Source organism: Lissotriton vulgaris, chromosome 3_1 (genome assembly GCF_964263255.1).
Source record: "Lissotriton vulgaris chromosome 3_1, aLisVul1.2, whole genome shotgun sequence".
In the NCBI taxonomy this organism is placed as follows: Eukaryota; Metazoa; Chordata; class Amphibia; order Caudata; family Salamandridae; genus Lissotriton; species Lissotriton vulgaris.
The window spans coordinates 1,149,896,407-1,149,968,495 of record NC_141689.1 but is presented as its reverse complement, the minus strand read 5'-3'; the positions used below and the strand labels follow the sequence as shown (position 1 = coordinate 1,149,968,495).

Here is a 72,089-nt window from a genome sequence, read left to right as displayed (position 1 = left end):
GGCAGTGGTGTGGGATGCGTATAAAGTGTCCCTGAGGGGGGAAGTGATAGGGTTTGTAGCATACACTCGAAAGAAATGTAAGGCAAAGATGGATCAATTGATCAATATCCTCGGTAAACTTGAGCTAGAACATTTTCAAATAGTTAGCAATGGAGCTGAGGAAAATATACTTATGCAACATCTATGTAAAATAACACTCGCAAAAGCTGAGATTAACCAATATATCCAAGAGAAGGTGGCCCAGAAATATCAGATCTATCAGCAGGAACTATATGAGTATAGAGAAAAAAAACGGCAATCTACTGGCTTTAAGAACACAGCAATAAAGTGTCAGAAATAATATTTTAAAAATGCAGGATTCGGATGGTACATTGGTGTCAGATCTAGAAAAGATTATTAGAATCTTCTAGGAATTTTACAATAAACGTTATCAAGCAGAGCCTTTGATAGGAGACCAAGGGGAAGATTGCACTGATATATCACTGCCTAGGATAGATGAGGAAACCTCTCAAGAGTTAGAGCAGGAAGTTACAATAGAAGAGGTACAGGCGGCATTGGCGTCTTTATCATCCGGCAAAGCGGGCGGGCCTGATAAAATCTCTATAGAGCTATATAAAATACTTGCAACACAAATAGCACCTCTTATACAGGATTTATTTTTGGATATTCAATTTCATGGAATACCCCCAATGTCATGGCAGGATATGGACGTTGTCGTGTTTTTAACCCCTTAAGCGCTGCACCTATACCAGCGGCCGGCGGCACCACTACCTCGGGAGTGCTGCCGTCGGCCCTTGGACGTTCCAACTGCACCTGCGCAATGGAACGTTCAGCACTGGAGCTGGACGTTCCAAAGCAGCTAAGGTGTTAAAGAAAGGCAAACCCCCAGAGCTCCCATCGTCATATCCTCCAATTTCTCTCATGAATGCGGATGCAAAAATCTACTTTAAAATCATGACCACCGACTACAAAAGAATATAGTTACAAAATTAGGGTTAACCCAATAGCACTGGGACCTGGGTAATTAAGTATTGTATGTAGAGTGGTCCCAGTCGGAACAACATACTAGACACACATCACAATAATAAACAGTTGTATAAATCAATTATGTAAACAGATTAGTATGAGTGATGTTCTTTAATATACATCCTCACTGGCAAATTAATTGTCTGAATAATCAATACATAGTAAGCATATTTATAATCTCAGTGTTAAACCAGGGGGAAAAAGGGAGACAGGTGGGGGAGGGGACCGTGAATAGGATAGTGTGAAAGTAGAAAACAAATTGTAGCAATAGCAGGTGGTCTTATATACATTCAAGGTTCAGTACCACATTGACATGTACTCATCGTCATAAAACATTAGTTCATTGAATAATCCTATCCCACAAAAGTAGTAACACAGTCACTGAATGTTCTGTCGTTTAAAGGGTAGGATGAACAAGGTATGTCGACGTTTCGACCCCATGGAGTGTAGGCTAATTCCTGCCCTACTGCGGGGTCTTCTTCAGGACAAGTGAGGGAGGTGAGGGGGTGACGAAGGGCACCTGAGAATAATAATTAACATCCCGTTAGGAAAGGAAACTGGTATAATGCTACTGCCTAGTGCAAACCAAGTCACAGTACATTTACCTAAAAAACCACAGCGGAGTCGTGTGGTGCCGTCTATAGTGAGGGGTGGGCCGAAGAGGCTCCAAGGAAGGGGAGAGCGTACGAACCTAAAAGAGAAATTAGGTTACATTAAGAAAAGTGGGCCAATAATCAATGCATCCCACATTAGAGTAGATTCATATCAAAACAGTGTGCTTCATTTGGATAGCATCCAAGAATACCCAGCCGGGTTAAAATATTCGAACCAGTCATACACAGAAGGAGTGAACAACCAGTGACTCATCCAAGTAAGACCGTCACAATCATGTACACCATTGAGGACTTTGAAGGTAATAGCCATATAGCTCAAAACTGCCATCTTTTTTTATTAAAGATAAAACAACTTGGATTACAAAAAAGTGACCCGTTTCTTGAGTAAGTGCCCCTGAACAGCTATTTGTACCATTAACACAGCCTCACAAGAGAGTTAAGCATATATTTACCCAAAATTCATAGGCTCTGCCCAAGCTTCATGGGTATAATTTTGAAGGAAGATAGGTATCTGTCAAAAGATCCGGGAATATTGATAGGGCCTGTTTAAAAATAAGAGAGGGAGCTAATCAAAATATTGGAGGGACGGTGCTTAACATCACTCGTCGCGTGTTGGTGCAGTCGAACTCAGAACATATATTACCTAAAGTTTGTAGGCTCTATCCTAACTTCATGGGCGTTGCTTCGTAGGAAGACGAATATCCGTCAGACCTTCAGAAATGTTTGTCGGGCCTATTTAAAATAAAATAAAATAAAGGTAGGAACTGATCAAGATTCTGCAAGGGCGAGATGGAGCATCTCTCGTCGTGTGCGGGTTCAACCGAACTTACCGCATTCCGTCGGCTCCCGATAGCAATAATTGCATTCACCAAAGTTCCTAAGCATCCGTCTCTGGACCATAGCGTGAAGGCTCTGGCTCATCGGGTTTCTTAAAACCGAGCGGGGCTAACGCATCGCGTGAATCACGGGCGTGTGTGCAGCAGCTGGATGGCTGCGTGTCATTGAACCAATCATTGGTCTCAGGTAGTTCAAAGAGAAAAGACTACCGAATTGTAGTTCATTGGGTCCGGCTCAAAATAAGCACACCTCGGTGTATTAGGCAATTATTTTGTAAACAGGGGGTGTCAAATAATGGATTATATGCACAGTACTCCCAGTTCCAGATTATTTCATGTAAAGAGTACAAAATGGATAAAGGTTACATAAATATATGTTGAACAGGTGACTGACAAATTTATAAGCATTAAAAAATTCAGTGCATAGGTGAATGAATGAACATACAATACATCATTATATAATGTTAGGCCAATTAAATAATTGATCTAATACATTCATTTACATGAATTGGCCAGCAGTAGATTAGTAAGCAGATGTATCAAGGAATCTGAAAAGATTCAACTTGCACGACATGTTTTTTGAAGCAAATTCAATGTAAACAAGCTAGCTGTGCATAACTAGTATCTAATTCATTCAACCCATTTTTTATGGTGTCCAAACGGTTTATCCATTTACTTTCTCTCAGATCCAATATGGAAGTGATGGCACCACCCCTGGGCCCTAGGGACACTTTTTCTAAAACCACCCATTGTATCTCTTCAACAGTATGGCCTAACCTTCTGTAGTGATCTACTAAAGGTGCCCCAGTGACCTCACACCTGATCCTACTCTGGTGTTGAAGAATGCGTGCCTTTACTTTTTGTTGTGTCTGGCCTATATAAGCTAGGCCGCAAGGACATAGAATACAGTAAATGACGTTATTGGAGTTACAGTTCGAGAAGGTCTTAAGGTCTATAATGTGATTCTTGTAGGAAAATTGTTTAGTTTGTATCCCCATGGGACAAGCTTTACAATGTCCGCATCTGTGATTGCCCGTGATGGCCGGTAAATTCCACATGGTTTGTAGAGAAGGGGACTCAGGGGTTTCAAGTAAGGAGCAGACCACATAATCCCGAACATTCCTTGCTTTTTTAAACGAATGCATGGGTAATTGTGTTTGTCCAATTTCTTCAGATACTAGTGGCCAATACTTGTTGACAATTTTCTTTAAATTGTTACTTTGGGTGCAAAAAGTAGTCACACAAATCATCTTCTCTGTTGTGTCCTCATGTTTGGGCTGTGGTTGAAGAAGTTCATCCCTGGGGCTGTACCAGGCCCGCTTCTGTGCTCTCTTCACTAGTCTGCGTGGATATCCTCTTTCTTGTAGTCTTGTACTAAGGTCTTCTGATTCCATGAAGTAATCTTCTTTCTTGGTGCAGTTGCGCCGTATACGAAAAAATTGGCCCACCGGTAGATTGTCTCTTAAACTCCTCGGGTGATGACTATTGTAGAGTAATAGGGAGTTCCGTTCACTGGGTTTGCGGTATAATGTTGTAGCCAAATTATTCCCATCACAAAAAATTGTGATGTCGAGGAAATCTATTTTCTCTTTATTCCACTGCATGGTGAATTGGATATCTCTGCTTTGTTGGTTAAGCCATTGGTAAAATTGGTTCAAAATCAGTTCAGACCCAGTCCAGATCATCAGGACATCGTCGATATAGCGATACCACATCGAAACATTGTCTTTGAAAGGATTGTTCTGATTCAGTACATGTTTACGTTCATAATCCGCCATATAAATAATGGCCAGGTCCGGCGCAAAGGCTGCCCCCATTGCGACCTCCTTGTTTTGAATATAGAAGTTGCCTTGAAACATGAAGAAATTCTTCCTCATGGCGATCGTCAATAGTGAAATAATGAACTCAGTTGGTACTGGCATAGGTGCTGTCCGTCCATCCAATGCTTCCCGCATGACTTCCAGGGCCTCAACCTGTGGGATACTTGTATAAAGTGATACTATGTCACATGTCACCAAAAGTTGCTTCTCCATATTAAATTCCAAGCCATCGACCAGACTAATAGTATGCATGGAGTCTCTTAGGTAGGTGGTGGTTCCTTCCGCCAGTGGTTTTAGAAAGATGTCGATGTATTTGCAGAGAGGCTCGAGGATTGATCCACATCCCGAGACAATGGGACGTCCCGGGGGGTCTTGCATGCTTTTGTGAAGCTTGGGCAGAGCCTATGAATTTTGGGTAAATATATGCTTAACTCTCTTGTGAGGCTGTGTTAATGGTACAAATAGCTGTTCAGGGGCACTTACTCAAGAAACGGGTCACTTTTTTGTAATCCAAGTTGTTTTATCTTTAATAAAAAAAGATGGCAGTTTTGAGCTATATGGCTATTACCTTCAAAGTCCTCAATGGTGTACATGATTGTGACGGTCTTACTTGGATGAGTCACTGGTTGTTCACTCCTTCTGTGTATGACTGGTTCGAATATTTTAACCCGGCTGGGTATTCTTGGATGCTATCCAAATGAAGCACACTGTTTTGATATGAATCTACTCTAATGTGGGATGCATTGATTATTGGCCCACTTTTCTTAATGTAACCTAATTTCTCTTTTAGGTTCGTACGCTCTCCCCTTCCTTGGAGCCTCTTCGGCCCACCCCTCACTATAGACGGCACCACACGACTCCGCTGTGGTTTTTTAGGTAAATGTACTGTGACTTGGTTTGCACTAGGCAGTAGCATTATACCAGTTTCCTTTCCTAACGGGATGTTAATTATTATTCTCAGGTGCCCTTCGTCACCCCCTCACCTCCCTCACTTGTCCTGAAGAAGACCCCGCAGTAGGGCAGGAATTAGCCTACACTCCATGGGGTCGAAACGTCGACATACCTTGTTCATCCTACCCTTTAAACGACAGAACATTCAGTGACTGTGTTACTACTTTTGTGGGATAGGATTATTCAATGAACTAATGTTTTATGACGATGAGTACATGTCAATGTGGTACTGAACCTTGAATGTATATAAGACCACCTGCTATTGCTACAATTTGTTTTCTACTTTCACACTATCCTATTCACGGTCCCCTCCCCCACCTGTCTCCCTTTTTCCCCCTGGTTTAACACTGAGATTATAAATATGCTTACTATGTATTGATTATTCAGACAATTAATTTGCCAGTGAGGATGTATATTAAAGAACATCACTCATACTAATCTGTTTACATAATTGATTTATACAACTGTTTATTATTGTGATGTGTGTCTAGTATGTTGTTCCGACTGGGACCACTCTACATACAATACAAAAGAATATAGCTGCAAATATTTCACCGTGGCAATACAGCTTTGTTCCCGCCCGGGGGACCACAGACCACACCTGGAGAGTAATTTCAATAATGGATATCGCCTAGGTAGAAAAAATAGCAGTTGCTGTGGTCCTCCTGGATGCAGAGAAAGCTTTTGATCGGGTGGCCTGAGGTTATTTATGGGACAAATTGACAGAGAGAGGTTTTGGTCCAGGACTTATTCGGGCGATACAGGCTATGTATTATAACCCTCATGCCATGATCCAAATACTGGGATATACAACTAGAAGGCTCAAGATAGAAAGGGGTACGCGTCAAGGCTGCCCTTGCTCCCCAACTTTGTTTGCTTTTTATCTGCACCCCTTTATTTCCATGATTTTGAACAACCCAAAAATTAAACCGGTAATCTCCCATAGTTACGAAACAAGAATATTGGCATACGTTGATGATATTGCCCTATTAACCTCAGCTCCACAAAAGGTAATAATAGAAGTTGAAAGACTGGCAGAAAAATTTGGGAGGAGATCGGGTTATCTATTAAATAGCTGAAAGACGCAAATTATCTGCTCCTCTCAGTGTACATTACAAGACTCCAGAGTGGTGCAGTCAGCAACAAACTTAGGAGTCATATTAACCTCTAAAATCATAGATTTGTGGGTATTAAACATAGATCCAGTGATGACCTCAATTAATAGGGAGCTGAAATGGCTAGATCATTTACACCTCACAATAATGGGTAGGATAAATGTTATTAAAATAAAAATCTTTGCAAAAATGTTATACTTAATCCAAGCTTTCCCATTAGAGCTTACAGCAAAGAAAATTCCAAAAATAGAGGGGATGTTCTCCAACTTTATCTGGAATTATCACAAAATCCGACGTGCTTATAAATATTTTACTCTCCGAAGTGATTGGGGGGATGGAATGCTCCTAACATTCAGATGTAGTATATGGCCACAGCTCTGCAGCATCTTGGCGCTCTCTATCATTATGAGAATACACAAAGCAATGTGAGTGAGTTACCAAATATTTATCAATTGACGATTGGGGAAGCAGCAGCTGGAATATATCAACGGCAAAATGACATAAAAAAATATCAGAAGAAAGGTTATAAATGTATTGATTATATTGTGAAAGTGTGGAAAAAAGCAGAGAGAATCTGTAGGATAAACAGGTTTACTAGATAGTCATCACTTTGGCATTCTAATCTTCTACAGGCAAATATATACGATGATATTGCTAAAAGTGGGAACAAAAGGGGATTCCTACTCTGGCAGATGTCTATGTAAATCAAGAAATGGTGTGGTTTATGGAACTTGCACAAAGATTTGGTTTACAGCGGGACTCATGCTTTAAATATTTACAGATCCGTAATTGTATAAAAGGAAATACTAAAGAGAGTATTGATTTTGGGTCTATACCAATTTACCAGCTTATGAGCAATACTGGCAATAGAATTAAAGATTTTTATCAAGAGCTGGTAAAATTTCAGGCTGATGATCTGGATGATCTGGAAAAAACAGAAGTAAGCTGGTCAACTAAATTAAATGATGGTGAAATTGATATAGATAAGGTGCTGGTGCTGGGAAAGTCTGTTTTCATGTCATCCAACTTAAAGGCTCAGCAATATAAAACGGTATATAGCTTGTACTAAACTCTTTAAATGGGGGATAAGAGAATCAGATGACTGCCCCAGATGTCGAATGGGACCCGCCGACATGCTACATATGTTCTCCTCATGTGTAAAATTGGATAAATTAAGAGAGGGGATGGAATGCTTTATATTACAGACATTAGGAAAGAATATGAAGATTTCCTCTACATTGATGTTATTGGGATATGATTCAAGGGTGCAAGTGGATGCATCGCAACAGGATTTTTTGTTTTTAATTATAGCAATAGCACGTCTCCTGATAGCTACAGTATGGAAGGATCAGAAACCACCTACAGTGTATAAATGGATGAATAGGTTACTATTCATTGGGAAGCAAGAAATTGCTCTGTATAAATGTAAAGGGATAAAAACCACGAGGAAAGGTATGAAAATTTGGAAGCCACTGATTATCTGGATAGAGGAGCAAAATAGACAAGGGGTGGGCTAGACAAAAAGGCAGCACAACTAGATCGCATCATGATTGCAATTATTGATATATTATCTATACTACTATTATAAAGAGAGAACTGTGTCCTTTGAGCCAGGTAAACTCGAAAAGTACACCACCAATCAAAACACCCAAGACATCTTTGAAAACCTCAGGGCAAGCAGAAGGACATAGGCTATTAAAAATAAAAAATATACGTTGTTTAAAAAATTTTGAAATAAAAATAAAGTAGTCCCTTGCAAGTAGCGCCGGCCGCGACGTCTGCGTGATGACATCATTTGCGCTCCCAACACTTCCTGAACACTTCCTGGCGGCAAAGATCGCGACCTGCTGGGAAGACTGCCGCAGCCCTGTTTGCTGCTGGGCGAAGTGGCGGCCTGTGCGGGCGGGGCGCCTGGATCGGGACCGGCGGCTGAGGTAAGGATCAGGCTCTCCGGGACACGGGAGGGGGCCGGGCCGGGTCGAGAGGGGGCCGGGCCGGGCCGTGGCGGGGGCCGGGCCGGGGCAGGAGGGGGAGGGGGCGGGAGATATATAGAGTAATAAGCTAATGATTACCACTGTTGAGTATTGGCCAGAGCCATGACCCAAGAGAGGCATTGTGTAACGACTCCCACCACAACAACAGTGATTGTTTTATGCGAATCTACATATGTGGTTTATGTTATGCTGTTTTTTCATGTGTAGTAAACAAAGGTGGTTGATAAGAATCAGCCGGCTGAGGTAAGGCGCAGGCTCCGGGACACAGACAATGTCGTGGCGGGCGGGGGCCGGGGCGGGAGTGCGCGCAAGCCTCAAATGCTGCCCCCAGCCCCTTTCTGCCCCAGGCAACGCTGGGGCGGGCTGGTAGTCAATATATAAAAGTTAAGGTACATTGAAGCTACCCTCTTGTAGATTCAATATTAAGAAATGTGATGGATTAGGATGAGCAGAATATGTTAATTGTCCTTTTTTTTCTTCTCTTTTGTTATATATCCTCTTTTCCGTTTACCCGATAGTAATTTTCTCGATGTACTGCTTGGTTTTTTTTTGTTAATGTATCAAATATCCTACTGTAACTTCTCTTATTTATGTATCAAATATCCTACTGTATTGTGTCTGACTTCAATAAATTAAAAAAAATAAGATGTGATTAGAAAGAGAAAAAAACATAATATAAGTAAAACAAGAGAGAATAATCATTGATGCTGGTTAATCCCTGATTCTTAAGTTACAATGTTTCAATAGGTATCACTCAATGAGTTTCAATGTGAAATATTGCTGCCCATATATGAAAGCAGATTTCCATTTAAGTAGATTGTGAATGAGTTCCCTAAAACAGGAAACACATTTGAAATAGTTGCCAAACAAGTTCTTAGTTTATGTTCTGCAAGGAATATGTGAATAACTGATCGTGTATGTTCCCCAGTTGTGTGCTTCAATTATATTACTTCTGAATTACTACTTCCATGTATATTTAGATCAGTGCCTATCAAGGCAAAGCCAAATGACATAGAGGACAAAGCCACCAATCCTCCTAAGGGTGAGACAGTCCACCACTGTACCCTTGACCAATGCAATATTATAATGTGTAAGGTTGTAGCAGTTTGCTGAGCATGATAATGGAGCCGCATAAGCTTGCTTTTGCTTAAGCCTTTGGAGGTGTCTCTGGGTGTTGGAGATGCTACTTGACATCTACTTCATGACAATGGTCATTATTACCTCTACCGCCTATTGGAAGTTTCCATGTTGATGACAGGAGGTCCTCCATCAACATCTTTAGTTGTGTTTTCTGCGTATGCATGGGTGCCAGTGTATGTGTTGATTATGTGCATTTATGTCTGCATTTGTGCCCGACTGCCTGTGTGCACATGTGCAAATGCAGCATACAAAATTCTGATCCATTGGTTTTTGGTTTTGACAATGCTTATTTCAATTGTAGGTCCCGGCACCAGTATTTATGGGCACTAAATGGAGAATAGTCTTGTAAATTATTACATGAAGATTAAGGGCCTGATTACGATGTTGATTGGAGTTGCCTCTGATCTTTGGTCGGAAGCTGACCGACACTGTAGGAGATTTTCTGACAGACACAGAAGGTTTGCGTTCCGACCGCCCGATTATGATGTCGGCAGTCAGAGCGTAAACCAATCAGTCAGTCTGCCGCAGTTCCAACCGGCTCCCGGAGTTTTCTGGACGGTTGGAACATCGCTGTAATCCCATATGGACAACGTTTCTGCCGTTGGGATTACGATGTGAGTTTCTGACAGCCTTTCCGTGTCAGCTTTTCAAACACAGTAAGGCTGTCGGAAAGTGACTTTGGAGGCCCCAAGCAGGGTCCCCTTGCCTCCACTGCCTATGGTTGAGGGCCGAGGGGGTACCCAGGGCACCCCCTATAAATATCTGCACCATGGGGGGCCTGCCACAGGGTGCATGGTTTTTGACACCTTCACATTTCCATAAAGGAGCTTGTGTTACGGCCGGTGTAAGGTCATAACACAAGCTCCCATAGACAAAAGGGAGTATGTGGCCGAACAGTGCTCTGTCGCATCATAATCAGGGGGTTGGTCCCGAGATGGTGTTCGTTTGGGGCAACTCCGAACATCGTAATCAGGACCTAAGTGTGCATACGTTTTTTTTAGAATTGATCATTTTTTTATTTGTTAATATATATTTAAAATCTTGTTTTTTTTCGTTTATTTTATTTTACTGGCAGGTTGCTGTTTTGTTTTTTAGGCGGTAGGGTGGGATTTCTTTTTTTAATAATTATATTTCAATGTTTATAATTCATTTATTTTTGCTAATTTGATTATTATTTATTTAGATTATTTTAGTTGTGAATTAGGTAATGGTTACTTTTGAATAAAATGGTAATTATTTTTGCACTTTTTAGTTGGCTAATAAGATTATTTTTTATGTAAATTATTTAATTGGTTTTAATAATTAGTATATTAATTTACTTTAATATTTTTATTGTTAATTATCTTCAAGTATTATTTTAGTTTATTACATTTTTTATTTGTTTTTTGTGGGCTCTCAATTTTTGGGGTGGTAGGTTGGGAAGTATGTACACATATGTTAATAAATTAACAATAAAGATTCCCAAAAATATTCACTGAAATGAAGACAATTATGTGTTTACATATATATATATATATATATATATATATATATATATATATATATATATATATATATATATATATATATATATATATATATATATATATATATATATATATATATTTGGCAAGTGTGGAATCAGTTTCTCTCACAAGTGAGTCTAGTTTAGACTCAGACTCCTCCAGGCAACAAGCTCTAACCAAGCTAAATCTAGAACAGGAAATTGATTTTTTAGTGGAGGAGAGGCTGCAGACCGAGACAGCAAAAGAAGCAAACAGAAAAAGAAGGAATAAACAGAGACGAGAGAGAAGACGCATGTGCAGGCAAAAATAAAAAAAAGAAGAAAAAAAGCACTTGGCAGAGGAAACGGCAATGATAAATATTAGCATTATCAATCTCTCCACAGTTGTTTTAACCAAGGCAGAGGAACAACTATTATCGCTGGGTTTAAACTACTGTCTTGTTCAGAGTTTCAATTATGCTAATACGCGTATAGATGTCTTCTGCTTCATTAGAAAGCTAAAACTTAAGAAATTCTTTGCTATGAAGACAGCTAAAGAAAATATAGATTGTGGAAACGATATGGAAAGCAACAAATTATTGTCCTCTGACCTGTCTACCCTTCTAAACATGCCTGATCTCAACGAAGCCACTAGCTCTCAACCATCGGGGCCAGACTCTGATCTAGCTATACAATTGCGACTTAGTAAAATTAATATGACGCAACAAGGAGCGGGACTCAGTCCATTCAAAGTGAAATCCAATTTTATTCCACTAATGCCAAAGGATGCAGTGGACACCTTTCATGACTGTAACTGATGACATCAAGAAATTATATCAACAGACTAAAGGCAAAAAAAGAAAGAAAATCCAAGATACAAAACAGGAATATGCGAACCTTATGAAGAAACTTGGTGAGAACAATGAAATTGTGATTAAGAACTCAGATAAAGGTGGAAACCTAGTTATTTGGCCCAAGAAGGAGTATATAAAGGAGGCTAATAGGCAATTAAGCGACAGTAACTGTTATGAAAAAACAACACATAAGGAATATTCCAAAGCTAAAGAGATTCTGTATAAACAGCTGGCCCTATGGCGTATTGAAGGATTAATTTCAGCGGAAGAATTCTAATTCATGAACAATGAGTTTCCAGTTCTCCCTATTTTATACCTGATTCTAAAAATCCATAAAGGAATAATACCTGTTAGACCAATCATATCGGCCATTAAAAGTGCTGGGGAACAAGTGAGTCAATATATTGATTTCTTTTTGCAAGATTTGGTTAAAAAACTACCCAGCTATGTGAGGGACTGTTGCGGGTTCGATTTAATGGGGCGTAGGCCAGGTCGGGTCAAATATGGTTTTATTTTTCCAAAATTAAGTTTTTGTTTCTGAGTCCTCCTCTCCTTGGTAAAGGTGTCAGGATCCGTGGTAGTGGTGGTTCTCTCCCTTCTCTCCAGGGAACTAGGTTTGCTTGACTGGATGTGCTCTGACTCTTAGGGTCCGGGGTCTCGAGGATTCGTCCGGTATGCAAGCGGTTTCGGGCAGGAAACAAAAAGAAGGAACAAAAAAAGAAGTATCAGGACTCTTGTTTTCAGAGCCCGAGTGGAAAGGGGCCAAAGAGTGAGGAGAAACACCATGCACTAGGTGAGACACGAGGAAGGGGTAGGGACTGTGCTTGTGTGGAGGTGCTTAAGGATTATTTACAAATTGGTGGGGGTTGGAGGTATCTCAGTGGTCGGACTGTACTCCTTCCTTCCCACCCACCCCGAGCACTTGCTCCCTACCTGGTCGAGCCATGCTCCTCCGAGGGCGTGGCTCAGCGAGTCACTGGGTTGTTGGCCTCCTGGCTTTGTTGCAAGTTCAGCCGAACTCGGTCCGCAGTCTCCGTCACTTTCTCTCGCTGGTCCTCTCGTTACCTCCAACTCTCCAATAAGCCACTCCTCTCCTCTGGTGTCGGGACACGACGGGAACCAGGATGTTGCCGCAGATAACGCCGGATGCGGGCTGACACCACCGGTGGGCGGGGTCACGTCTGACATAAACCCCCAGTTAAAGGAGCCGTCCTCCTGTTCAGGGTTTACCGGGAGCAATAAAGTTTTGTCCTCCGTTTTCCACTCGTCGTGCTGGAAGGGAACAAGAGTGGGGGAGACAGGTATAGTAGACCACCAGTCAGTTTCTTGACTTGTCTTTCCGCTAGGCAAGCACACCCGTCACAGGGACACCAGTGACTTTTTAAATAAAATCAAAGATTTATGTTGGAATGAGGATATGCTGCTGATGACATTAGATGTTGAGTCTCTTTATACGAGCATTAATCATGTACAAGGACTAGCTGCTGTCACATATTTTCTAGCCAACAAAAAGTGAATATCACGAGCACAATAAGGTTATTGTTAATCTCATTGAGTGATGTTTAAATAACAATTTTTTTCTGTTCGGAAAGGAACTGTACAAACAACAACCTAGAGGAGTTGCAATGGGTTCCTGTTTCTCCCCCAGCTATGCGTGTTTACACGTAGGCTGGTGGGAGGAACAGGTCCTAAAAAAACAGCACAAGACATGGGTCAATGAATAGATAATCTTTTATTTCCGATATATAGATGATATTTTGATTTTATGGCAAGGGGATGAACTAGAGGCCCTTAGCTTTGTAGAAGAGATCAATCATAACTCCCTCAATCTCCACTTCACATCTCACATTAATAAAACAAGTGTGGAATTTCTAGATGTGAAGGTGTATATTAAAAATGAAAATATTGAAACAACCTTGTACAGAAAGCCCACTGCCGGAAATGCCACACTTCATGCCACTAGTTTGCATCTGAAGCTCTTAATAGCTAGCATTCCCTATGGAGAGATTTTAAGATTAAAAAACGCATCTGTAGTTCTAACATGGATTTTGATCAATGCCTTAATGATATGACTGCAAGATTAAAAGCACACGGGTTCACTGATAAAATACTACAACAGGCTGTTGAAAAGGCCAAATTAGGATCTAGAGAGAGCCTTTTCAAATCTAAGGAATCCAGTGATTCAGGCACAGAAATAGATTTGGCCACAGGGGAAGTAATTGCAGTTAACTGCAGTCCTAGACTGATAACAACATATAGTAGTGAAGAAAGAAATATCAGGGCAATTGTAAAGAAGTATTGGCCCATACTGTTAACTGATGAAATACTTAATCCTAGGCTACCCAGTACCCCCACCATTACATTCAGGAGAGCGAAAAATATGTGTGCAGTACTAGATAATGGTAGCCCAGAGATCATACAAAACACTATCTGGCTTAAACCTGCACAGGGATCCCGTAAATGTGCCAGTTGTAGAGCCTGCCAATTTGGGGCTAACACTACCCATTATCAAACTCCATTTAGTACGGAAGATGTGGCCATTTCTGGTAGCTACAATTGCAAAACGGAATTTGCTGTATATGTCTTGACATGCACCTGTGGCTTAAACTGCATTGGTAGCACAAAGCTACAGGTGCATATCAGGATTTTGCAGCATCTGCGTGCTATTTTACACAGTGATCCCGCTTACCCAGTGGCACGTCACTTCAAGAGAAGTCAAAAAATGACGTTGCCTGTTTAAAATATTTTGTAGGGGGGGCAATTCCCAAACCACGTAGGGGTGGAAACCGTGAGAGCCAGTGGCGACAACTCAAAACCAAGATGATCTTGGAGTTCGACAGCAAATGGCCGAATGGGTTGAACAATACTGAAGAGATGCATAATTTCTTGTAAATCTTCAGGTTCCCCATTTTTTGGTCAATCCACTCCCTGATATAAGTAATGCTATTGTGGCACCCTTCGTCTATGATGCTGTATATGATATTGGGTTGAATTGTATTTGTGATATTTTCTTAATATATAGGTTCCCTAATATTAAGTACACAAGAAGATTATTTTCCTATTCAATATGACTAATATAACTCTTAAGGTATGCCTGATGTAAATAATATATTTATTATCTCTTTTTGCACTTATTTCACCGATATGATGAATTATTTTATGTTTTTTATATACTTTTAACAATGTTATCGAAACATTGGTTTATAATTGTTAATAATATTTATGAATATTATCAATCGTACGGTTTGCACTTTTTAAGCTTATTTGCACAATATTGCACAGTTTTGCACAGTGAGTTAGCTGCTGTTTTGTTATTTTCACTATTATAACTATTAACAAGTCATAGGACTCTGAATGAAATATGCAGTCATTATAACCTTAAGAAGGGAAGACCTCATATGTGATAACATCTTTATGTATTTATACAGGAATACAACCCAGACTGACCCCAAAAACATGAAATTCAAGGGTTAACATTTGTGCAACATATGGTTAAATATATTTATACTGATATATATATATCTCTTATATATATATATATATATATATATATATATATATATATATATATTCATCCTTAAGGCGCTTGCCCTCGTCCCCAGGTTTATTGATACCATCTAGCTCTTACATTACTGTTGACTTTTTGGGTGTGCCTGCCTTGGGTTAGTCACCGGCTGGTGACTACCCTCTTTGTATATTTTTTGTAAATAGAAATATAATGTATTTGGGAACTGAATACTTTATCATATGATTGCTATATCAGCTTATACTAGCTGTCTCCAAGATTATCTTCTTATTGTTTATAGTTTCCCGCTATGTGCTTTCTTTGGGTTAAGATTTTATCATTTCTTTGGTTTACCACATCACAATACTGTTTTTTCATTATGTTTTTTTAACACATTTGTTCTCACCACTTTTTTATGTTAGCTCATTTTGATTAGAGAGACAGTCTATTCTAGTTTATACTTTACAATGTGATCATTGCTTGAATATTAATTAGACACTGTGTTGCAATAATAGTTCTGCTGTTTTTCAATGAATTTTGGTAAATACCCTTTGATTTTCTCCATTGAAACAGGCATTATGCCGGCATTGTGTTGATAGGAAATTTGGAGTTTGGTTTACCCTATAAATGAAATATCCAATACATCTAACTATTCCATTGTTTAATGAATTACATATCCAGTGTTTATATTTATTATTTTTGACAAATGTATTTATTTATTCATTTTTGTGAATAGCAGTCTGTCTTTCTGTATTTTCTTGCACTTGCAGTATATTTAGTCTTTTTACCATTTTTATTTTAAATGTAAATTTTTTGTATTGTCCTACCTTTATTTTCACTACATATATATGTCTGTAATGGCTCTGAGCGCTCTATGTGAACAAGCTCCCTAGTGGAGTGAAAAGCGTCATCCTTTATCAAATAAATCGCCACTCTGCAACTCAATCGAGGCTTGATTGTTTTCTTGGCTTGATTTTCGCTGCAGTTCATGGAGGCCATTGGAGGTCTAAACCTGCTGTGTTCCGCCGATTACTGACGGAACAGGGACTGTGTTTTTCATATATATATATATATATATATATATATATACATTCACTGGATGGTGTCATCAGTGATGTCATGAGTGATGTCACTGACCATGTCATGAGTGATGTAATATGTGACGTCATCAGCAGTGCATTACAGGCGCGCAAGTTATAGTGAGTCCAACTAACTATAACGTGGGAATTTCAATGGTTTTATGTCAGTAACATTTCCAGCTAACTATAACTGGTGTGAAACCTATGGTTTTTACAGTGAATATATATATAAATATATTGATTCTCTTTGCACTATGTTCTATATTTCTGATTTTAAACAGAACTATGTTCTTTGTTTTTCTTTTAGAAATCATGTATTTATACAGTGATTTAAACATGATATAATGTACCGCAATGAGTAAGCCGTACATATTGGAGTCCAAAGTACTGCCTCACTTTCTATGGTCACATGAGTAAACATGTGTTGTTGGTGGGAGTGCACTTTCAAGCATTTAAAAAACAAACTATGTTCACTGTGACCAGTGTGTGAACAAGGGCTCCAGAGATCGAAACACGTCACTGCTGGAACTTGTCTAAATAAAAGAACATCTTGCCTGATTGACGTGGTCCGTCTCCTTTTTCGCCGGTTTGTGACAAGCTGGAGGTTGTTGTGTGGAGTGTTATTCCTTTGGATATATATATATATAAAAACATCGGACTGGGGAGTGACACAGAGCGAGGCTTACCTTTTGAAAAAGTTCCAGGCGGAATGAAACATGTCAAGGACTGAGCCGCAAGCCGCTTGTTTCATCTTAATAAAGGCAATTTTAATGAAGCTTCCTGGTGTGGCCAAAGGTTTTTTTCCCCGCGGAAACTAACACTGTGAAGAATAAATATCGGCTTGGTTCAGCCGAAGGCTCAACACCACCACAAGAGCGCCGGCAATGTCCCGCATTGAACCAGCACGTGTGAAGTCGGCAAAACCGAAGAAGGGAGATTGGTGCCGCCGAGGACCTCACCTCGGTATTGGTCTGGCGTCAGTTTCCAAGGCAAACTGACCCGGGGAAGCTCCGTGTCTAATTGATGCAACTCAAGTACTGCACAACAACTGCGCAGCGCTCTACCCACTGGAGGGTTAAAAATAATTGAAACGGACTCCTTGACTCACGAGCACGACGGGGGTATGGAAAATATACCTAATTGGAATAACAACACCGAGGGAGACCCCCAAAAACAATAGAAATAACTGAAAACTCGGACTGTGAATCAAGGGGTCACGGAGTAAGACACGACCACAAGTCCCAAAATGCATCTCAAACAGGAAGTGATTCCACAAATAAATGCCATTGGAGGCAAATGAACTGCATAAAAAACATCGGACTGGGGAGTGACACAGAGCGAGGCTTACCTTTTGAAAAAGTTCCAGGCGGAATGAAACATGTCACGGACTGAGCCGCAAGCCGCTTGTTTCATCTTAATAAAGGCAATTTTAACGAAGCTTCCTGGTGTGGCCAAAGGTTTTTTTCCCCGCGGAAACTAACACTGTGAAGAATAAATATCGGCTTGGTTCAGCCGAAGGCTCAACACCACCACAAGAGCGCCGGCAATCTCCCGCATTGAACCAGCACGTGTGAAGTCGGCAAAACCGAAGAAGGGAGATTGGTGCCGCCGAGGACCTCACCTCGGTATTGGTCTGGCGTCAGTTTCCAAGGCAAACTGACCCGGGGAAGCTCCGTGTCTAATTGATGCAACTCAAGTACTGCACAACAACTGCGCAGCGCTCTACCCACTGGAGGGTTACAAATAATTGAAACGGACTCCTTGACTCACGAGCACGACGGGGGTATGGAAAATGTACCTAATTGGAATAACAACACCGAGGGAGACCCCCAAAAACAATAGAAATAACTGAAAACTCGGACTGTGAATCAAGGGGTCACGGAGTAAGACACGACCACAAGTCCCAAAATGCATCTCAAACAGGAAGTGATTCCACAAATAAATGCCATTGGAGGCAAATGAACTGCATAAAAAACATCGGACTGGGGAGTGACACAGAGCGAGGCTTACCTTTTGAAAAAGTTCCAGGCGGAATGAAACATGTCAAGGACTGAGCCGCAAGCCGCTTGTTTCATCTTAATAAAGGCAATTTTAACGAAGCTTCCTGGTGTGGCCAAAGGTTTTTTTCCCCGCGGAAACTAACACTGTGAAGAATAAATATCGGCTTGGTTCAGCCGAAGGCTCAACACCACCACAAGAGCGCCGGCAATCTCCCGCATTGAACCAGCACGTGTGAAGTCGGCAAAACCGAAGAAGGGAGATTGGTGCCGCCGAGGACCTCACCTCGGTATTGGTCTGGCGTCAGTTTCCAAGGCAAACTGACCCGGGGAAGCTCCGTGTCTAATTGATGCAACTCAAGTACTGCACAACAACTGCGCAGCGCTCTACCCACTGGAGGGTTACAAATAATTGAAACGGACTCCTTGACTCACGAGCACGACGGGGGTATGGAAAATATACCTAATTGGAATAACAACACCGAGGGAGACCCCCAAAAACAATAGAAATAACTGAAAACTCGGACTGTGAATGAAGGGGTCACGGAGTAAGACACGACCACAAGTCCCAAAATGCATCTCAAACAGGAAGTGATTCCACAAATAAATGCCATTGGAGGCAAATGAACTGCATAAAAAACATCGGACTGGGGAGTGACACAGAGCGAGGCTTACCTTTTGAAAAAGTTCCAGGCGGAATGAAACATGTCAAGGACTGAGCCGCAAGCCGCTTGTTTCATCTTAATAAAGGCAATTTTAACGAAGCTTCCTGGTGTGGCCAAAGGTTTTTTTTCCCCGCGGAAACTAACACTGTGAAGAATATATATATATATATATATATATATATATATATATTACCTACTGGCGGTCGCCAGTAGGTATATATAGTTAGGATTTTTTCCCTATGGGATTTTTGAAAATTCTATGTCTAATAACTTTGGTTTTTGTGCACGGAATTGGCTGAAATTTTCAGGAAAATGGCACATTTTGTTTCTGAGCAGCCCCTGAAAATTTGGGGGGTGTTCATCAAGGGGGGGCCGAGAAAAAAGGGGGGACCCAAAACGCGTTTTTCCCATGTTAATTTCCATAGGGCGGTTGGCCTCACTTTTAGCTCGAACGGCTGAATGGATTTGCATGAAACTTGGCAAAATTGTAGGGACTGTTAGCCCGATGTGCCTTTGCTAGGTCTCAATATATGTGCTCCAGTGGATTTTGAGAAATTAACGTTCAAAAAAATATATATATCTGTGACAGCGCTCCGGGTAGCGCTCCGGTTCGCGTACTTTTCGCGTAACGGAACTTCGCAAAGCGAAGCTGATTGGCTCTCCGGTGTCTGTCAACATTCTAAACAGTCCGGAGCGGCTGCCATCTTGTCTCTCGGTAGGATCGAGAGACAAGAGGAGAAAAAAACGAAGGGGGAAATGACCATAAGGGGGCATAGTAGATCCTCCCTGACCCCCTAGGTTTGAAGAGGAGGTTTTAAAAGGGCCCCGCAGGGCAAAAAAAAAAAAATATTTTTTATTTTTTTGCGTGGGAAGCTCCCGGTTCGCGCACCGGAAAGCGGTCCGGGGAGCGTACTATGAGGAAAAAAGAATGATTGACTTTTAAGTTATGTATGTTTATTGATTGTTCGTTTTGTTGTTTTATTTATATTTTATTTATTTATTTTGGTTCTACGTCATGAATTAGATATAACAATGAATAATGTCTCAAACTATTTTTAATTATTAAATAAAAATTTATTGGTCAGAATTTTCATAGTTCAATAAAACTTCCAGCATTACTTCATCTGGAATCTCCTCAAACATGCATGTTTCTATGTCTTGTAAGCATTCAATAAATTGTTCATCAAAAGACTGATCCATAAAATCTTCATGTACATGTATTTATAAAAATTATTCATTTAAAATCCCTTCAGATGTAATGTCGAAGGAAACATTGATATTTTCGTGCTCCCCTTCCATATTTTTGCTGTAAATTGCATAAAAAAATAAATATATTAGAAGAGTTAGGGCACTGTTGGGTTTAAGTTCAGACAGGTAGTTCTGTTTTTTTAACAGTGAAGTTAAAGTAAGTAAATTCATAATTATAGCAGAGAAGTGTAAGTCAATCAATAAATATAACAGAGGAGCCTATCTGTAGCTATAACTATAGCAGGGAGACAGTAAATAATTATCAAAAAACGTTTTTACAAATTAATTTAAAGTGCCCCTTACAAATTATCAATTTACTTTACAGGGAGGTGAAAATGTTCTTGAAATGTAGTTCAGGAAGTAGTAGTGAAAATGGCTGTGTTTCCCTCTCTTTCTTTATATATATTCAGGTACATAACCAATCAAATGTCAGGTAAAAAAAATTGAAAATGAAAGTAACATTTTCATTGGTTGTCAATTCCAACACTTCAGATGTGTTTTGTGAAGTAATTTACCTCAGGGTATTTAGAGAGGTCTACAGGCTAAATGGCTTAATGTAATTCCAAACAAATTTATGAAAATGGTAGGGATTGGTATGTAGTATGAGCTAATCTATATTTGGTGAAAGTGTTTCCAGTCGTTTTTCTGTAAATTACTTTCCCACCTTTTTTAATGGAGCGCTTCCCGGGGAGCGTCCCGGTTCGCGAACCAGCAGCGTTACGGGAGTCCACCATTTTGTGTTTCAGTCGGATTAGGATACAAGATGGAGGGCAAATAATGTTCAGAATGGGTTGAAGGGGGCACGGTAGACGTATCTTGACCCCCTAGGTTTTCTGAGGGTGGCTGAGGAGGCCCATATGTGCGGGCAATTTTTTTTTTTTTTACGAATTTCGTGCGGTTAGCTTCTGGTTCGCGTACCGGGTAGCGCTCCGGGGAGCGTATTTTGTTGAAAATTAGTGAAAAAAGTTAGAGTAAAATAACAATTGTGAGTGATCAGATGTAGGGTAGCTCTGAGAAGAGCTTTTGGGTTTATGGTACATTTAGGTACTTATAAGTAGGTACCAATGCACAGTCATGACTGCGAGAATTGTAGGCTATCAAGTACTACTAGTGTAGATTCTGAAATATTTATATATTTAACTTTGCCAGACAGTAAATCAGTGTCCTTTCATAAGCTAGTAAAAGCAGCTGATCACAACATGGAGTGTAGCCAATGTAAATCTGAAATGATGTCAACATTATTTTTCCGAAGATACGGCCTGTATGTCATTTTAATGTTCCAACGATGTAGGACTGATGGAACAAAATTGACAACTTTAATAAAAAATGTTGTTGCTTCGCAGTTGTCAATATCAGGAAGGACTTTTGTAACTGCAGCAATTATATTTCATAACGGTCCTACTACAACATCAGGACATTACACAACTTATTTAAAGTCCAGAAACGGCTGGTCATTCTGCAACGATTCTGCTTTAACTTTCAAAAAGAAATTGCCTTTTGACCTTAAAAATTCTTACCTGGTGTTTTTAAAACCAAAATTTTAGGGACAGAATCTCGGGATTTGTTCTGAGCAATTTCTAGAGGTTCATGGAGTAGAGGGAATGTAAGTCTGCAATTCTGTCTAGATTATTTATCCAAACTTTGGATCATAATGTCATTTTAAAAATTCAAAAATATAAACCTGATGCAAGTAACTCTGCTTCATAGTAAGCAGTATCAGTGTCATAGGAAATGTAGAACATGAGTGAGCAACAAGGGTAAGATATTAATAGTCCAGGATTGTGAAAGTAATCTTAAACGTTTTCTTTCTGAAAGTTGCGAAAATAGAAAATGACGGGATTTGCTTACAAGAATTCCAAGAGTTTTAAATCGCTCTAACATGATTTGGCCTTGTGGAAACATGTGGTAGAATGTGAGAAGTCTTTTATCGTATGTAACATATTTTTCAAAACGATAGAGGTTTTCTTTCAGAAAGTGGCGGGCTGAAAATATTAACAGCACAACAGAGTGTATGCTGTTCATAGGACATCCTTCGAAATCATGGAAAGTAAGTTAATTTTAAGGAGTTTTGAATTCTGATTTCTTATGTTGTATGGGTTTTTAAAACACAATCATTTTGATTGTGTTTTTTTTTCCCCGCTGTTACATGATGAATACCTTCAAGTCACTGATTTTAGTGAAATTTGATACATTCTGAGAACAGCAAAAATAAACCATTTAACATGTGTAATAAATTCTCTACTTTTTGTACTTATGATATACATTTAGAAATGTGAGGTAGACATGGAGAAACTGAGGCTTCTGTAAGTGTCAAAGTTAATGCATACAGTCCTGCACTTCTGGGTACTGTTTTATTTTGAAACCTGAGTAGGCCTCACCTCAAACAAACCTCGGGAAAGGACACATCTTATTTGCATCCTGAAACAATCATTTAAAATGTTAGGGACAATTTTATGATGGCTTTACATCTCTTTTGCGCTGCCATTGCATCACTGTTGTGAGACATCAGCAGTGCAAAAGATGCACCATGTTCCAAAATAGGCCTCACTTCATCAGCATCAAGATACTGTTAGTTTAAAATATATATCTTTAGGACTGTGTAGGGGGCCTAGAGAAGCAGAGGCTTCTGTAAATGTCAAAGTTGTTAAACAACTGTTTGTCCTTCAACCTTTTCCCTTGTCTTTTCTAATTTTTAAATTCATGTTTTAATATTTTTCAAATGTTTGTTCTCTCTTTCACAGATTGAAAGTATGAAAAAAAAGTGAATAACTTAACAACAATTATAAGGTAAATGTTTTGTACTCTTTTTGTTACATTTCTATCACATTCACCTACTATAGGGCTTTAGACTATAGAGTTTTAAACAAAGTTTAACTAAATGTGGAAATTTGGAGCTGTGCCCGTGGCTTTTAGGTCAATGCGCAAGTGCATTGACCTAAAATGCGTGTGCACATTACCAAATCGCCGTCTGTTCCCTCAGCCGCACTCCTCCCACACCTTTGAAGTGAAGATTAGCTTCACTTCAAAGGCCCCAGCTGCTTTACACCCTCATTCTGCTCTCCCCGCTCCGTCCCCTCCCCTGTCCGCCGTGTGCATTTCTCGTCCCCCCCCTCCCCACACTAACGCCACTCACACACGCAACGCCACTCACACACGCAACGCCACTCACACACGCAACGCCACTTACACACGCAATGCCACTCACACATGCAACGCCACTCACACACGCAACTCATCCACGCAACGCCACTAATCCACGCAACGCCACTCATCCACGCAACGCCAATCATCCACGCAATGCCAATCATCCACGCAATGCCACTCATCCACGCAAAACCACTCATCCATTTGCAAAACCAAAAGGACAAACTCTTCTATTGTGTGACCTATTGCATTTTCAATGCTTGATTCTTTGACTTCCTTATCTGTTTTGTTTTCCACAATTATATCCTCTTCCATCTTTTCTTCAGGTAAATAAATCTATTAAACAGCATCTCTGGTTTAGTCCCTATAGCTGTCTTTCTTTTAACATTACTCTCTGTTTACTTCCCTTGTACTTACTCCTTTATTTTTGTAAAAAAAAAATTTGGGGTTAGCTCCCGGTTCGCATACCGGCGAGCGAACCGGAGAGCGAACTAAAAAAAAACAGCTTGCCAGAGTGTTACACTTTCTAGCATTTTTTGTATAAAGGGGAGGTAGTTCTGAAAAGAACTTTTTTTTAATGTTTTTGTTGTTTTATATATTTTTTTTCTTTTTTGAACATTATTTGTTTTTTTTGTATTTTTTGAACAATTTTATGTTTTTTTTGAAAGGGAAAGAACAAAAAACAGGTATTGAAAAGGTCTCAACAAGAGCAAAAAAAAAAAAATTACTTCTTGTGGCGTTTAGGGCATTGGTGTTTTTCAAATGCTAAATTAACTAATTTAACACTCATATTCGCACATGAAAATAATGCGCCACAATATAAACATACAATTTTCATATGTACAAAATTTTTTGGGATATTTGGCACTGTATCTCTTTCTTCTGCAACCGACAAAGATATTTCGGACGATGTCCTGGCCATAGAAGTCGGAGGGTTATCTTGCAGGTTACGCATCTCTGCCCGGCTATAATTCAGAGGATGCCACCTCTGCATGTGACGATGCATAGTGTGGTTCCCATAACTATACTTCTTTTCAGTGCCTCTAGACAACTCATCCTTGCAAATTAGGCACGTCACATAACGTGCATTAACTTTTTTCTTTCCTGCTGGAATAGAAAAAAACTGCCAAATAAAACTAGTTTTTTTTTTAGATACCCGGGGCAACTCTTTCAAAAATTGTGGTGCCTGTTCTTCCTCTTCTTCTTCTTCTTCATCCTCTTCCTCCTCTGGGTTTGCCAGGAAATGTGGAGGTGGTCCTCTCTTTTGAGGAGGTGGTGGTGGTGGTGGTGGGGATCCAGCAGCTGAAGCAACTAGTGAAGCCATTGTCCAAAATAGGTCTTCCTTTCTCAAAGTTGAAAGTCAGAGTGAGAAAAAAGGTGGGGGCTTTCATCATTTGGGAAAAAAAATAGTTCTAAACCAATGAAAAGTCTTATTTTTAGGTCACATGACCTAGTCTTACATCATTAGGAAACCAAAAGTGAAATGAACCAATGAAAAGTTTTATGAACAAGTCACATGACCTGTTCCGCTTACGTTACGCACTGCGTGCCGCGCTCCGGTTCGCTTCCGGAAAGCTGCGTTTCGCGCCTCGTTCGCGGTCCGGAGCACTTCCGGGTGCGCTAACGCGGCGCGTCACGATGTTGATTTCTAACGCGGCAGTTACGCAAACGGAACGTTTACCGGTTAGCGGACCGGGTCGCGGCATCAAATTGAGCTAACGGAAAGCTTCCCGGTTCGCGAACCGGGAGCGAAAAAAAAAAATATTTAAAAAAAATTAATCATAAACATATAAAATATATTTTTGGGTTTAAAGAAAAATACATTTTACAGCTACAGATATTAGCTTTTAAAAAACCAATGAAATTCACTGAAAAAACCATAGGTTATAGACCATATATAGTTAGGAATTAGCATTTGCAAAACCATATTTTACTCGCACAAAACCATTGAAATTCGCATATATAGTTAGATGCACTAACTATATATCGCGCACCCGCAATCTACTGCTGATCATGTCACGTATTACATCATTCATGACATGGTCAGTGACATCACTGATGACATCACTGATGACATCACTGATGACATCTCAAATGACATCACTGATGACATCACTGATGACATCTCAAATGACATCACTGATCACATCACTGATGACATCATTCATGTGATAATACGATGAACCTCTTCAGACTCTAATAAAACCTTAGATACACTCAGTGTAACCAGACAGTCACAGACTGTCACTCATCCATGGAGTTACTCACACACCTAGTCAGTCATCAATCACACCTCCATTTCCTCATCTAAACAGTTATACACACCTTACTTATTCAAACATATACTAACACATATTTACTCTCTTGTACAATCCCTGATACAAGTTTACAATGATCCATACAGCCACTCACACATTCACTGGCTCTTATGCACAGTTATTTATATATGTCAACTCTCACATGTACTGTGTTTTACATATGTACTTACTTGGACATGTAGCACTGGGATATCCATTCACTCACCAATACACTCATGCACACAGTCAACTGCCCATACAGATGTTTTCACACGCACTTTTAAACCCATACATCTAGTGAATCCACCGCTCACACATCTATGCACAGAGTCACACACCTCACAGCCACCCACACACACACTCACTCTCTCAAACAAATACTTGGGCAATCTTTCATTAACCAATATATATAATCATAAAGCAAATGATCAACATAAGCAGCAGTTTACACAACAACAGACATAATGATGCACAAATTAAGACAGTTTAGTCACTAACCCATGCACTCAGTGAGACATATTTAATCATTCTCTCATACAGTCAGTCATGCACCTACTAAATCCTTCATCCAGAGACTTATACATCCACTCATTCTTCAATATGTAAGACATATTTTGACTTTTCATAAACATGCAGTCACTGGATGTTGTCATCAGTGATGTCATCAGTGATGTCATTTGAGATGTCATCAGTGATGTCATCAGTGATGTCATCAGTGATGTCACTGACCATGTCATGAATGATGTAATATGTGACATGATCAGCAGTAGATTGCAGGTGCGCGATATATAGTTAGTGCATCTAACTATATAAGCGAATTTCAATGGTTTTGCAAATGCTAATTCCTAACTATATATGGTCTATAACCTATGGTTTTTTCAGTGAATATATATATATATATATATATATATATATATATATATATATATATATATATATATATATATATATATATATATATATATATTAGGCATGGGCGGAAAATCCGTTCCGCTCGCGGATTTTGCGGATTTTCGGGAAATCCGCAATCCGCGAGATTCGCGAATCTCCCGCAAAATCCGCAAATCCGCGAGCAGCGGATTTTGCTCGCACTGCTCGCACTGTTCGCGTGAGTTCGCGTGAGTTCGCGCCCCGCGAATAAGTGCAAAATTGCAGAAATACGATCTTAGCAAAACTGAAAGTAACTACTTACCAGGTTCAAAAGTTCAGGCTCATCATTAGTAGCCATTTCCTGTAGTGCTTCCTGAGGGGCCCCTCCAGAGTTCAGTTGCCAGTTGAAACTATTATGTGACCCTGCTCTGAACCTCAGAATAGTTACACATATGCCACAAAGGTCCTGAATTACAGCTAAGGGAGACAAGCAGGAGCCAGGCTGGAAGTTAAAATCCATTAATCAGCCCCTAATTCATTATTGTCAGTTGGGGCAGGGCAGGTGTTGTAACTAATTTTGCAACAATGAAAGCACTTAGCAAGTGCAAAAGATCACTAATCAGGGCGCACTAAGGAAGCAGGTGCCAGCTAAAAAAATATTCTGTGACACATTAATCAGCCCCAAATTAATTCAGGTCACTTGAGGCAGGGAAGGTGTGCTTTGCTTTGCCGAAAATAATGTACACTGGACAACCAGAGGGTGTGGTGATGAAACAGAGGGTGGCATGGGTGGGCCAGAGGGTGGCATGAGTAGTCAGAGAGTGGCAGTGGTGACAGAGAGTGGCAGTGATGAAGAAGAATGTCCCAAACAGGCTGGACACGTAGAAACAACAAGTTTGCAAAACTTGCGACCCGACAGGTAAGTTCGCAAATTGCGAAATTGTGAAAAACCCTCGCGAACTGGCAGAAACACGGGCGAACACAAAAAAAAAAAATCCGCAAATTCGCGGGAATTCGCGGATTTTGCGGATTGCGAATCCGCAAATCCGCAAAATTCGCGAACGCGAGATCCGCAAAATTCGCTCATGCTTAATATATATATATATATATTCACTGAAAAAACCATAGGTTATAGACCATATATAGTTAGGAATTCGCATTTACAAAACCTTATTTTACTCACACAAAACCATTGAAATTCCATATATAGTTAGTTGCACTAACTATATATCGCGCACCCGCAATCCACTGCTGATGATGTCACATATTACATCATTCATGACATGGTCAGTGACATCACTGATGACATCACTGATGACATCTCAAATTACATCACTGATGACATCACTGATGACATCTCATTTGACATTACTGATCACATCACTGATGATATCATTCATGTGATAATACGATGAACCTCTTCAGACTCTAATATAACCTTAGATACAATCAGTGTAAACAGACACTCACAGACTGTCACTCATCCATGGAGTTACTCACACACCTAGTCAGTCATGCAAAGAATCAATCACACCTCCATTTCCTCAACTATACAGTTATACAAACTTTACTTATTCAAACATATACTAACACATATTTACTCTCTTATACAATCCCTGATACAAGTTCACAATGATCCATACAGCCACTCACACATTCACTGGCTCTTATGCACAGTTATTTATATATGTCAACTCTCACATGTACTGTGTTTTACATATGTACTTACTTTGACATGTAGCACTGAGATATCCATTCACTCACCAATACACTCATGCACACAGTCAACCGCCCATACAGCTGTTTCCACATGCACTTTTGAAACCATACATCTAGTGAATCAACTGCTCACACATCTATGCACAGAGTCATACACCTCCCAGCCACCCACACACACACTCAGTCTCCCATACAAATACTTGGGCAACCAATCAATAACCCATATAGTTACTCATATAGCTACTTATCAACACATGCAACAGTTTACAGAACAACAGACATAATGATGCACAAATTAAGACAGTTTAGTCACTAACCCATGCACTCAGTGAGACACATTTAATCACTCACTCATACAGTCAGTCATGCACCTACTAAATCCTTCATCCAGACACTTATACATCCACTCATTCTTCAATATGTAAGACATATTTTAACTTTACAGAAACATTCAGTCACTGGATGTTGTCATCAGTGATGTCATCAGTGATGTCATTTGAGATGTCATCAGTGATGTCATCAGTGATGTCACTGACCATGTCATGAATGATGTAATATGTGACATCATCAGCAGTGGATTGCGGGTGCGCGATATATAGTTAGTGCAACTAACTATATATGGAATTTCAATGGTTTTGTGTGAGTAAAATAAGGTTTTGTAAATGCGAATTCCTAACTATATATGGTCTATAACCTATGGTTTTTTCAGTGAATTTTCAAGGTTTTGTAAATGCTAATTCCTAACTATATATGGTCTATAGCCTATGGTTTTTTCAGTGAATATATATATATACATCCATATATAAACATATATCATCTGTATATCTATATAAATACAAAGATAAATGCATGCATACATATACTTATATGCATTTTAGGGTTGTTAGGGCGTTTTCGTGTGTATTATGTTGCTTTTTTAGAGCTTTTGGGTCAATTAAGTAGGGTTCCCGGAGCCTAGGGCTGAGGGGCCGGTTCAGTTTCGTGCGTATTGGTGTTGGCAAGGTTTTGAGGGATTTTGGCGGTTTTTGGTCGAGATTTGGCCGTTTTATGGCTTTTTTTTGTGTTTGCGGGGGGCGCGTATTCGGGTTGAAATTCGTCCCCGTTCCAGTGGATGGATTGGGCTGATTTTTGGTGAGATGTTAGGAAATCGCTGGAACTAGTGTCCAGCCAAGTTTGAAGCGGATCGGAGCAGTGGAAGTGCTTTAAAGAGCAATTTTTGTGCGGAGTAGCGAATTGCCATGTTATTCAATGGGAGTTTTTGGTGCGCATGGAGAAGGTGAATTTGGGGTGTTCCAGTTGCGCTAGAGGGACGGGGCTTGGGTGAGCTGTAGGGAGAGTGGATCGGCAGGTGTGCCGAATTTTTGGGATTTGTTGGCCGAAGGGAAGGGTGTGCTTGGGCAAAGTCGATTTGGTGAAAACGGTGCGTTATTTACATGAAAGTTGAAAAAACACTAATAAAAGCAAAGCTAAAAAGCCACCTCATTACAAACAGAATGGCTTTAACTTAAACGAGGGCGAGATCTATTGCATTTTCAATGCTTGTTTACTTTGGTTCCATCAAGAAGGCATTCAGATGTGTCACACATTTGCCATAAATTCTGAATGTTAGCACTCTAGTTGCACATTAGATCACTGTAGTAAAGCTACTGCTCACCAGGGACGTCTGCTGCTGGTATTCAAAGTGCATGTTTCAGTCTGCATGTCAGAATTTTTTTAATGAAATAGAAGAGGATTTGAGAAGTCACTCAAAATGATCCCTAATTTTTCTTTCTGAAGCACTAATCATACTTTCTATGGCAAAATTAACCCCCTCATGTTGTTCCTTTTTAAATTGAGTGTTTTCAGACTTACCACTTCATTCCAATCAAGATGGCTTCTGGTGTGCCATACTTTTGTCATAAGTAAGACTGTTAGCGCTCTAGTTGTTCTTTAGAACACTCTGGGACATTTTGTCATTGGGCTATACTTGGGGTACATCTGGGTGATATTTGGGCTACATTTATGCTCTTTTGTCTCTGGTGGCCATCTTGGGAGACTATGTCAGAATTTTTTAATGAAATTGAAGAGGGTTTGAGAAGTCACTCAAAATGTGCCCTAATTTTTCTTTCTGCAGCACTAATCATAATTCATATGGCAAAATATACCCCCTCATTTTGTTCCTTTTTAAATTAAATGTTTTAAGAGTTACCACTTTATTCCAATCAAGATGGCTTCAGGTGTGCCATACCTTTGTAATAAGTAGGACTGTTAGCGCTCTAGTTGTTCTTTAGAACACTCTGGGACATTCTGTCATTGGGCTATACTTGGGCTACATCTGGGTGATATTTGGGCTACATTTGGTCTCTTTTGTCTCTGGTGGCCATTTTGGGAGACTGCATGTCAGAATGTTTTAATGAAATAGAAAAGGATTTGAGAAGTCACTCAAAATGTGCCCTAATTTTTCATTCTGCAGCACTAATCATACTTTCTATGGCAAAATATACCCCCTCATGTTGTTTCTTTTTAAATTAAATGTTTTAAGAGTTACCACTTTATTCCAATCAAGATGGCTTCAGGTGTGCCATACCTTTGTAATAAGTAGGACTGTTAGCGCTCTAGTGGTTCTTTAGAACACTCTGGGACAATCTGTCATTGGGCTATACTTGGGCTACATCTGGGTGATATTTGGGCTACATTTGGGCTCTTTTGTCTCTGGTGGCCATTTTGGGAGACTGCATGTCAGAATGTTTTAATGAAATAGAAAAGGATTTGAGAAGTCACTCAAAATGTGCCCTAATTTTTCATTCTGCAGCACTAATCATACTTTCTATGGCAAAATATACCCCCTCATGTTGTTTCTTTTTAAATTAAATGTTTTAAGAGTTACCACTTTATTCCAATCAAGATGGCTTCAGGTGTGCCATACCTTTGTAATAAGTAGGACTGTTAGCGCTCTAGTTGTTCTTTAGAACACTCTAGGAGGCTGCAGTAGAACACAAAGGAATCAACTGACAGTCTCTGTCCTTGTTGGATGTACATGTTTTACTGAGAATGTCAGACTTCATTTTCACATGACTGAGAAAGATAATGTGAATTTACAGAAAATATGCTTTCAGTTTAGCTTATAGATCCCCTTCCAAACCACTGTGGGAAAATCATGAGATATTAGTTTTCTTTCAAACAATATTCATGATATCACAGCAGAAGGTTTTTTCACATGGTAAAATCACCTTAGAACCCACCACAATTCCTAAAACGAGTATGGTACCATCAACAAATGGTTTATAATGTAACTAAAGTCCTAAAACCCTCTATTAACTACAATGCTTTTTAATGAGGTGCTATCATGTATATTGGTCCCAAGATGGCTGCCAACACTTCTTGGATGAAGTGCTGACAGCCAATCAGATCAGATGTGTGGTTAGGCTCCGCCCAGATATATATCTTTTTTTGAACCTAAATTACTCAAAATCCACTGGAGCACATATATTGAGACCTAGCAAAGGCACATCGGGCTAACAGTCCCTACAATTTTGCCAAGTTTCGTGCAAATCCATTCAGCCGTTCGAGCTAAAAGTGAGGCCAACCGCCCTATGGAAATTAACATGGGAAAAACGCGTTTTGGGACCCCCCTTTTTTCTCGGCCCCCCCTTGATGAAACCCCCCCAAATTGTCAGGGGCTGCTCAGAAACAAAATGTTCCATTTTCCTGAAAATTTCAGCCAATTCCGTCCACAAACGCCAAAGTTATTAGACATAGAATTTTCAAAAATCCCATAGAGAAAAAATCCTAACTATATATACCTACTGGCGACCGCCAGTAGGTAATATATATATATATTCATTGAAAAAACCATAGGTCAGCTAACTATAACTCGTGCGCCTGCAATGCACTGCTGATGACGTTACATATTACATCACTCATGACATGGTCAGTGACATCACTAATGACATCATTGATGACATCTCAAATGACATCACTGATGACATCATCCAGTGAATGTGTGTCTTTCTGAAAAATAAATATTTTTGATATATGTATATCTAAAGGTCGATGGAAGAATAAACGGTTAAATAAGTGTCTAAATGGATGTTTTTTTTGTAAAATTGATTGGTTAACTGACTTATTAAGTGTATCTTAGTGAATACATATATTAGCGGGTAATGTTTAAATATTTAAATATATGTATCAGTGTCTCACTTTGTGTATAAGTGGCTGCATGGGTTGGTGAGTAGCTACATGAGTGTGTATATGGGTTATTAGTTGTTTTTTTGAGTATCAGTATGAGTGTCTGTATGGTTTGGTGGGGGGTATTACTTAGCGCATAGATGCATGAATGACTGACTCACTGTTTGTATGTGTTTTGAAGACTGCATGTGTGCAGGACTGTATGGGTGGATGAGTGTGTGTATGGGTGTGTTACTGAGTGAATGACTGTCTTACTAGTATCTTTATGAGTAACTACATATGTTTTAATCTAGTATATGTGAGTATTGATGTATATAAGTGAGTATATGTGAGAGTGAGAGATTGGAAGAGTTCCTGTTTAAATAAGTATGTGTTTGTATAAGTGATTGTTTAAGAGAGTAAGTATGTGTAAGTTTCCGTAGAAGTAAGTGTGGTAGTGTGTGTATAGCTAAATATGCAAATAAATGGATGTTTGATAGTTTATTTGCATGTGTGAGTATATGTGTGAGTAACTCTATGGATGACTGTCGGTGTGTAACAGGTTGTATAGGTGTATCAGTGCATATGATGAGTGAGTACATGTATGAGTGACTATATAGAACTGTTAGTGAATGAGTGTGTATATAGATGGTAGAATTACTGAATAGGTTGTTGTAACTGGTATAGGTATCTCAATTTTTTTGAAAATTTTAGTTTCTATTTTTGAATGTGTGTATCAAAGGTCATATTACGCTGAGAGGAGGTCTGCCACTCTTTCACAAGGACGATGTCATCGGTGATGTCATTTGAGATGTCATCAGTGATGTCATGAGTGATGTCACTGACCATGTCATGAGTGATGTAATATGTAACGTCATCAGCAGTGCATTGCGTGCGCGCGAGTTATAGTTAGCTGAACTAACTATAACGGGGGAATTTCAAAGGTTTTGTATGAGTGATGTGTCCAGCTAACTATAACATGTGTGAAACCTATGGTTTTTTCAATAAATTTGCAAGGTTTTTTAAATGCTAATTCCTAACTATAACATGAGTGAAACCTATGGTTTTTTCAGTGAATTTGCAAGGTTTTTTAAATGCTAATTCCTAACTATAGCGTGTGTGAAACCTATGGTTTTTTCAGTGAATTTCAAAGGTTTTGTAAATGATAATTATTAAATGTATTAATTGTTATATTTTTTATACCGATTTACTACATTATTTTAAACTATTTATTTTTAGATATTTTATTTTTTAAATTACATTACATATTTATAAAATAAATTGGAAAAAAATTGTTTTAAAAATATTTAAATTGTAATATATATTTTTTTATTTAATATTTTTTTAATTTATATATATATTTTATATCGCAGGCAATGATATTCTATGGAAGGAAATTCAAGTTACTGGTAAGTACAGTTAAATTTACTTTTCAGGAATAGTAGTGAGCTAGATTGGGGAATTAATACCTCTTCAATCCTGAGGTCCCCTGTGAGCCAACTAGCCTACCAGGTACCTCCAGTATGTGCCAGGCAGCTGTGTTGCAGAGAGGTGTTCAAAGGGCACTCCTCCTTTTTACAACACTCTGCAACACAGCTCTGTGGCGCTTACTGGAGATACCTGTTGGACTAGTTGCCCCCTAGGGGACCTCTGGATTGAACAGGAATTAATTCCCCAACTTAAAACACGTCCCAGGGCATGCTCCACTCACATCACCTTAAGCCCGCCTCTACCTTCACCACTGTGCTAACGCGCCCTGTAGAGTGTTCTAAGTTAGGGGATTAAGTCCCCTTACATACTGGGGGTCCCTGGGGGCCAACTAGCCCACCGGGAACCTCCAGTAAATGCCAGGAGGCTATGTTGCAGAGAGGTGTAAGGAGGCCACGCCCCTTTTTACACCTCTCTGCAACGCAGCCCCCTGGCACGTTTGCAGAGAGGGAACTAATTCCTCTTGCATACTGGGGGTCCGTGGGGGCCAACTAGCCCACCTGGAACCTCCAGTATGCGCCAGGGAGCTGCATTGCAGAGAGGTGTAATGAGGCTATGCCCCTTGTTACACCTCTCTGCAACGCAGCCCCCTGGTGCGTTTGCAGAAGGGGAACTAATTCCCCTTGCATACTGGGGGTCCCTGGGGGCCAACTAGCCCACCTGGAACCTCCAGTATGCGCCAGTGGGCTACATTGCAGAGAGGTGTAATGAGGCCACACCCTTTTTTACACCTCTCTGAAACGCAGCCCCCGGGCGTGTTTGCAAAGGGGAACTAATTCCCCTTGCATACTGGGGGTACCTGGGGGCCAACTAGCCCACCTGGAACCTCCAGTATGTGCCAGGGGGCTGCATTGCTGAGTGGTGCAATGAGGCTATGCCCCTTTTTACACCTCTCTGCAACAAAGCCCCCTGGCGCATTTGCAGAGGGGGAACTAATTCCCCTTGCATACTGGGGGGCCCTGGAGGCCAACTAGCCCACCAGGAGCCTCCAGTATGCGCCAGGGGGCTGTGTTGCTTTGCCCCAGGGGGTGGCGGTCCCCGGGGCAGTGTGGGGGGGATTGGGGCCCCCCACACTTCTTTATCACTATGCCCCAGCGATTTGGTCCCCCTGGGGGGTAATTTGAAAAAAAACAGACCGGGTTTAAAAACAAATAATTGGGGGCCTTGGGGGTCCTTGTGGGACCACCTGGGCAGGCCTAGGGGGTCAGGGTGTTTCTACCCTGCCCCATTTTTGTGTTCTACAAGTTTGTTTTTCTGATTTCCTGTGCCTCGGTCTACCGAGCACAAGATGGCTGCCAACACTTCCTGGTTTGAAGTGTTGAAAGCCAATGAGCATGCAGCTCGTACTCGGAAAGGTTTAGAACTCAAAAAGGAGGCAGGGTAGAAGCACCCTGATTCCCTAGGCCTGCTCAGGGGGTCCCACAAGGACCCCTAAGGCCCCCCCCAATTTTTATTTTTTTTCAAAATCACGGGGTGCGCGTACGGTACGCCTTTTGGGTCCTTGTGGGACCCCCTGAGCCGGCCTAGGGGGTCAGGGTGCTTCTACCCTGCCCCTTTTTGAGTTCTACACATTTGTTTTTCTGCTTTCTTGTGCCTCCGTCTACCGAGGCACAAGATGGCTGCCAACAATTTCTGTTTTGGAGTGTTGACAAGCAGTGGCAGCCAATCCGCATGCAGCTAGTGCATGCGTGTGGTACACGTACAGTGCGTGCTTATAGATATATATTTTTTTCCTCTGTTGATTTTCTCAGGAACTACTGGAGGGATTTACACCATTTAAGCAAAAGTGTGATCTGCGAATCAGACTCTACCATTTTGCCCCAAATTTCTTGTAATTCCGTTCAGCCGTTCGGGCTGTAGCCGTGTCTAATCATCCTATGGAAAATAACATGGGGAAAACACGTTTTGGGGCCCCCCTTTTTTCTCAGCCCCCACTTGACGAATCCCCCCAAAACTTTCAGGGAAGGAGCGGAGCGGGCTATCTTCTTTGAGAAATTCGCGAAGATTCATCAACCGGCGCCAAAGTTATTGCCAATAGAATGTTGCGGATTTCCTATGGAAACTAGGTCCTAACTATAACTACCTACGAGCGACCGCCAGTAGGTAATATATATAAGACTATATATAATATTATATATAAAACTATATATAATATATATGTAATATATATACATATTGTTATTTTTAGTTCAGTAAATATTTTTTTTTGTTTTTTTATTCTCAATGTCCTACTTGTTAAAATATGTCTTATGTCAATATTTTGAGTATACATGTTTTTAATTTGTTGGGGTTATATATTATTTTCCAATCTCCAAGACTTTCCCAACTATAGCTTGCATTCGGATGGAAATAGTCAATTTGATACCTTCAAAGTTCCAGAGTTCAATACTTTCACAACTGTAACTCAGGTTGGAGAGGAATTAGTAAATCTGATCCCTCCAAAGTCAAACACTTCCCATGCTGCTGTTTACGGTTGGTTGAAATAGTAAATCTGACCCCTCCAAAGTCCAACACTTTCCCTACTGTTCACAGGTTGGAGTGGGAATAGAAAACCTCATCCCACCAAAAGTCAAACAAAATCCCTACAGTTGTTTCTATAAGATTAAAAATAGAAAGTCTGACCTTGCAAAGTCCGTTACTTTCCCAACCTTTGCTGATGTTGTAGAGGGAATAGCAAATCTAACCCTTCCAAAGTCCAACACTTCCCCTACTGTTGCTTACTTTGGAGTGGGAATAGTAAATCTTACACCTCCAAAGCCCAACATTTTCCGTACTGTCAGGTTGGGAATGGCAAATCTAAACAGTGTTAAGACTAAGGAGCCGATTAGGATCGCGGACGGAAAAGGGTTCCGTCCGCCAAGGAAGAGGCCAAGATACTCCGGACCGCTCCGCGGATAAACCGCCGTAGCGATTAGGATAAAAATGGAACGAAACTCCGACCGCGGCAGATGGACCACATCAAACTCCGTCCGCGGCGGACGGAGTACACCTGAGACCGCCGCAAGCGGACGGAACCTAAGAAACACCGACCGCCGCGGACGAACATGACCGCGGGAACAGCCAAAGCCACCGCAATACCTGCGGAGGCTCCGTGCCCGCGATTAGGATAACACCGCCAGTCCTACGGAACTCACCTCAATCCACGGCTGCAGAGGAAACAATGCAACAAGAAACGGTGCATCCCAGCGGAAGGCCAACACGAACACCATCACTACCGTCAAACCAATTTCAAAATGTCTGACGGAAGTAAATACAAAACACACGAAACAGGACAACCACCCACCTGAAACACCTACACCAATCACAAGCCACAATGACACCCCCCCAAGCACCTACAAATCCACACAAGTCAACACACCCACCTAGCACCTGACTGGCAACAACCATTGGGACACAACCTTGAGACACAGAGTATGAAATGACTCCCACCCACTACCACAATCCTTTGCATCACAGCATAGCTGCTAGCAGAAGGCCCAATACGACGGACAGCAGACACAAATTTCACACATACAACCACCACACAAACACGCACACCACACAAACAGCCACCACACCATTCCTACACACCACACACCTGCACTCCCCAACCCACTCCACCCACACCTTGATCAGCACACACCATGGCACCTAAGAAAAACCCTAAATTCACTGAGACAGAGTTGAAGGTCATGGTGGATGAAATCATCCATGTTGAACCCTACATATTCGACACACTAGTCCAGCAGACCACCGTGGCAACCAAAAACCACATGTGGGACAGTATAGTAAGTCGGGTGAATGCGTCAGGGACCGTGCCAAGGACAAAGCACGAGATCCAGAGGCGGTGACATGGCCTAAAAACTAGGGTGAAAAGCATCCGTGCTAAAAACCACCTGCGAGCACACCACACTGGCGGCGGCACACCCCCGGAGCCCATACCGTATACTGATTGGGAGGAAAAGGTGCTGGGCATACTGCACCCAGAGAGCCTGGAAGGAATTGACGAAGGAGAAGAGGCTGGTAAGTACAAACCAAGCACCACTATCACACTGACATGGTCTGCCTCACACAACTGAGAAGACACATCTCCCAGGCCCCAACCCATGCATGTGGGCCACATACTCACCAAAATGTGAACGACTCCCAACAGGCCCCTATGTCCACAGGGAGGGTGGTGGTGGGTGGGGTGTGTGAGAGGTCACTACTACAACTCCCAACAGGCCCCCATGTCCACAGGGAGGGTGGTGGTGGGTGGGGTGTGTGAGAGGTCACTACTACAATTCCCAACAGGCCCCCATGTCCACAGGGAGGGTGGTGGTGGTGTGTGTCGAGAGGTGGGTGGGGTGTGCGAGAGGTCACTACTACAATTCCCAACAGGCCCCCATGTCCACAGGGAGGGTGTTGGTGGGTGGGGTGTGTGAGAGGTCACTACTACAACTCCCAACAGGCCCCCATGTTCACAGGGAGGGTGGTGGTGGGTGGGTTGTGTGAGAGGTCACTACTACAACTCCCAACAGGCCCCCATGTCCACGGGGAGGGTGGTGGTGGTGTGTGTCGAGAGGTGGGTGGGGTGTGCGAGAGGTCACTACTACAATTCCCAACAGGCCCCCATGTCCTCAGGGAGGGTGGTGGTGGGTGGGGTGTGTGAGAGGTCACTACTACAACTCCCAACAGGCCCCCATGTCCACAGGGAGGGTGGTGGTGGGTGGGGTGTGTGAGAGGTCAATACTACAACTCCCAACAGGCCCCCATGTCCACAAGAAGGGTGGTGGTGGTGTGTGTCGAGAGGTGGGTGGGGTGTGCGAGAGGTCACTACTACAATTCGCAACAGGCCCCCATGTCCACAGGGAGGGTGGTGGTGGGTGGGGTGTGTGAGAGGTCACTACTACAACTCCCAACAGGCCCCCATGTCCATAGGGAGGGTGGTGGTGGTGTGTGTCGAGAGGTGGGTGGGGTGTGCGAGAGGTCACTAATACAATTCCCAACAGGCCCCCATGTCCACAGGGAGAGTGGTGGTGGTGTGTGTCGAGAGGTGGGTGGGGTGTGCGAGAGGTCACTACTACAATTCCCAACAGGCCCCCATGTCCACAGGGAGGGTGGTGGTGAGTGGGGTGTGTGAGAGGTCACTACTACAACTCCCAACAGGCCCCCATGTCCACAGAGAGGGTGGTGGTGGGTGGGGTGTGTGAGAGGCCACTATTACAACTCCCAACAGGCCCCCATATCCACAGGGAGGGTGGTGGTGGGTAGGGTGTGTGAGAGGTCACTACTACAACTCCCAACAGGCCCCCATGTCCACAGGGAGGGTGGTGGTGTGTGTGTCAAGAGGTGGGTGGGGTGTGCGAGAGGTCACTACTACAATTCCCAACAGGCCCCCATGTCCATAGGGAGGGAGGTGGTGGTGTGTGTCGAGAGGTGGGTAGGGTGTGCGAGAGGTCACTACTACAATTCCCAACAGGCCCCCATGTCCACAGGGAGGGTGGTGATGGTGTGTGTCGAGAGGTGGGTGGGGTGTGCGAGAGGTCACTACTACAATTCCCAACAGGCCCCCATGTCCACAGGGAGGGTGGTGGTGGGTGGGGTGTGTGAGAGGTCACTACTACAACTCCCAACAGGCCCCCATGTCCACAGGGAGGGTGGTGGTGGGTGGGGTGTGCGAGAGGACAGTGAAATGTAATGTATGAAAAATAAAACATGTCATGTCCACAGTATTGATCATGAAAATCTTGTCCCTCAGGTGATCGCAATTTGACTGGTGAAACCAGCAACCGCCCGCAACACTCGCCTCACTCACATCCAGGACTCTCTGGGGACGATCCCACAGCCAGCTCCGGTGCGGAGGACGGAGCGGGCCCAAGCACACTCCCTGGGCCATGAGGGTTAATGGAAATCCGTGCCTCCACAACCTTGTCCTGTGTCACTCAAGCAACACCTGCCACAGTGAGCTGTACAGCCACCACCACCACCAGTACCACCACTCCTGCCTGTGCCGCCCTGCCTGACCCACCGCACGACGCAGGGCCATGTACATCCCAGCCAAGCAAGGAGAGTGGATGGGAAAGAAGAGAGCTGAGGCCACATCACCCAAGCAGGAGTGCTTCTCACCAGCGAGCTGGGGAAGAACACCCACCCCATCCTGGCACTGATTCACTGGAAGCCCTAGCCAGAGTCCAGGCCTCCTATGAGCGTGGGCAGGAACAGGCTGATCGTGCCCACCAGGACTCGGTAGAGAACATTAATCTGTTGCAGTCCATTGATAGCTGCATAGGCCAAATAGTGGACCTCATGGGCCAGCAAACATCACTGTGGAGGGAATGGTTATCCTGCACCACACCACCCCCCCTCAACCAAGTGCCCAGCCGCCACGGTCACCAACACCACCGCCATCGCCACCTGTGCACATGGCCACGGATGTGGCCCCTGACCAACCTGCCCCCCCAGCTGACTCCGTTCCGGCTCCAAGACGGAGGGGCCGTCCGAGGCTGGAAGTAGGTGAGAGCAGTGGGGATGCTTCATCTACCCGCTCAAAGAGGGGCCGCCAATGACTCTAACACTGCCTGAGGCTGCCATCCACCTGCAAACTATCCTGTCCCACTACGCCAAGTATTGGCACAGGTCTGCTGGACTAGGTGGACATCACCCAATGTGGTGTCACCACGGTCTTTTCATCTACCATGACAATCAACTCACACTCCCCCACCCAACACTTACTTGTAAATATCCACCAGCATCAATTCACAACCTGTAAATAAATTTCACTTAAACACTCAATGATGTGTTGCCTCCATGTTTTAATCACATGATTGTCTCAGAAACAGACGTTACCAGGCGCAGGGATCTATGTCGGTGAGAATCATGCCTCTGTGGGAGTGACCTAGGGAAAAAGAGAGACAACAAACACACGTCAGGAAACTGAATCACACCCATCACAACACACTGCAGTGCAACATCCCACAAACCACACTCATCACCAAATCAGTGGATGAGAGGACACACATCATGGAGATTTGCATGTACACAAAAATTACCACACACACATGCAAACATGACATACCAGAACAGCCAGCTGATGAACACCACATCCACACACGACCAGCAAACATACATAACGCATTGTCAACCGGCACAAGAGGTAGTTACTCATATTCAAGGGAAATAGCGATCAATGAGCTGACACCTCTGGTCCACACCTTCCTCCTCACCACTAGCCTCATCAGTCGACATGGGTGGGATGGGAGGCCGAGGAACTTGTTGGTCTTCAGGGTCCAAGATCAGTTCAATGTCATTGCGCAAGGCCAGGTTGTGGAGCATGCAGCAGGCAATCACAATCCTGCATACTTGCCTGGTGAGTAAGGCAGGGCCCCTCTGGTCTTATCCAGGCACCGAAACCTAGACTTTAGCAGTCCAAAAGTACGTTCCAGCACTCTACGTGTCCTCCCATGGGCATCATTGTATCGCATTTCACCCGCTGTTGTTGGATTACGTATGGGACTCAGCAGCCAAGGCCGGTTTGGGTACGCAGAGTCGCCTATGTAGGGGGATGGCAGACACAAATATCACAACCAGAATTGGTGGGTACCCCATGCCACTCAGAAAACACAACTGTCCCCACAGCATACTCACCAACAAGCCACGCACGTTCTGGACGCAGATTTGCCATCAGTTGGGGGACAATGCTGCTCCGCATGATATGGGAGTCATGTGCGGAGCCTGGAAATCTTGCACACACATGGGATATGATGTTGTCGGCCAGGCACACCACCTGCAGGTTGAGCGGATGAAAGTACTTCCGATTTCTATATACCGGCTCACGTGCCCGTGGTGGAATGAGACTGATATGGGTGCCATCAATGGAACTCACTACGTGTGGTATCTGGCCCAGTGCATAGAAGTCTGCTTTGACTGCTGCCAACTCTGCCGGCCGTGGAATATGGATGTATTCATCCCTGTACAGCATCATGGCTTTTAGAACATCCCGCATTACCATGCTGAACATGGACTATGACATCCCCCCGGCATGTCCAACTGTGTACTGAAAGGTGCCAGTTGCAAAAAAGTCTAGTGCCGCCATCACCTTTGCTGTGGGTGTAATGGAACCAGGATATGTTCTTCGTGGCTGCAGATGAGGAGACAATTGGTCTACAAGCTCCAGCAATCTGCGTCGATCTAGCCGGAATTTCCTGATCACCTCCTCGTCAACCATATCCTCCAGCACAGTGTATGGGCGATGCACATTTGAAGCCCTCCTGTGTGGTAGTAGATGTAGTACAAGTCAATTTACCAACAACGCAACTCCATCACATGCAGGCCAACACTAGCAAAATGATAAATGTTGTCGACAATTGTCATATGTGTGACATCTCTGAAATTACCTACAATACGGAGTGGCGTATAAACAATGTGCAGCCACTAGCAACATGATGTGTGTCAACATGTACAATGCAACTTACTCTCATGTCAAAATTACTGCCAACAAGACATGTTTAAGGACCCAAATGTGGGCAAGCCTCATCACAGACACACATGCACGTGCAAACACAATACGATAATGCTACACACACTCCATGTCATCATGCACCAATGACCACACTGACAATGGTGAGCATCCTCACATGACTTGCATGGTCACACAAGAGGCAACACACATACGCATACACAGAATGCATGTGCACCCCCACCATTGTTATTTGCACACATTAACCACACACTGACAACAGATTCAGAATGTGGCGAGACAGCCTTGATGTACTGTGTAGATGTGAAGAAGTTGAAACGTGTGTAGGGAAATACAAGACGTCAACACATCGACATGCACATGTGTAGCACATTGTGTGCACATCAATGGGCATAGTATGAACACACATGATATAGTGCATGACATATGCAGTTTCGCCATCACGGTCACAACCCTCATAACGCATGTGCGGACTATCCACCACGGTGCAGCATTGGAAAATATACAATCAGTGGGGCTGCCATGGCGGTACACTGCTTCCGCTATTTTCGATTGGGCATACGCGGCCCGCGTTACCTCTTACCATTGGCTGCATGGGCGCGGACCGTCACGGTCACACATCGGCAACCGCATGTGCCCGCTTCCGGGACGGATGCTTCTTTTACAACAATGTTCAATCAGTGGCGCCACCATGGCGGTGCATGCATTCCGCGGGGGAGGTGCAGGCCAGCACATCCTTGTGATGATGAAATTCGAAATGGCAGTTTATGACCCCCCTAACAGTCACATTGCATCATCCACCGTACACCGGCCGGCCACGGCCCGTCCACAACCGCCGTGCGGACTGGCCTGGCACGGCGGTGGGTGACTGGCCTGGCATGGCGGTTGTGGACCGGGCTGGTCCGGCGGAGGGTGACTGGCCTGGCACGGCGGTTGTGGACCGGGCTGGTCCGGCGGTGGGTGACTGGCCTGGCACGGCGGTTGTGGACCGGGCTGGGCCGGCGGTGGGTGCCTGGCCTGGCACGGCAGTTGTGGACCGGGCTGGGCCGGCGGTGGGTGAGTGGCCTGGCACGGCGGTTGTGGACCGGGCTGGGCCGGTGGTGGGTGACTGGCCTGGTACGGCGGTTGTGGACCGGCCGTAGCCAGCCGGTGTACGGTGGATGATGCAATGTGACTGTAAGGGGGGTCATGAACTGCCATTTCGAATTTCATCATCAAAAGGATGTGTTGGCCTGCACCTACCACCGCGGAATGCGTGCACCGCCATGGTGGCGCCACTGATTGAACATTGTTGCAAAAGAAGCATCCGTCCCAGAAGCGCGCACATGCGGTTGCCGATGTGTGACCGTGACGGTCCGTGCACATGCAGCCAATGGGAAGAGGTAACGCGGGCCGCGTATGCCCAATCGAAAATAGCGGAAGCAGTGCACCACCACACCAGGGCCAGTCATTGGCCCTTTTGAAAGAGGCATCCAGGGGGAACCAATTGCTGACGTATGCCACTCACATGGTCTCAGGGCGCTATATATGTGTGATTTCTAAAATCACACATTCACTGCTGTGATCCAGTGCTGCCTGTGACCATCACCTCGACTTGCTGCTGCTGAGCTGACCAATGACTGCTGCCTGTGACCATCACCTCGACCTGCTGCTGCTGAGCTGACCAACGACTGCTGCCTGTGACCATCACCTCGAACTGCTGCTGCTGAGCTGACCAACGACTGCTGCCTGGGACCATCACCTTGACCTGCTGCTGCTCAGCTGACCAACGACTGCTGCTGTAGTGCCACAGTCCAGGACCTTGCCATGCAGAGAATGCGAGAGATCCGGTCTCGTCCCTTCACCACAGCGGAACTAGATGTTCTTGTGGGCGGTGTGCTCAGCCACTACGAACAGCTCTACGGTGCACCCGGACAGGTGATAAGTGCAGTGGTGTACATGTTGTTTTCCCTGAGGTGGTCAGTGGCTCCTGTCTTCTGTAAGCCTGCCGGTGTGCTGTGGGACCTTCACATGTGTTGTGCAGAGCATGGCTGCATGTAGATACATGTTTCTACGTAGTTTGTGCATGTCATACTGTCCACTTACGTTACCCTCTTGTCTCCCATCATGGTAGGTAAAGCTGTACCTTCGCAAGGCCGTGTGGAGGACCATAGCACATGATGTACGGGCAGTGGGGGTGTGCAATAGACGACACACACACTGCCACAAGCGCTGGGACGACATATCCAGGCTTAGCAAGAATGTAGCGGAGATGACACTGGGGATGATTCCAAGAACGACACGTCTGGCCCGACGCACCATGACCCCTCTTATGCACCGTATCATTGCTGTGACGCATCCTGACCTGTCTGCCCGGCTGAGTGTGGATCAACAGCAAACTAGCGGTAAGCAGACTGTATGTGTATGTTACTTGAGAGTGCAATGCATGTATTGGTGCTCAGACACAGTAGTGACTTCCGTGGTGCGTATGTTTTGCAGGAATACCATGTTGGTGCTATTGGCGGAGTCAAATTTGACATCCATGTCCGCCATGTTGACACGCCACTTGCTTAGTAGTTGAGGGTTCAAGGACATGCCGTAGAGGTCTGTGGTCCCATGGCAAGACATGTGTGCAGATCTACATGCACTTGCCCTGTTCGTATGATGTACATGTTTCACGGCCACCACCGGTTATTTCATGTGCGGATGACTGGTAGGGGTGGGACGTGTGCAGGATGGGGGCTACATGTTCTTTGTCTGAAATGGAATTAGAGATTTGTTGTCCTTCTGTACGTGAGTGTGGCAATTACTTACACCTCTTTTCTCTCTATTTCAGCTTTGGCAGAGGGCACTGAGCCACAGACGACGGAGATGAGCGGTGGCAATGCATCCGGATCAGACATCACACACACGCAGACTGACACAGAAGAGGGCAGCCCCGGAGAGGGGGACAGGACCGTCCCTGAGGACTCGCATGTCGAGACACCATCGTCCTCATATTCCGACAGTGTTGGTGAGTCAGCACTGTTGTCACAGACAGGGAGTGGGCAATCAACACCTTCGGTCGGGACACAGCACACAGGGCCCACACTGCCGCCAACTGCACCATGTACTGTTCGTGCACGCAGAAGTAGGGGAAGCAGAGTGGTGTTCGGTGCAGGCACTGCTGCCCCTGCCCCGGTGACCCAAAGTGCACTTTGTGCTGAGGCTGTTGATCTGCTGCGACAGCTGTGTGTGGGGCAGACCAACATAATCAATGCATTCCAAGACCACGATAGGAAGTTGGGGCAGGTGGTGGCATTCATGGAAGGGATGCATGGCGATGTTGCTGGTCTACACAGGACAGTTCAGTCATTGGCAAACACTGTGTCTTCTGCCATTGTACAGTCGCATGGACTGGGTGCTACTTCTGTTCCCCCATCTACACCACTTGATGTCTCAGGGGGGAGTGAATGTTCTGACCAGGACTTTTTTACAGGTTATTGCACTAGAAGCAGCCACAAGCAGCACGGCAGGGCACAGAGGGCATAGACACCATCTCGTAGGACAGGAAAATCTGTTACCAAAGACGACGTGAGATACACTGGATTTCACACACAGGATCCCCAGGTGGTGTTGGGGGAAATGCCTTCACATGCTACACAGGCATCCCACACAAAAGGTACTCCCAAGGCAAGGGATACTCCCAAGTCCAGGGACACTCCCTTGGACAAGGACACTACTAAGGCAAAGGCACCTCAAAAGAGCAGGGACACTCCCAAGGACAAGGACACTACTAAGGAAGGGGCGACTCCCAAGAGCAGGGACAAGGACAGTACAAAGGCAAAGGCACCTCAAAAGAGCAGGGACACTCCCAAGGACAAGGACACTACTAAGGAAGGGGCGACTCCCAAGAGCAGGGACAAGGACAGTACAAAGGCAAAGGCCCCTCAAAAGAGCAGGGACACTCCCAAGGACAGGGACACTACTAAGGACGGGGCGACTCCCAAGAGCAGGGACAAGGACACTACAAAGGCAAAGGCACCTCAAAAGAGCAGGGACACCCCCAAGGACAGGGACACTACTAAGGAAGGGGCCACTCCCAAGAGCAGTGACACTCCCAGGGACAGGCACACTACAGAGGAAGGGCCATCTCCCAAGGGCAGGGACACACCCAGGGACAAGGTGTCTTCTAGAGACAGGTACACTACAAAGGACAAGTCTGCTGCCAGGGACAGGGCACCGACCAGGGAACAGGGAAAGTCCAGAGACAAGACTCCTACTACGGCCAAGGCACATCCAAGGGACAAGGCTTCTCCCATAGACTCTAGCTCCATCAAGGACAGGCATACATCACCCCTGGCTGCACTGAGGCTGATGTTGTTGAAGGAACGGAAAACAGATGCCTCCATGGCGGAGTACCCCCCCATACCTCCACTCCCATCCAGGCCCGTCAGAAGAAGAGGAAGGAGTACTGTTGTTGCATCCCCCATTAAACATGATGCAGAGGCCAGAAGGCAGGCACACAGCAAACGACAAGCAGGGTCCAGCACGTCCCCAGAGAGCAGACCCCCAGCAGCAGATGCTCCACCTTTGGTGGGTGATATTTCATTAGAGTCCGCACCACTTGCCAGTCCTGTCATGTCCAGGGTGCCTCACATATCCCTAAGAAACGTAGGCACACCCCATTGACACCTGACCACCCCGATGTTGTTCCGGTACAGCTATTCCCAGCTCCCAGAGCCACCCTGCCTCCTGGCCCATACAGCCCTGTGGCTCATCATTTCGGTGTTCCCAGTGGCGCATCAGAGGTTCACTCTCAGTTCTCATGTAGTGGCACTGTCTCAGTTGTGCCCTCTCCTGTTTCTGGTGCTGGCAGTGTGTCTGGGTCGATGGCTCATGTGTCAGTCACTAGAGCTTTGGCTGTGTCTCACACTCCTATGTCTGTTGCTGGCAGTGTGTCTGGGTCTATGGCTCATGTGTCAGTCACTAGGGCTGTGGCTGTGTCTCACACTCCTAAGTTTGGTGCTGGCAGTGTGTCTGGTTCGATGGCTTATGTGTCAGTCACTAGAGCTGTGGCTGTGTCTCACACTCCTATGTCTGGTGCTGGCAGTGTGTCTGGGTCTATGGCTCATGTGTCAGTCACTACATCTGTGGCTGTGTGTCACACTCCTGGTTCTGGTGCTGGCAGTGTGTCTGGGTCGATGGCTCATGTGTCAGTCACTAGAGCTGAGGCTGTGTCTCACACTCCTATGTCTGGTGCTGGCAGTGTGTCTGGGTCTGTGGCTCATGTGTCAGTCACTAGAGCTGTGGCTGTGTCTCACACTCCAATGTCTGGTGCTGGCAGTGTGTCTGGGTCGATGGCTCATGTGTCAGTCACTAGAGCTGTGGCTGTGTCTCACACTCCTATGTCTGGTGCTGGCAGTGTGTCTGGGTCTGTGGCTCATGTGTCAGTCACTACATCTGTGGCTGTGTGTCACACTCCTGGTTCTGGTGCTGGCAGTGTGTCTGGGTCTATGGCTCATGTGTCAGTCACTAGGGCTGTGGCTGTGTCTCACACTCCTATGTCTGGTGCTGGCAGTGTGTCTGGGTCTATGGCTCATGTGTCAGTCACTAGAGCTGTGGCTGTGTCTCACACTCCAGTTTCTGGTGCTACCAGTGTGTCAGAGGCAAGTACTTCAGGCAGTCCACCTGCTCCGTGATGTGAGGTGTGTTTACCTTCACTCACATGTAATTTGACTTGGTGTGTAGATTGTCCATTGTAACCAGACTTGCATTGTTCTTGTCCTTGGGACGGGTACCTGGCACCACGTACTTGTGCTGCTTCTGATGTACCTGCTCTGTTGGCCACAATGCCCTGTTGGTGTTCTGATACTGCAGTCTGCCCTCTCATGTGTTGCCTCTGATGTACCTGTTCGATGGCATGGACTGTTGATGCACTTAGCCCCTCTCATGTGCTGCCTCTGATATACCTGTTCAATGCCATGGACTGTTGATGCACTTAGCCCCTCTCATGTGCTGCCTCTGATGTACCTGCTCTGTTGGCCACAATGCCCTGTTGGTGTTCTGATACTGCAGTCTGCCCTCTCATGTGCTGCCTCTGATGTACCTGTTCGATGCAATGGACTGTTGATGCACTTAGCCCCTCTCATGTGCTGCCTCTGATGCACCTGTTCGATGCCATGGACTGTTGATGCACTTAGCCCCTCTCATGTGCAGCCTCTGATATACCTGTTCGATGCCATGGACTGTTGATGCACTTAGCCCCTCTCATGTGCTGCCTCTGATGTACCTGTTCGATGCAATGGACTGATGATGAACTTAGCCCCTCTCATGCGCTGCCTCTGATGTACCTGCTCTGTTGGCCACAATGCCCTGTTGGTGTTCTGATACTGCAGTCTGCCCTCTCATGTGCTGCCTCTGATGTACCTGCTCTGTTGGCCACAATGCCCTCTTGGTGTTCTGATACTGCAGTCTGCCCTCTCATGTGCTGCCTCTGATGTACCTGTTCGATGCCATGGACTGTTGATGCATTTAGCCCCTCTCATGTGCTGCCTCTGATATACCTGTTCGATGCCATGGACTGTTGATGCACTTAGCCCCTCTCATGTGCTGCCTCTGATGTACCTGCTCTGTTGGCCACAATGCCCTGTTGGTGTTCTGATACTGCAGTCTGCCCTCTCATGTGCTGCCTCTGATGTACCTGCTCTGTTGGCCACAATGCCCTGTTGGTGTTCTGATACTGCAGTCTGCCCTCTCATGTGCTGCCTCTGATGTACCTGTTCGTTGCAATGGACTGTTGATGCACTTAGCCCTTCTCATGTGCTGCCTCTGATGTACCTGTTTGATGCCATGGACTGTTGATGCACTTAGCCCCTCTCATGTGCTGCCTCTGATGTACCTGTTCAATGCCATCGACTCTTGATGCACTTAGCTCCTCTCATGTGCTGCCTCTGAAGTACCTGTTCGATGCAATGGACTGTTGATGCACTTAGCCCCTCTCATGTGCTGCCCCTGATGTACCTGTTTGATGCAATGGACTGTTGATGCACTTAGCCCCTCTCATGTGCTGCCTCTGATGTACCTGCTTTGTTGGCCACAATGCCCTGTTGGTGTTCTGATACTGCAGTCTGCCCTCTCATGTGCTGCCTCTGATGTACCTGCTCTGTTGGCCACAATGCCCTGTTGGTGTTCTGATACTGCAGTCTGGCCTATCATGTGCTGCCTCTGATGTACCTGTTCGATGCAATGGACTGTTGATGCACTTAGCCCCTCTCATGTGCTGCCTCTGATGTACCTGCTCTGTTGGCCACAATGCCCTGTTGGTGTTCTGATACTGCAGTCCGCCCTCTCATGTGCTGCCTCTGAAGTACCTGCTCTGTTGGCCACAATGCCCTGTTGGTGTTCTGATGCTGCAGTCTGCCCTCTCATGTGCTGCCTCTGATGTACCTGTTCGATGCAATGAACTGTTGATGCACTTAGCCCCTCTCATGTGCTGCCTCTGATGTACCTGTTCGATGCAATGGACTGTTGATGCACTTAGCCCCTCTCATGTGCTGCCTCTGATGTACCTGTTCGATGCCATGGCCTATTGATGCACTTAGCCCCTCTCATGTGCTGCCTCTGATGTACATTTTCCGTTGTACCCAGTGCCCATGCTCTTGCATACTCAGTGATTATACCCCTATTATGTATAATAAAGCAAGTCAATCATGTGTCGTGGTTTGTCATTGTCATTCCTGCTTGTGTACTCCAATTGTGGATTTCTATTTGCGATGTGATGTGGTTTCTCAAACATGACACTCCCCCTCCCAACGTCACGACCCTGGCAGGTACTCCCCTTCAGACAGTAAATGGTGTGTTGCGTACCTGCGTCGTCGTCGATAGTGGTCCATGACTTGCAGGTGGTGGATCGCGAAGAGTATCGGAAATGCGTGTAGCGCTGGGTCCATGACGGCGAGCAGCTTGTGGTGGGTATCTCTGCTATGTGTGGTTTCTTCGCTGTGGGGAATCCGCCGTGTTCAGGCAGGTTGTTTTTCCGCTGCGGTTTTATGTGTGTTTTCCGCCATCTTGATTTGGGGGCCGGTCGTTGACGTCAGTCCGTACGGCGGTGTCTCTGGATTGGTTACGTCCGCCGCGGGGTCGGGTGTAGTTAGGCGGCGGTGCGTGCTCTTCCGTCGCGCACGGACTTTTGACACTCTTTACTATCCTGATATGGCGGACGGAGTGACCGCGGCAGGCGGACACGGAAACGGCATTTTCCGCCTACTCCAGGACTGCGGTCGCACTTCCGTCCGCCATCCTAATGAGCCCCCAAATCTGGTCCTTTCAAAGTACATCACTTTCCCTACTGTTGTTTAGGCTAGAGTGGGAATAGTACTTTTGGCCACTCTAATGTCCAACACTTTTGTTACTGTTACTCACATTGGAGTTGGAATAGTAAAACTTACCCCTCCAAAGTCCAACACATTACCTTCCGTTGCTTGGGTTGGAGGAGCATTAGTAAATCCGACACCTCGAAAGTACATCTCTTTCCCTAATATCGCTCAGTTTGCAACAGAAATATTGTTATTTATGTTGGAGCGGGAAAATCATATTTGACCCCTTCAAAGTCTAAAACGTTCCTGTTAGAAATGGGGGTCTCTAGTTGACAATGGTTTGCACCTTTGTCCAAATAAGGACCCTTGATTCAAGTCAGGGAAAGGGGGATACACTCCTAAAATAACCCCTGCTCACCCCCTTAGTAGTTTGGCACGAGCAGACTGGCTTATCTCAGAGGCAGTGTGTAAAGTAGTTGTGAACACACACAGTAAAACAGTGAAGATACTACAAATGGACACCACCCTAGTTTAGAAAAATAAGTATTCTTTATCTAACCAAGACCAAACAACACAAATCCACAATACACTATCAAAAATAAGGCTCTTAAATGGTAGAAATAGTTCAGTTCAATGCAAGTTGTAAATGCGACACTTTTCCCACAAACGACCTTAGATACGTCACGCAAAAAAACAAAAGGGTCGCAGGGAAGGTGATGCGTCAGTTCCTTGCTTCGGGGGAGGCGATGTGTCAGTTCCTTACTGCAGCGCAAGGGAGGCAATGCGTCTGTTCCTTACCGGAGAAGAGGGGATGTGTCTGTTTCTTACTGCATTCCGGTTATAATGCAACAAAATGGCACCTCGATGCATGGTTACAAACCAGTGTAATGGGACAAAATGGCGGCTCGATGCGATGCGGCGATCCGGACGATGCGTGAACCAGCCGCACGGCAGGTCCTGCAATGATTTTCTCAGCGATGCGTCTGGACCCGGTGAGGATGCAGCACGCGTCTTCTCTGTGACTCAGCGATGCGTCAGGAATCGGTGCGGATACGACATGCTTCTTCCTCGTTGCCCGATCTTCTAGCTCCCAACAACAAACAGTCTCTAGAGGTCCTAAACAGCGACAGGCACCTCTTTGCCGACTGAAATCCTAATGATCCCAATATTGTCCGTGCATAAATTCTGGATGTAAGAGCTTAGTGAGTTGTCCAATATGTGTATAAGCAGGTGCGTCTTTTATACACAAAATAGATGTTCAGCTTCTGACAATATCAAACATATAACTGGCACAGTGAAAGTGCAACATATAAATTGTACAGATATATCCCCTGCTTGGGTTGAGCCTTCAATTCAATAGAGAGTTACCATACATCAGATTTTTCTACCTACTTTGGAAGTTTGTCTCTGAAAAACAAAAGATTTTGGTTTTGCGGCCACCTAAATGACTGCAGAGAAACACCAAATGTCAGTGCAATCACATGAGCTGCCATGACAGTAGTGGCTACTGTGAAGTCACAGAGATCCCACTGAGGTAATAGAAATTTCAGGTAGCCAATGTGTCCCCCACTCGCACCCTATCCATGCACCCATGTTCCTTGTATGTCGTGTAACTTCTGTTCTGATCATGCTAGAAAGACGCATATGGATTTGCGTCTTTCCTTAACATGTTAGCTATCCAGTCATGCATGAATATCCAGTTCATTAAGTTTCTAAACCTATGGTGCCAACGTCTTTACATGGTGCACTTTTGAATTCAGCACACGTTTTCACCATGTTCCCTGGCCCAGTCGAGCTAGGCCCTTAAACGAGGCCCCGAGCCTCATCTCTCCTGTCTCTGAAAGCTGTATGTATCCCTGACCTCTACCTTACATCCTGCACAGACGAGCGGTGCCCGGCTCGGCCTGCTTGCCTGCCAAAACGTTATTTTGCCTACAGTTATCTGTTCAGCCTCCGCGAAAACACATTCCAGTCTAGTGAAATAGGTAAACATATTCCCGGCTGCAGAGCAAAGGGCCCTGCCTTCCTGTCTCCATGCAAGTAATTTACTGCTCCCGTTACCATGATAGGCCCATGGCCCCCGCACTTTACATGAAGATCCCTTTGCACGCACTAGCATTCAGTGATGAACGGCCTCTGCGCGAGAGACCTTTTACTTCAGACACTACATCCTCCAAACATGAGATACCAGATATGCTATAGGTGCAGGTCGTTCTGACACCCCAGACACCAGTCTCCTCTACTCGTGCAAAAGTCAAAGCCCCCAGTTCTCCCCAGTTACACGTCATGCTCAGCTGCGCGCGCATATAGGTTAGAAGTTTCTGCCGACTCTGCAAACTTTCACTAAGCATCCACCCACTTGTGACGTTTCATGTTACGTTTCTCTGACATGTCCAGTGCACGCCCATGTGTACGCCTTCTTACACGCCCCCTGTGTTCTTATCTCTCTCTTTTCACCTGTTACGCCTACTGTATTGGCTCCAATTGTACAGTTTTACTATATATAATGTGTACTGTTAATAAAAAGTTGAATGTCCCTTCCTGAACCTTAGTGGTGATGGAACATGATGTCCAAATCCTCGAGGATTTTCCATTAAAGCCCGTATGACTCAGATTCCACGGACTCTGCCTCTCATTTGAATGAGCTGTCTTTTATTGATAATTATATGGAAAAATGATTAGGTAAAATTAATTTACCACATAATTTGGCGCCCGAATAGGGACCCCCCCTTCCCCACCCGCCGGCGATGACCTGCAGGCCTTGACCCCTTCTGCGGCTGCGACGGAACAAGTGCACTTCCGCGGGTTTTCCTGCTATTCTCCCTCGGGCCAACGGAGGAGACGGTGACTGCGGCCCAGCATCCAGACGAGGCGGTGAGGAATGCGGAGGATCCCGACCCGAGCCTAGTCGAGAGAGCAAGGTCCGAGGTGTCCAGAGGCCCACCTGTTCCGAAGCGCATGCGTAGGAGAATCCGTAGCCTGACGCAGTCCAGTCCAGTCCAGTTTCCGAGGCCTTCAGTTTCTGCTTCCCGGTGAGTACCGTTATTGGGAACGCATCTAGACGGGTTCATTAATTTGTGCCCGGTCAAGACAGGTCTGGGTACACAGACCTGGTCCTGACGTGTTTATTTAGGTAAATACGACAACACGTGTCTCTTTATGGGACAGGTCTGTACTGTTTTAGCAGTGCATCTAGAAATCCAGTGCATCTAGTATTACAGAGTTTCGAGAATAATCCAGTATTGTGTTTTCATGTAACTGTTCGAAAATGTTTTAATGTGTTTCATGTCGTGGTATGAAAGATTGTTCATTACTGTGATTATTGTGTTCACGCTCGAATCAGTCTCATTATGCCGCTGTTCTCAAAGTTACGTCAGATAGGAACTAGGAAAGGGATACTCGAAGAAGCAGTTCCCGTTCCGCCCAGGGATACTCCTGGACATTTTATGTATAATAAGCATGGCTTAGATGCCATACTGTACCTAGATTTGTGGGTTGATTATACCAAGGATCTGGAAGAAAAGTATAGATGGCCTGTCTCAGGGACATGGGATGCTGACTGCATCATGAGAGTAGAAGAAGCATTATGGAAGAAGAAAGCCAGAAAATCCCAGAAAGATGCCATAGAATTATGGCGTAAAGAAGCGCATAGACGAAATGAAAAGGAAATCCGAAAAGCTGAGAGAAGTGGAGAAGAATCCGAAAAAGCCAGAGAAAAAGAGTTACTAGAAGAAGGAGAACGAGTCAGAATAGAACAACAAGACAGACAAAGAAATGCCCTTATTACAGGACTGTATCCAGTTCTAGCCAAGGGCCTGCCCAAGGCGACCCCGGAAGTACCACGTAACTTGCCACCACCATTGGTCCCAACTAAACTCCGTCATAAACAAACCGCAGCAGATATTTTCCTTTCTTCCTATTTAGATGATGTAGCTCCAGCATATACTAATATACCCGTACCACCCGTTAATAATGTACAGCAACCTGTTCCGACTGTTCAACCCGCTGTTCAAGCCACGACCCCTCCACGTTCCCAAGTCACGCTTCCTGCATCTGTTACTTCCCCTATTGCTACTGCTACCGTTACGGTCCCACCTACTATTGGTCCCCATAATCCTTTCGCGACAGATGTGGCACAGAGTGCACATCCGTTACAATTGCCACCTTTACCCGCTACGTCATCTGCAGCTACTGCCCAGTCGGTACATGCACACACTTCTGCTTCAGGAGGTGCCGAAGGCTATCTTCGCACCCCGCCTCAACTTAAACGAATGACAGCCAGAGACTTCGCAATGCAACGTACGCCGAAAGCGGCTACACTCGAAACCCTTAGACAATACCTGACAGATTGTAGATATGACCCAGTACCCGGTAAGGAAGGAGACATGATGTTAGTCTCTTTATGTCTACGACGCGCTACAGGATATTTGATGCTTTTACCAGAAATGACTAACCATCTAGATAAAATATATCATTTTATTAGAACAGGGGAGGGACCAGGAAGTATTCGCGAGGCCATGGCATACCAGAAGGTTGAGACACGGAGTATGATCTTACGGTTTTTGATTAATTGTTTGATAAGGGAACGAGATCGGCCAGGTGCTGTCAAAGAAGAGATGGACATGTTGATGAAATGGAGTAATAATATTGCAGATTGTAAACATGATAAACAAAATTGCATAGATGCCATGTACAGAAAGATTCGCAAAGACATAGTGACAATGCATGAAACAGAGAAAGAAGCTAGGGGCGCCGAGCAAGAGAGTGAAACTGAGGAAGAAGAGAATGAGGAGCAAGGGTTAGAAGAGTCAGATCCCCCCGAGACGATGGCGTACGTAGGTAGAGTGAAACTCCCTAAACAGTATTCCTTTGATAGACCTTTTGACAGACCTATACGCCTGGAAAATAAAAGGCGTTTTCTTACTCCCATACCAGAAAAATGTTCTCTTGAACATTTATTCCAAGCCACTGATAAAATCCTAAAAGATAGAGTAGGTTACAACGAAGTTAGTACAATGCGTGAACAAGAACTAGCATGGTCCGCAGTACAGTGGGCTGATAATAACAGCGTATATAAAGATGATTCAGTAGCGCAAACATTTTTGAGTCTTACTCCAACTTAACAACGTTTAGCTGGTATGTACATGATCCAGCATATCATTATGCTATATGAGAGTCAGCATTCTGATCCAGGTCCCCTATACAATATATTAGATGAATTACTCCTGAATAGATGGAGAGGCCTAGGTACTGATTTGATTAATGTGATTCTTGAACAACGTCATAAATACAGAACTTTTTTGACTCCACATTTTGTTCCCGTTCCACCCCCAGTAAGCCATCCTTTTCACATAGACAGACAGAATCCCTTACGAGAAGTTCATCCCGTACAGACGACTCCAGGGGGTGCGCTTCAACGCGTATTTGTATACGCACCCTTAAGTAAAATAGAATTATTGGAAATGAAGAAAATAGTGCCTTGTCATGATAAAGACCCAGCAGGGTTTCACCGTGAATTAAAAGACATGTTACTCATGGGAGATTACACATATCCCGATATTATGAAAATGTTAAAAGTACTGTTACCGGCAGGTATTTACGAGAAACTCAAAGAAAAAGAATGGGAGGTGGGAGATAAAAAGATTAACTGGACTGAATTAGAAGACGAGGAAAAAACACGTACCCCAGGTTTAGGTCTTGGGGACAAAACTAAAGCATTACCAGGATTATTAGTACAGGTCTTGCCTAGATTATTGACAACTAAAAAGGAAGACTGGGATGCAATCTCAGCCTGCAAACAGAAACAGGACGAAGACACTAGTGATTTTTATTCTAGATTTGAGAAATGTTTTGTTATTAACAGTGGCCTGAAAACAAGTAGTGAATCATATCCACATCTTTTTGTGACCAAATTAGTTGAGAATTCCTTACCCCAAGTCAAGAATAGAGTCCTGAAAGTCGAGAGCACATGGCAAGCAAATACACCTTCCCAAATGTTGCAAATGTTACAGTACCACCAAAACCGAATTAGAGAGGAACATGAACATGAACAGAGACGTATGAAAGACACGAAAATGAAAGTACTAGTAGCCCAGACTGTTCCAGCAGACGGTCAAAGAAAGGGTACAGCACCTCCAGGTCAGTCTGCAGCTTCTGTTAAAGGGAATTGCAATTATTGCAAACAGCCAGGTCACTACATAAATGAATGTGCCGTTCTCAGACACAATATTGCTACAGGCAAAACGAAAGAAAGACCACGTCCGCCTAGACCAGAACACGTTCCACAGAATATTCCACAGAATACGCAACCTCCACAGAATGCACAGCAACAAACAGTAGCTGTACCCCAACCCCAGCCTATTGCCGCAACACAACACGTCGCTCAGCAAATGTACCAATATGCACAGTCAGATTACCCCGATTATCAGCAGTACACATGAAACAGCCTAGAGAGGGAGGTTGGCTTGCCTCTTATAGAGGTTCCTGTAGATCAAGATGGTCCCTATGTACATAGTCAGGTATTAGGGAAAGACAGAACATTTTTGATTGACACAGGGGCAAGTAGAACGACCATCAGTCATGACGAAGTTCCAGGGGCACCCCTCTCAGGCTCACAGAATGTTTCCCTGGGTTTTTCAAGAAAGCCTATTGTTAATGAAGTATCAAAGCCAGTTTTCTTGAAGTTGGTCCATTATCACGCACTACTGACCTGTTACTTACGAAAGCATGTCCTGAGAATCTGCTTGGTATTAAAACGTTGAAAGCTTTAGGAGCTGTGATATGTTGTTCTCCGGAAGGAGTGAGATTGTTCTTACGTGACTTCAAGGGTCACTATGTGTTACATGATTTTGATCCAAGATTGAAAAATGTACCAGCACATTTATGGGCAAAAGGTCCAACTGATGTAGGTTGTATGCACATTACACCTTATCGTGTCACTCTCAAGCAAGGTGTTGTACTGCCCCGAATCCGACAATACAAATTGCCCCCGAGGCTGTAGTGGCCTTATTGAAGATTATTGCTGAATTGATTGCCCAAGGAGTAGTTATAGAAACTGACTCCAATGTATGTAATTCTCTAATCATTCCGATTCTTAAACGAACTGACCCACATGCACCTCCAGTCTACAGACTGGTGATTGATCTTCGCGAGCTAAATAAATGCATCGTTCCCCAGTACCCAGTAGTGCCAGACATATCTTCTTTGTTGACTGCCATTGATTCCGAAGCTGCGTTCTTTACTGTAATTGATCTGAAGAACGCCTTCTTTAGTGTCGCCATCCATCCGGAAAGGCAATTTTTATTCGGATTCTCATTAAATGGCCGAAGTTTCAAATTTGCACGTGCACCTCAAGGGTTCACGGAAAGTCCCAGTATTTACAGTCAAGCCCTGAAAGGACAACTAGACAGTATTCACATGCCTGCTGACACCGCTCTGCTCCAATATGTAGATGACTTGTTGATAACTGCACGGACCGAACGTGACTGCGAGCATGCGTCACTGATTGTCCTATGTTTCTTGGCCGAAAAGGGGCATAAAGTGTCCCCTTCGAAGCTACAATTCTGTGCCCAGCAAGTGGTTTACCTTGGGCACTTGCTGTCCAAATGGGGGAGACAACTGACACCAGAACGTATCCAGTTAATTGCACATCTGCCACAACCCAAGACACAAAAGGAGGTACGGGCCTTCATTGGCCTTACCTCGTACTGCAGACAATGGATCCCTCAGTATGCATATCTAGCCAAACCACTCATACAGTTGACAACACAGGAGGCAGCGACTTCGACTGTCCTCCCTTGGACTCAGGAACACACACAAGCTTTTGACGAGTTAAAGAAAGCCTTATGTCAAGCACCAGTTTTAGCGACACCATGTTACAGCAAGCCTTTTACACTTTTTGTTACAGAACGCGATGGCACAGCATTGTCTATGCTCACACAAGATCAAGCAGGACACCATAAGCCTTGTGCTTATTTTTCGAGTACATTAGATCCAGTGGCTCAGGCTCTGCTTGCGTGCCTCAAATCAGTTGCAGCAACAGCTCTAGCGATCAGACAAAGCGAATCAATAGTGTTAGGACATCCCCTGACAGTACAGGTTCCACACTCTGTGGAAGTTCTTTTGAACCGGACCCAGACTCAACACCTGACTATAGCAAGACTGACTGGATATGAATTGACATTGTTTCAGCCACACATAGAAATCAGGCGTTGCAATATACTAAATCCTGCCACATTGTTGCCTTCAAGTACGATTGACCCGACACCACATGACTGCGTAGAAGTCATCAATACTGTAACGAAGCCCAGACAAGACTTAACAGACATTGCATTACCCGATCCAGACCTGACACTTTACGCGGATGGTTCATGTATGAGAACAAGTACAGGAGAGTTAGTGGCCGCCTATGCGGTGACCACTGAAACTGAAGTCTTAGAAACACATTGCATTGACACACTATCTGCCCAAGCAGCAGAGCTCATCGCTCTGACCCAAGCCTGTATATTAGCCAAGAACAAGAAAGTAAACATATACACAGATTCGCAGTATGCATTCGGAGTCGTCCACGACTTCGGTGTTCTTTGGGAAGAAAGAGGTTTTTTAACTTCTCACGGTACCAAGATCCAGCATGGTCCCCTTATTCAAGCTCTGTTAGAAGCAATACACTTACCTGCATCCATTGCTATCATGAAGTGCAAAGCACATACTAAAGTCACCGACAACATTTCCTAGGGTAACGACCTGGCAGATCGAACAGCCAAACTCACAGCTCAGACAGACATTCCGACTGACATGACAAAGACCGTAGTACCAACACAGACACATTGTATGACAGTGAAGGATCCCATACTAGAAGTACTCGACATACAGACACATGCCACACCAGACGAAATCAAGAAATGGACTGAACAAGGAGGGATCCAAACTGATCAGGGATGGATGACGAAGGGAAGAACCACATGGTTCCTCCCCGACTCTATGGTTCAAGTTATCATTAACACTGCACATAGTCCTGCACACTTAGGAGAAAAAGCTATGTTAGACAGCATCCAGAATCTATGGTTCAACAAGCATTTACGAGCAGCAGCAAAACAGAAAGTGCGTACTTGCATGATCTGTTGTCAGTTCAATCCAGGCAAAGGTGTTCCCGTGGAACAAGGTGGTTTCCACCCTCCTGATCATCCTTTTGAAGTCCTACAGATGGATTATATCCAGATGGACCGATGTAGAGGATTTAAATATGTCCTTGTAGTTGTATGTGCCCTTTCCAGATGGACAGAAGCCTATCCAGTCCCAGATTACACTGCCGCGACCACTGCCAAGCAGCTGGTTCGTGAATTTTTCCCGCGATACGGCTTGCCCCGTGTCGTGTACTCAGATAATGGACAGCCATTCTCGTCCGAGCTCATGAAACAGGTATCGCTCCTGTTAGGTTACCAGTGGAAATTTCACTGTGTACGACATCACGAAGCAGCTGGTTTGGTCGAAAGACACAACCAGACTCTGAAAACACGGTTAGCCAAAATATGTGCAGAAAAAGGTGTAGATTGGATCGTAGCACTGCCAGTTGCACTCTTCTATATGCGTATGGTAGCTCACTCCAGAACAGGATTGTCACCTTATGAAGTAGTTTTTGGGCGGCCTCCCAATATGTGGGGTACACCTATGCCGAAGAAAATCACAGATGTTGACAGTATTATGCTGACAGATTACTTGGCCTCCTTGATGTCTGCACTACAATCTTGTCGTTCACAGGTCGCAGCTGCTTTCCCAGACAACACCCAAGTGAAACCGCATGACGTTGTCCCCGGTGAGCATGTCCTCGTGAGGAATTTCGATAGGAAAAGTCCGCTGGAACCCAGATGGAGACAGCCTAAGTTAGTGTTGATGACGACGAGGACCGCTGTAAAGCTGGAAGGCAGGAAGGGGTGTTTGCATTCCAGCCACATAAAGAAGATTCATGGACTGTGCCCAGATACTCTGAATAAAGACTGCCCCCTCCCGGACATTGACTCTAAACTTCCCCTGATAGAGAAAACTCCCCAAGAGGAGTACCGTACCAAGTTGAGGTCTAGTAAGTCAGACAGCGTTTAATTGTTTAAGTCCCCCTCGGGTGAAGTGGTTAGACAGGTTTCTGACATGAATAAGATAGACCCCAGTAGTCAGAGAGATAGGCGTATCAAAAAGAGAGAACAGTATTGTAAAAACTTGCACAGTCGCTGTGTGATGACATTGATTTTCATGTTTCTTCTGAGCATTTTGATAATATGTGCAAGCTTCTGGTTACATGATTTCTTTCCTTTCAATTTACATGTACATGCTTCCTCTAATGATTCCGCAGAGCACACTTTCAGCGACCTGCCTCCACACGAACTATCCTATCGATTAGCAATGCGCAATAATACATTCATTCGTATGTTACATCATACTCACCAGACCAGCAATGCCACTAATTGTTGGGTATGTGGCCGACTCCCACCTTACCAGAAATACAAGGGAACTCTGCCACTCTTTCCTTACCCGTTCACACATAATGGTTCATGTGGTGCATGGTTTGCTTTAATGTCTTCCCTAGATAGTAAGTCCAAGGTTTCCCAAGGCAATTGGATATGGGGGAACCTGAATACAGTCATGAATAAAGCATGTTTCCCAGACGCAGACGGTCTCCCACAAAGTATAGGGACCGATCTAGAAAATGAAGTGTATGGATTAGGTAATTTTACACTTAACCTCATGATCCTGAATGTGCAGTCTGAGACTAATTCGGACTTGCTGTTTATTACAGTTTTACCAGTGAAAGGTGAATTATGCGTCAGAAAGAATGGTTCCGTACATCTAGGACACAGTGATTGTAATACTGTTGTCGAATTCAGTGATAAAGGAAAGTCTACTTTCAAAGCTTCCCGCCATTCCTACTTTATATGTGGTCAGACAGCCTATGTACGTCTGCCATTGGATTGGGATGGGACGTGTTATATTGCGTTCCTATTGCCACCTGTTTTCCTAGCCCCGCCTGATTATCACCGAAATCCAAACCTTGTACATGTGAGACATAAGAGAGACCTTCCTCCCGTTATCGATTATTCTGAATCATCATGGGATCAGTACAAAGATTACATTAAAGGATATTTTTGGTTCATAGGTCCTGTCCAAAACAGTAAGATAATTCGAAGATTAACCAGAACTTTAGAAGCAGTAGTGAACGAGACTACTTTTGCATTAGGTAACCTGACCGAGGAACAGTCTGCTATGAGACTTGTCGTTCTTCAAAATCGTCTCGTCCTTGACGTCATCCTGGCAGATAGGGGCGGGGCTTGTAGAGTCATCGGATCCAGTTGTTGCGTGTTTATTCCTAATAACGCGCCATCCGTGTATAAAGCCATAGCGAGGCTCCATACCATAGCTCATCAGATGCACCAGAATCCAGGCTCCTGGACTTGGTCCGGTTGGCTCTGGAGTGTGTTGTCCGCCTGGGGATGGAGATTGCTATCCTTCCTAGGAATGATACTGCTTATAGTATTCAGTTGTTGCCTATGTCTGCAATGTGGGCCAGCGATTTGCGGCTTGTGCGCCACAGCCTGTATTCCCCGTCCAAGTTCACGTTCCCGTTCCTGTATAAAAAAAGAAGAGCAAATGATGTTATATGAACAGATAGATGGTCTGATGAATATAGATATATCCTAAAGGGTGTAGTAGGGTCCAAGGAGGGAATGAGGTAATAGAAATTTCAGGTAGCCAATGTGTCCCCCACTCGCACCCTATCCATGCACCCATGTTCCTTGTATGTCGTGTAACTTCTGTTCTGATCATGCTAGAAAGACGCATATGGATTTGCGTCTTTCCTTAACATGTTAGCTATCCAGTCATGCATGAATATCCAGTTCATTAAGGTTCTAAACCTATGGTGCCAACGTCTTTACATGGTGCACTTTTGAATTCAGCACACGTTTTCTCCATGTTCCCTGGCCCAGTCGAGCTAGGCCCTTAAACGAGGCCCGAGCCTCATCTCTCCTGTCTCTGAAAGCTGTATGTATCCCTGACCTTTACCTTACATCCTGCACAGACGAGCGGTGCCCGGCTCGGCCTGCTTGCCTGCCAAAACGTTATTTTGCCTACAGTTATCTGTTCAGCCTCCGCGAAAACACATTCCAGTCTAGTGAAATAGGTAAACATATTCCCGGCTGCAGAGCAAAGGGCCCTGCCTTCCTGTCTCCATGCAAGTAATTTACTGCTCCCGTTACCATGGTAGGCCCATGGCCCCCGCACTTTACATGAAGATTCCTTTGCACCCACTAGCATTCAGTGATGAACGGCCTCTGCCCGAGAGACCTTTTACTTCAGACACTACATCCTCCAAACATGAGACACCAGATATGCTATAGGTGCAGGTCGTTCTGACACCCCAGACACCAGTCTCCTCTACTCGTGCAAAAGTCAAAGCCCCCAGTTCTCCCCAGTTACACGTCATGCTCTGCTGCGCGCGCATATAGGTTAGAAGTTTCTGCCGACTCTGCAAACTTTCACTAAGCATCTACCCACTTGTGACGTTTCATGTTACGTTTCTCTGACATGTCCAGTGCACGCCCATGTGTACGCCTTCTTACACGCCCCCTGTTACGTACATGTGTTCTTATCTCTCTCTTTTCACCTGTTACGCCTACTGTATTGGCTCCAATTGTACCGTTTTACTATATATAATGTGTACTGTTAATAAAAAGTTGAATGTCCCTTCCTGAACCTTAGTGGTGATGGAACATGATGTCCAAATCCTCGAGGATTTTCCATTAAAGCCCGTATGACTCAGATTCCACGGACTCTGCCTCTCATTTGAATGAGCTGTCTTTTATTGATAATTATATGGAAAAATGATTAGGTAAAATTAATTTACCACACCACAGAGCCGCCGGTGATCTCTTAACTTGGCGGGTGGCAGTCCTGTCAGGGTGACGGAGAAGATGACCTTTGCCACCCTGACAGACTGCTTGCCATGGTCTAAATCCAGCTTTTAGTTTGAGCAGAATTTTTTTGTGGGAATGGTGAAATTTCCTATTTATCACAGAAACATGTGCTGCACTAGTAACATTCCCCATGAGACTTAAGACACAGTATAGGCAATATGTTGAGCTAGTATGTCTCATGTTGTTTGTATGAGGGAATAGCATGCCTTTCTTTTTCATTCAGAGGACTGCCCATGTACAATACATGTAAAAACAATAATTCACAGGATACTTTCATGCTATACACCAACAAAATTAAACATTTTTGTTCCCTCTTGTCTATTTGGGTGGATGTGAGGAGTAGCCATAAAAAATAAATACCCCCAACTTGGACCTCCATCTGGGATGGCTTTCTATAAAGCGATACAAATAAAGACTAACTTTCATCCCTTCTCTATCTTTCCTCTTACTCTCTCCCATCTTTTACCTATCCTTCTCACTAATCACCCTTTTTCTTTCTTCTCCCCTTCCCTGTGTTATATTTTTGTATTTGATATTTTTATATTTATAAAGCGTAACATATAACCTGAGGGCATCTTGGTGCTAGAGTCTGCAAAAGAGTACTGTGATTCACCAGATCAAGACAAACTACGTAGAGAGTTTAAAAAGCCACGTTTTGAGGTGTTTCCTGAATGCTCTCAAATTAGACTGGCATCTAAGGTGCCAGAGTAATTGATTCCAGAGTTGACAGGTGGAGTAGATGAAGCTTCTACCACCCCTTAAAGCCTTGCGGATTTTGGAAACTGTCAATGTTTTTTAAGTTACCAATCAGAGGCATCTTCTAGGGGAGTACCAAGAGAATTATATCTTTCGGTAGTCAGGGCCAGTATGGTGGAGAGCTTTATGCGCTGTGCAGAGAGCTTTGAAATTCCCTCTCTTTTTTATCGAGAGCCAATGAAGCTCCTCCAAGACATTCAAGACTGGTTTGAACTTTCTGATGTTCTTGAAGAGACGTGCAGCGGCATTCTGCACTCTCTGAACTTTCTTAAGGGAGCCTTGCTGCATGCCTAAATAAAGGGCATTGCAGTAATCGAAGCTCGATAGGACAAGGGATATATTAACCGTTTTCTGTAGTTTGAATGGAATGAGGGGCAGGATTATCCTTAATGTTTTAGCTGAAAAACCAAAAGGAGAGAAGCTTGTTGGTTTGTTTGCGCCACTGGATTCAAGCTAGTCTGGCTGATGAGCTATGATACCCTGTAACCAGTCCTAGGATGCTAGCAGGAAGGGCCTGGCTTGGCAGTTTGGGCTGTACTATTCCCATGGAGAGCAGGGTCAAGACTGATTTGAATATGGATGGCGCCAAACTGGTGTGAGATGGCGAGCAAAATAACAATGGATTAAACCCAGATCTGTGACTGGGGGTGAGTGTTTGAAAAGTTTCAACACTCCATCCATCATTTTATTTTGTGCAGTTCACTATCTCTCTAACCACTTTTCTCTCTGCTGAACAGTTCACACACCAAGAGAACATTTGCTTTGATCAGTACATTACTAATTTGGACAAAAGCAATCATTACTCATTTGTGCCACTATTACTACAAAAGTGACCAGACATTCCTGTATTTATTAAAAGAAAGCTATTAGTTAGACTAAAACGACACTTTACATGATAAGGGTTGCATCTTCTTTCTACAAGCACGTTTGGTGTTTTTCCTTCATAAAGGCCGAGATTGATATATAAAAATGATGCGGTTCAAAAATTAGATTTGACAGTTAAAATGCTGTTCCCAGCCTTTCTACTTTGAGGAAATACATTCTACTTGATAAATAAAACATTATGATTTTCCGTAGTCATCAATTCCTGATGGGAAAAGCAATTTGGAGTTTTTTAAATTTATTTTCAGTACTTATTTTTCACTAATGGAAAGATGCTTTCAACTTGGAATGCAGGAAATACAGGTTTGGCAGCTTTCCATCCAAGATAAAAAAATAATTCTAACAAAAGCAGTTTATTAAAGAGTGGGTAGGGAAAGAAAGTTGAAGGTTGCTCTCCTAGACACAGCTTTTGCCCAAAATAGAAAACGGACATCATAACCAGCAATGGAAGCTGGAAACTGGGGGCATATTATCATGGGGGTTTATCTCCGCTTTTTTGGCTTTAAAAGCCAAGAAAGCGGAGATAAAATTATCTCCCTATTACCTAGCTGTCGCTAACACCAGTTAGCGACAGCTAGTAGGAGATAGCGACCACCTTGGACCTCACTTTGCATGTCAGTGATATTTATCACTAATGACATGCAAAGTGGACGTGCCAAGATGTTAGCGACTGGAAACAGTCGCTAACATCGCTATCTCCTATTACCAACTTTTAGAGATATTCGCGCTAAGCGCGAATATCTCCAAAAGCTAACACCTGCCCTGAGCAGTTCTTAGCCATGCTATCCAATGGGAGGTGGATAACATGGCTAAGAGCATTAGCTCGGTAATGCATGAATATCGCGGACTTTTCAGCGATATTCATGCATTGCGGCCGATTTTTATCGCATTTGCGATAAACCTTGGTAATACCAAGGTTTATCTGCGATAAAAATCGCCGCAGCTCAGCGGTAAAAATATTGCAGCTAAGCCAACATAGCGATAATTATCGCTAGTTGTTGGTAATATGCCCCTGGGTTTGAAAGGCTGGACTGAGAAATAGTTCTGCAGACTTTAACCCCCCCAGGAAGATCAGTTCCTGCAGCAAGCGAACCGAGCTGGTGCTGTCCTGCGCACTAATAGTAGTACATCACCCAGTGCTCTCAGGGCCCGTAGCACTAGGGCCGGACTGGGAACCCAAACCAGCACTGGCAATTTTGTTGGACCAACCCCCCTGCAGCTTTTGTTACTGGGGCTGATATAGCAGCACTGCTGCAAAACCGGGCCACAGTAACAACAAGCATTTGGAATGCAATAGGTCTCACATTTTTGAGAGTTAGAGCTGTTGGGATTGTAAATGATAATGTCTTTTACCTATGTGTTTTGGTTTGGAGTGTAGTGGGTTTATGAACAGAGATGCAGCCACAGCACTGTATAGAGGACTAAGAATGAGCAATTAATACTGGGAAAAGAGACACAGCTGTAGCACTGCATACAGAGGACTTAGAATGGAGGAGTTACCGACTGGACCAAAGAACTAAAGCAGTGTAGCCTAGAGGACTAAGAATGAGGAATTGCTTAAGGGCTTTAAGTTGACTGTGAGAGTGTTCTCTATGCAAACTTGTGCTTAGATGTCTGGCGAAGTGATAGTTTGCTTTGAGACGAGGCTGATGGCAAAAACATATGAGGTGGTTGTTGTAGTTAGAATGAGGTTGGACAGGGTTGGGTTGTCGTTCAGCCATTCAGTAACATCTCAATTAGATTGACTGTAGTATGGTGTTGGTGTGATGTGTGGTCTTAATTTTGGTTCTCTGCATGCAGTATGGGTGACTGAAGCTGCTGTGTCAGGTAATGATACCAGATTGCCCATAGAAGGTTGTAACAGTTTCCCTCTACACTTTTAGGTTCTCATTATTGACTTTGATCCTCATGATGTCAGCAGTGTAGATAGATGTTCATTCTTGCTTTATGTGGTTGGTTGAGTTTCCAGCTGAGTCATTTTGCTCCTCCTAAAATGTATGTGTCTTTTGTGACATCAAAGGAGTTTTTGTCTAGAAATGCTTCTCTCCATTTGCTGGGATGGATTGTACAGAATAAGCTGGTTTTTTTGCCTGTTTTATGCGGGTGTAAGCATCCATATTGAAGGACACACTGTGTCTCTTTAGAAAGGCCATCTGGAACACGTTCTTGAGTTTCATAGGTAGATAATCCAGGTCACATGACAGAGAGTCGCCTCATGCAGGCTCTGCAAAGTGAGCTACCAGCCTCTAACCTTGCGAAGTTGCTTTTTTGGGAATCGCATACCGAGAGTGGAACACATTAATTACTGTGAGTGTGCTGTGCCGATATTTAAAATAAACAGGGATTAAGCTATTTTTAAAGGAGCATTTTGTTTGTTTGTGTTCTTTCTTAATTTTACCTGTATTTTTATAGCGCATATTTGCGACTGGTATGGTGTCAGTGTGCCTTTTTAACACGAAATCTTCGCATTGTTAATGGTCACACATGCCCAATATATAACCAGTGCTTTGCAATTGAGCATTCCAAATAATATCTGTAAATCATAAAAGGAGGTGGAGATGCATAATTTGTGTAGTCAACACTCAAAACCACGAGACTTGAAAATATCTGTTGTGATAGAATGGAGGGTGCAGTCAGGGGAGTTAATAGAACAGTCAGTGCTGGTCCTCGTCCTGCATCAATAGTAATGTTCAGATTGTCTTCTCACTGCCAAGTAGTGCACAGATACTGGAAACCGGCAAGAGTCCTGCAGAAAGCACTGAGTTTCTCACAGTCATTTGTTTTTAAAAGGAAAAAAAGCTGATGATTACCACTGGGTGGCAGGAGTGACTAGCTAGTGAAAGGAAAGCTTAACTTTACGAAGGTTTTCTTTAAATCAAATTTTTCAGCTGTGTATGCACTCTGTTGAATTCAAGTTCCTTTGAAGAAGTCCTCCAATAATCTAATAACAAGCTTTGCGCGTTGCCATGTCGCTTTGGCAGCACCTTACCATTTTTGCATCGGAGCAACGTCAGGACCAGGGCAGAGGGAGGCGGACGGGGGTTAGAGAGTGGGGAGCTCCTGTTGGAAGGCTGGGCCTGCCCTATGCGGCACGCGGCTCATCAAGCAGGAGGGGCGTGATTATGTTTTGCAGCCCCTTGTACGCCCCGCCCACCCCTCGTTGCTTATAGTGGTTGCTCCCAGTGCTAGTAAAGACAGTGTGGTGACAGAGCCACTATATTATTTTTTGAAGCTGTGCTAACAGGAGATGCGGCTCCCTGTAGAAAAGAAAGTACCAGCCTTTTGCAGCTTTTGGAACAACGTCGGGACCACGGCTGGGGTACGAAGTGGGGAGACAGCCCATTGTTCGCATTGAACACGGCAGATTCGCGCAATAAACAGACCACGCAGTGTCAGCGTAAAAGGCCATTTTATTAGACCAGAACTGCGAATCTGTACATAACAATAAATCAACAATAACAGTAACAGCAAACCCCCACTCACACTTCCCCCCATTCGTTTCATTCACCCACGTCATCACTAAGCCCTAGCGGCTCCAAACACCCTTCTCTTGGCCGTCAATCACCGTCTTCCAGCCCCCAGTCATTGCAAACTTCCAGTCAAACTTCGGTCCGTCCTGTGCCAACTCCCCCCCCAAGGGATGGGTATGCCCACTCTTGACCCCCTGTCCCTTCGAATCCTGCCTACAGCAGCTCTGGCCTAAACTGGCAACGCTATCGACCAACCCAGAAACCACCTCCAACTGCCGGGTGGGTGGGCGGTCTTTCGAGCTCCCTCCCGATGGTGCCAGGCGCAGAAAAGAGGAAGATCCCTTCCTCCCCCGCGCTTAAGTACCCACCCCCTAACTCCTCCCCTTCCCCTACCTGGCCTATCCCCTGCGCGAAAGACCCCGGGGAAAGACTAGTCTGCGACTCTGCTTTCCCCGGGGCCCGGCATCGCGCAATAAACAGACCACGCAGTGTCAGCGTAAAAGGCCATTTTATTAGACCAGAACTGCGAATCTGTACATAACAATAAATCAACAATAACAGTAACAGCAAACCCCCACTCACACTTCCCCCCCATTCGTTTCATTCACCCACGTCAACACTAAGCCCTAGCGGCTCCAAACACCCTTCTCTTGGCCGTCAATCACCGTCTTCCAGCCCCCAGTCATTGCAAACTTCCAGTCAAACTTCGGTCCGTCCTGTGCCAACTCCCCCCCCAAGGGATGGGTATGCCCGCTCTTGACCCCCTGTCCCTTCGAATCCTGCCAACCAGTGGACCCCCTGTAGGGCGGTTCACTGCCCCACCCCACCCCCGGGCTGCCCGTCCGTCACTGCACAGTCACTCCCGCCGACACCATATAGACTTGTTCCACAACTTGCTCACCACATCCCGCAACTCCATCATGTACCACGCATTACCCAGCCGAGACAGGTGCACACCGTCCTCCCTAAAAGCTAAAGGCTCCTCCAGTCGAATCCCAGGATGCGAAATGACCTTAACGTCCCTGTCCGCACAGTACAGTCTCATCGCCCGATTAAGTTTCCTCCGGGCCTTCTCAATGGCCCCATGTTTCATAGCACCCCTCCAAACTTTCCTGGGGACCAGCTCCGTCCAGGCAATGCAGGCCCCCGCCATCCTCGATCTTAACACTTCCAAGTCCCTTTGCATAAGTTGTAACAATGCCAATCCAGACAGTTGCACCAGGTCGTTCTCTCCCAAATGAATGATCAGCAAATCCGGGCATCCCCTCTGTGGGACCATTTTCGCGAGCCAGGGCAGTAGTGCCCCCCATCGCATTCCGCTCTTTCCCCACCATTTCACCTCGTGCAATTGTCCTTTCAGGCCCAGGTTACGGCCGTAAACCTGCTGGTCAGCATATTTGGAAGCCCAGTGCACGAATGAGTGCCCAACGATCCAAGTCACCATCCTACCGCCCGGGCCACCCACGCAACCTACGAAGAAAAAGATGTTAGAACAGGCAAACAAAACAGTACAACACCAACAACCTGCCTGGGACCCTACTACTTCCTCACATACCTCTCGCAACAGCGTGACTTCCAACGCCCAGTCCCCTTAATCCTGTCCCAGGACCAACCCAGGCGAGCCGCCGCAGGCGCAGCCCCAATGCGAAAGGAATGAGTACCGTAACCAGCTCCATCAATCCCCAATCGTCCCAACGCCATACGCAACACCGCCAACAACTGGCCAGCCGACACTCTCGCACAAGAGGCATGGCAGAAAATCTCACCAGCCCGGGCCCCAGCCGCCCCCCAGAAAGATCTCCACTCCAGAACCGGGCACACCGCCCCGCCGGACTCATTCAACCACACCCCCTTGCCCCTACCAACCTGATCCGTCTTCGATCGACCCAGCCAGATCCCCAGACGCCCCGCATCCACCCGCACATCCTCAAACAACCTGCCCGTCCCCCGTCTCGTGCCCAACAGTTCAGACACCCGAAACGCCCCAAAGAACATCCACACCAGGCACAACCGGAACAGGCCCACTTCAAACTGGACATAACAGCACTCCGGCAACACCCCAACCAGCCGAACCAACAAATCAAACGTCACTGCCTCCCGCAGACGACCCCCCCCCCGGCCCCCTTCTCCCGACCCCACCCCCGCAACATGCGAGCCAGCACCACATCCCTGGTGGGGTCAAAACCCAAAAACAAAACACAGTAAAAGGAAATTCCAGTCAACTTCCCAGAGATCGTAGCGGCAGTCAGACCCCGGTCCATACAGGACAACACATAGCCCCTCAAACCCTCCAGCACAGCCGACTCCCCACTCACGACACCGTCCACCGTCCAGCCCATAAAAGTACTAAATTCAGACCATGCCAGACGATAAGTCCTCCTCGTGGACGGAGCCAACGAACCCTCCACCAGACCAATCATCCTCACTCCCCCAAGGCCCAGATGCCGGCCGGCAGCTCGGTCTTGCAGGCGTCCGCTCCCGGCGCCAGGTGCCGGAACCGCTGCCACTGCGAACGAGACAAAGCATCCGCAATGTCATTATTCGCCCCAGGGACATGCTTCGCCCGAAACACCACATTCAACTGCAGGCACGCCAACATGAATCTGCGCAACAGCCGCAGCACTCGCAGGTCCCTCGCCCTTTGGTGATTAACAAGGTCCACCACCGTCATGTTGTCAACGTGAAAAAGCACAGTCCTGTTCCGAAAGTCCTCCCCCCGCACCACCAGAGCCACCAGCAATGGGAATAACTCCAAAAAGGCAATGCTCCTGCCTTGTTTGATCCAGGAGGCCGGCCAGCTCTCCGCACACCACCGACCATCCCAGAAAACACCAAACCCCGCTGACCCAGCCGCGTCAGAGAAAATTTGGCATTGCCAGACCGCCCTTTCCTCATCAAAATCCAAAGGCACCCCGTTGAACTCCTGCAGGAACGTGATCCAAGTCCTCAAATCCGTCCTCACCCCCAGGGAAACCCTCACTCTGTGATGCGGAAGCACTGCCCCCGACATGGCCATGCCGAGCCGTCTGCAGAACGTCCGCCCTGCCCGCACCACCCTGCACGCAAAGTTAAGGAAACCCAGAAGCTTCTGAACCGCCCGCAAAGGGATCCGCCTTTCCCCCACAGCCCACTCCAGACACGCAAGAATCTCCTCCACCTTAGCTGCCGGCAGTCGCGCCAACCATTCCACCGAGTCCAGTTCAATCCCCAGAAACGTGAGGCAACAGCTGGGACCAGCCGTCTTCTCGGGCGCCAAAGGGACCCCAAACTGCACGGCCAAGGCCTGGAAACGCGACAGGGCCCTGCCGCAGTCCCCCG

The 72,089-nt window shown here is 44.7% G+C and overlaps 1 pseudogene; it reads left to right on the top strand.

Moving 5' to 3' along the window:
• Positions 1-13,874: 13,874 nt before the first annotated feature.
• Positions 13,875-67,262, top strand: LOC147727594 (uncharacterized; annotated as a pseudogene).
• The last annotated feature ends 4,827 nt before the right edge of the window (positions 67,263-72,089 follow it).